The following is a 72,089-nucleotide window of genomic DNA, read 5'->3' as shown; positions in this document are numbered from 1 at the left end:
GTGAGTGCCACATCCCCAGCCTTCACCGCCTCGGCTCTCGGACAGGATCAATCAACAACATCTACAGCAACAATATTAGTAGAATCAGAAATCTGTACAACTACATCATCATCATAAATAATACTAGAGAAATCTTGTGAAGTAATGGAAGTAGGGTCAGGCCTGACAAAATCTCTACTTTCCATCCCCCCACTGGAGTTTTGTATTTGTAATTGATTGATGGATGATGCAATTTGATCTAACTGAATCTGTATATTCTGTATTCTTGAAAATTATTGCTCTTGATGCTCTCTCATTTGTTGCATAACCTTCTTAGCTTTCCATGTTGACTCTTTAATTTGAGGATCGTTTTGTTGAAAAGTTTGTGGCCAAGTAACTGTTGAAACCTCTTGAAATCCATATGAATTTTGGTAGGCTGAATATGGATCAATAAATTATCTTTGTGCATTTCCATACCTGAAATGTGAATGATCCACCCAATTAGTATTATAAGCATTAGAAAATGACTCATACCTATTTTGGTGATCCATGGTTGGATAAAATTGATGCTCACGCTGAAAATACTGACTCTCCATGCCACCTCCAAAATACTGAAAATATGGATCCATGCAAATGAAATCTCTTGTTCTTACACTACAACACTAGCAATCAAAATTAGAAGACTTAGGAGCATAAAGTTTCAAACATATGGATATATGAACATTAAAGCACTTCACAATTCAAAAATAAGCCAACATGAAAATACAAAAAGAATAGTAATCAAATCCATAAAGATGCTAACAAAGAAAATCAATCAATGCACAATCCAAATTAAACACACACTATTAGTTATTTCCCCGGCAACGGCGTCAAAATTTGATGTGATCCTATTTACATGTCACTAGGCACTTCAAATTAATAAAGATTGGAAACCCATTAAAACTCAAGAAAAGAATTGTAGTAAGGAGTCCCAAGTCGTATTTTTTCCAAGGTTAACTAGTAAATGTGTGTGAGTTCTAGAATTGATTCAAATTGAATTCTTACATATACGAGGTATATCAGGCATTTCCATTTAATTCTCATTTCAACCTGAATACATCTAATTCCCAATAGTGCACTAGTAAAATCAAGAATAGATTCACAAAAAGGTTATTCTCTTCTAAACATGATCCACTACCTTCTCAACAAATGAGCATCAATTAAATTCGGATTCTTATGCATCATTGAATCAAATGAGTCAATTACTATATCTTCCATTCACAATCACAGTAACAGCAGATACAATGACTAAAACAAGAGTTTCCTACATTCAAGACTTGAAACTAAGCTCAAACTTGCATGAACCAAAATAACATTCAATTCATAATCACACTCAAAGATCAAGTAATTCATTCATATCTCAAAGTTGCATTAAAAAAATCAAGTAATTCTTTCACCATCTAAATTCAATCTCAGTGACAACATATCCATTGAAAAGAACAAGGGTTTTCTTAATTCAAGAATTAAAACTAACACAAAATTATGGAAATCGAAATAGGAATTTCAAACTACAAAGTAAACTACAATCTAAGCTATCATATCATCAGATCTAAGCAAAGGTATAAAAAATCAAAGGAAAACAGGAACAAATAACATTCCACGACCAAACCCAGAACCAAACTTCTCCTCTCTGTCGTGAAGCAGGGATGCTCTTGGAAACCTCCCCTCAAGCACACAACGAACAATAATCAAGCTTCCATCTATTACCAGGCGACGCTCACATCTCCAAGAAACCTCCCTCAAAGCTCTGTTCATCTGATAATCTCATCGGTCAAAAAATAGAGAAAGATTCTGTGATTTACCAAACCAAATTGATGGATCAGATCAACTTAGTTTCACCGCAGAATGAAGATCGAAAAAGGATCAGAAACTCCAAGAAAATTCCCTCGAAGCTCTGTTGAATGCAAAGATCGCTGATCGGAAACCTCCCTCGATCAGGATCATGGCAGTGAAGCTGAATCAAAATTACTGCTGAGAAACCTCCCTCTGCCACTCTCTGATCTTGGAAGATGAACGCCGATAGCTCGAAGATCGCCATCGTTGAAGAAGGTAGGCTCTCAGATCTGGAATGTGGAAGGGAACTGCGGGGACGAAGGATGAACAGTGAGAAATGTCACGAGGAAGAAAAGAATGCCCAAGCTCCACGATTCCACTGTAGCTTCTCAACTTTTAAACCTCTCCCAATCTGATCCAACGACCTAGAATAATTTGGATCTTGATCAATGGTGAAAAGTCACTTAAAATCCGATCCAAAGGTATTGATCTTGATCTACTCTTCCTTAGGTTGGATGGAATGGATCTTCAACAGATGGCTCAGATCTGCTCCGATCTTGAATGAAAGGTCTAAATCACTTCAAGGCATGTTCATCTTGTTTAACCCTAGATTTGAGCCTAATTCTGGTCTAATCTGATTGGGTCCATGATCCTTTTAATGGCTACAAAGAATATATCGAATATTAGCATCTAATATCATGATTATAAGCTAATTTGTAATTAAGTTCAAGATTAAATGTAATTAGGAAATATGATGTAAATATGAGTTTAACCTATGAACAAGACATCAAATCATGCATATATGAAATAAAATAGTGTAACGAAATCATAGTTATCACTAACCTACATAGACTTCCTCTTTTATTAGTCCATTTAGAAAAATAGATTTGACATCCATTTGATAAAGTTTGAATCCCTTATGGGTTACATAGCTAAGTAGCATTCTAATAGACTCGATTCTGGCTACTGGGGCATATATTTCATCATAATCAAGTCCCTCTACTTGACTGAACCCTTTAGCAACTAGTGTTGGAACCCCAAGGTTAGTTTTGGTGTGATCAACCAAGTTAAGTTAGGTCATGTTTTGGTTAAATCTCCGTGTCTAAGTGTGTAGGAGCTTAGGAGCATAGAAAGTTGAGCGAAAGACACGGCTAGCGAGAAGGACGGCACGGGAAGGGAGTCGATGGGCTCGGTGTGTCTGAGGGAGGAGAGGGTTGCGGAAGAGTACACCGATAGACGAGAAGAACGTATGCGATATTCAAGGGATGAGAAACTGGAGTGGAAGCCTGCTCGAGGAGAAGGCCGAAAATTGGGTTCGTGTGAGCCCTATTTTCGGTTGGCAGTAATCACTCTGGCAATCAGAGCAGCAGGAGAGCGAAAGGAGCTGAAGAACACTGCTAGATGCACCATCAACAAGGTGTTGAAAGTGCATCTGAAGCGAGCCAGTGCCTCCACCACCTTCAGGCGGAGGGTGCCCTCCATGCCTATGGAGGGTACCCTCGATCTGGCCAAAATAGTTGTTCGCAGCAGATAAAGTTTTATCTGATGTAGCCTCGCTGGAGGCGTCCTCCAAACCCTTGGGAGGCGCCCTCGAGGTATGAATAGAATTTCCAGGAGCTATAAAAAGACCCATGAAGCTGGAGAATATATCAACAACTCAAGCATTCATTTCCTAGCAATAGTCTGAGCGTTCAAAGATTGTAAGAGGCTTCTCCTCCTACACGAAGGAGATTTTTTTCTAGTACTGTTATTGTCTTGGATTAATAACCACCCCGGTTGTAACCAAGTAAAATTTTGAATCTCTTTCTTTCAGTTTTTGTATTGTTTATTTTTATGCTATTGCTACTAATCTAATTCCAAAACTCGAGAAAGGTCTTTAGTTATTTTTCAGGAAAAACCCTCTCCAGCTGGCCTATCCGGACCTACAACTAGCCTAGCTTTGTTTCTAGTATTTTCCTAGTTTCACTTAATTTATTTCTAAATACTCATTTTGTTTCTATTACCTTTTTATTTTTAGGTGGTGGTACTAAGTCCCAGACTTGATTTCTCTCAAATTGAGCTAGTTCTTCTTGTATAGCTATGATCCAGTCTGGGTCAAGTAAGGATGCAGTTATAGTTTTGGGTTCAAGTTTTGAGATTAGGGATATTTGACTTAGGTTTCTGAAAGATGACCTGGTTTGAACTCTTAGGCCTGGATCACCAATTATTAGGTCAATTGGGTGATTTGGGTTAACTCTTATGGTTCTAGGCGGTTCATTTCCTTGAAGCTGATCTTCTTCTTCATGAATTGGATTTTCATTTGTTCCCCCTTGGCTAGTGTTACCTTGAACAAAATCAATTGGTTGGATTTGAATTTGTTCTAAGTGTTGGTTAGATTCCTCAAATTTCACAATTGAGGTTTCTTCAATTCTTAGTGTGACTTTATTAAATTTTCTATAACCTCTACTGTTTAATGAGTATCCTATAAATATCCCATTTTCTATTTTTGAGGTAAATTTTCCTAAGTGTTCTCTTGTATTTAGTATGTAAGTTGGGCATCCAAATACTTTAAAGTATTTAATGTTAGGTTGTTTATTATAATATACTTCAAATAGGGTTTTATTGTGAGTTTTATTGATTGTAGTTCAGTTTTATACATAACAGGCTGTACTAACAGCTTCTGCCCAAAAGTATTTTGGTAGGTTATATTCATTTAGCATTGTTCTAGAGGCTTCAAGTAGAGTTTTATTTTTTTCATTCTACGATTCCATTTTGTTAAAGTGTTTTAGGACATGAAAATTCGTGATGGTAATCATTTTCAAGATAAAATTGGTTAAAGTTGTAATTTTTAAATTTACCTCCATTATTACTTCTAATTCTTTTAATTTTTATGTCTTTTTCATTTTCAACTTGTTTGCAAAAATTAGTAAAGATTTTAAATGTTTCATCTTTATTTCTTGAGAATTTTACTCAGGTGGATCTAGAATAGTCATTGATCCTGTTTAAATCTAACGAGATGAAGTGCTGGTGCTTTGGTGGATGAAGATGATGAAGAAGATGAGTCCTGAGAAACTAAAGAAGCTCCGGTGCAATGGATCTCCGGCGAGACTCCAAGGGGTAACTAGGAAAATTGATGAAGAGGATCCCGATGCCGCAGATCTGCGTACCACTAGATCAGCCAACAAAGCATTAGTAACCTAAGATCGGGGTGGGAATCCCTGGATAGGTCCTCCGATGCTCAAGTCAGTTCTCTCGTTGGAAGATGAAGAAAAAAGAAGAAGAACAGTGAAAACTGAAGTGGAATTAGGATTTGAGTGATGATGTTTGAAGAAAGAAGTATGTGGCTCTTTTTAAGAGAATGATCGCCAAACTTACCTACCTTTCCTCGGGATCTTGATATTTTTCGAATTTGGTCTCATTCCTCGGATGCATCCCCTTTTACTCTGATTGACTGTGTCAGTTATAGTTACGTGCGTACTTTCTTGCTGTTAACATACTTATTTAACCTAACTCAAATTTATACCCTCACATCTGACGACCTATTATTAATCCCACTTTTCCTTTTATCCCTATGATCTTTGTGTTTTCCTCCCTTACATTATATTTTCGGTATTCTCTTAAGGGTCTTCAGAAGAGAAGGGTTTAACCCATCGTCTTCCGTTTCTAAGATTTTCTTCCTTCTTCTTATTCCATTAGCGACTATTCCTCTCCTTGTAACCCTCTCTTAGCCATGACGACCTCCTCCAGCGAGTGGTTTACTCATTGCACTTCCAACTTTGGTGACACAGAGACTTACAAACTTCAAGTGAACTACGGCTTTCCTCCCTTTTTAGCTCGTCCTTCTCCTACTGATGACCCTCACCTTCATCCTCCCGGGAGTGTAGCCATCTTCTTGGACCAAGCTTTGCTAGGTTTCCGATTCCCTATACATCCCTTCTTTGTTGATGTCAGTATCTATTTTAATATACCTCTCAATCAACTTATCCCCCAATTCTTCTCCATCCTCGTTGGTTTTGTCGTTATATCCCGCCTACTCGATTTTCCCTTATCTCCTTGCCTATTCCATCATTTTTTTGTTCCTCACCAGGTGGAGGATAGCCTTTTCAAGTTCCAATCTCGTCCTAAAACCATTTTGTTTAATAGAATTCCTGCACAAGAAGAATGGCGATATAACTTTTTCTATCTACGGCTTCCTTCTCCTCCTCCATATCTCATAGCCTAGATACGGAATCTTCCTCCTCCACCCAATCTAAAAGATATTCTTGCAGACCCTACCGTTCACCTTTCTTTGTCAAAACTGAAGGGTGTTAGATTCTACCTACCGGTGTTAATTGCAGAGGGTTTGTTGTTTTCTTTTGGATTAAGCCCAGTTGACACTGAACTAGATGTTTCATTTGGTAAGTTGGATACCTTTTAATTGTGCTTGTTTGTTTCATTTGGTAAGTTGGATACCATTTTTCTCAGTCGATGCCTTTCTCCCAGCTCTTATGTATAAAAATGCAACACTGAACAAGTCATCCTTGAATGAGTTGGGAGAGGAATTATTACAGGCTCGTCGCTCCAACCCTATCATTTTGACTCTTGGCCTACTTCCCCCTGATAAACCAACTTAAGGGCTTTCTACTTCTTCAGAGGAAGAAAGCTTGTTTGTCATCAAGAGTAAGAGGCCGAAGATCACTAAGGGCACTCCCTTTCGGGATACTTTTGCTACTTTTGAGCAGGTCCCTATTGTTCCTTGAGAGATTTCTTATGAGAAAGGTAAGGAACCAATGCCTTATATGCATATCCGTTCTAATTTAGCTCTTAACATGATGAGGTCGGGTCTACTCATTCCTATGTCTCGTGCTATTCTTCTAGTTACCTCTGCTCCTGAAACAATTCCTGATGTGTCCACGTCCCTTCCGCTTCTTCCTCCAATTTTTGCTTCTTCTTCATCTAGAACAAGAGCTAGGAGGACACCCTACAGGAGATCCTCTATCTCTTCTCCTATTAAGTGTCCCCACTGGATCAAATCCGAACCCCACAACTTCTGTCTTATCTACTTCAACTCCCTCCCCTTCAATAGTTGCTCTTCCTAGTTCTACTCCTCTTCCTTCCTCCTCTGCGGGACCTTCGGCGTCTACTCTTCCCTCTTCTTTATTTAAGTAAGCTCAAGGATTGCCCTCTCAATTGGGGCAGGCCTCTGTCCCTGCTACTTACGACCTCCTTCAATTACAAGGTCTCCTAGCCAATTCCTGGCTACAAAGCCAAGCATCCCTGAAGGGGACAAGTATTTATGATCGCGTTGGCCATCACAATTGTCAGACTACTGCTGTAAGTGTTTCATTCATGTTTTATTAATTTGTTATCACCTCATATAACTGGGTTATTATTCTGTTTAGTTTTTTGCTTCAAATTTACATATGGGTCACCTAGCAACGACCTTAGAAAGAGAGGATAATACTTTGAAGAACCAAATAAGGGAGTTAAGAACCACTCCCCCTCCTCCTGGCAATGAGCTCACCCAGTTGCAGGAGAAAGTGAATGCCCAAGCTCAACATGTGTCTATTTTAGAAAAAGATTTGCAACATCATCGCCAATTATTACAGACTAAAGAAGATGAGAAAAAGACCTTGGAGTTACAAATGGATGGATTAAATTCTCAACTTCGGATGGAAACTACTTTAAAAGAAAAAGCCCTCTCGGATGTCTCCCATAAAGTCACAGTCCTAGAAAAAGTAGAAAAACTTTACAATGTCTTTTCTTCTGAACAAGCATAAGACTTCGCCTCAAAAGACTTTGCCTTGATACAAGGACAGGAACAAATGAAGGCTCAGGAAGTAGAGATAACTTCTCTTTCAAAGGAGTTAGAATAGGTTAAGAAAGAAAGAGGCTCTTTCAAGGACAAGGCGTCTAGTCCATAGGCTGAGTTATAAAGTTGTAAGGAAGGTGAAGAAGAGCGTTGAGAGAATAAGCGCTTATCCTACTTAGATTCTCCAGGGTTTAAGGATGAATATGTGCAACACCTCATAGGGACCTTATCCCATTTTGTAGATGGTGTTATTCGGCAGCTAAGGGAGGGGGGTTATTTATCTTAGGAGCCTCCTCCTCATTTTATAAATCGTCGTAGACTTAATAAAGAGTTACCTAAGGACCTTTTTAGCAGCTTCAAATGAGGATGTAATGAAGAGTATGTAGTGAACTGGTAACTGAGTATTTGTATTTTGCATTATTTTGAATTGAAAAAGCATTATTTATGAAACTTGGTACTTACTTGCTTCTTACTTCTGTTGTTAATTATGAAACTTCCAGCTTCTTCCTTACTTGATTGCCTCTTGAAAAAAAAGAAGGGTAAGATGTAGATGCTTCCATATTCCTGCATCTTCAGATATCCTCATGTACTAGCAAGCTTTACATCCCAAGTTGGGATGGATAGCCATGAATATGTTCCAGGTTATTAAAGTATCAGGCCATTGTAATTCCGAGCGAGTGGATATATCGAAGTCCATTGTGACATAATATTTAGAACGGGCATGTACTCCAGAGTGAGTTAACATGCTGAATTCCCGCGTATCATGATATTTCGATCGGGCATGTAATCCCGAGCGAATTGGATTACTGAGCACCATGATATTTTGGTCAAGCATGCAATCCTGAGAGAGATGATATGATGCATTCCTGCTCAAGATTTAAAGTCCCTGATTCCTCCTGAAGAAGCCCGAGCAGATCACTCTTTAAGATCCTCGATTGACTATGTATGATGGTTTAAAGTCTCTGATTCCTCCTAAGGAAGCCCGAGCGGGTCACTCCTTAAGATCCCTAATCGACTATGTATGATGGTTTAAAGTCTCCGGTTCTTCCTAAGAAAGCCCGAGCGGGTCACTCCTTAAGATCCCCGATCGATTGTGTATGATGATTTAAAGTCTCTGGTTCCTCCTAAGGAAGCCTGATCGGGTCACTCCTTAAGATCCCCGATCGACTATGTATGATGGTTTAAAGTCTCTGATTCCTCCTAAGGAAGCCCGAGCGGGTTACTCCTTAAGATCCCTGATCGACTATGTATGATGGTTTAAAGTCTCCGGTTCTTCCTAAAGAAGCCCGAGCGGGTCACTCCTTAAGATCCCCGATCGACTGTGTATGATGATTTAAAGTCTCTGGTTCCTCCTAAGGAAGTCTGATTGGGTCACTCCTTAAGATCCCCGATCGACTATGTATGATGGTTTAAAGTCTCTGATTCCTCCTAAGAGAGCCCGAGCGGGTTACTCCGTAAGATCCCCGATCGACTGTGTATGATGGTTTAAAGTCTCCGGTTCCTCCTAAGGAAGCCCGAGTGGGTCATTCCTTAGGATCCCCGATCGACTGTGTATGATGGTTTAAAGTCTCCGGTTCCTCCTAAGGAAGCCCGAGCGGATCACTTCTTAAGATCCCCGATCGACTGTGTATGATAGTTTAAAGTCTTTGGTTCCTCCTAAGGAAGCCCGAGCGGGTCACTCTTTAAGAGCCCCGATCGACTGTGTATGATGATTTAAAGTCTTTGGTTCCTCCTAAGGAAGCCCGAGCGGATCACTCCTTAAGATCCTCGATCGACTGTGTATGATAGTTTAAAGTCTCTGGTTCCTCCTATGGAAGCCCGAGCGGGTCACTTCTTAAGATCCTCGATCGATTGTGTATGATGGTTTAAAGTCTTCGGTTCCTCCTAAGGAAGCCCGAGAGGCTCACTTCTTAAGATCCCCGATCGACTATGTATGATGGTTTAAAGTCTCCGGTTCCTCCTAAGGAAGCACGAGCGGGTCACTCCTTAAGATCCCCGATCGACTGTGTATGATGGTTTAAAGTCTTCAGTTCCTCCTAAGGAAGCCCGAGCGGGTCACTCCTAAAGATCCCCAATCGACTATGTACGATGGTTTAAAGTCTCCGGTTCCTCCTAAGGAAGCCCGAGAGGGTCACTCCTTAAGATCCTCGATCAACTATTTATGATGATTTAAAGTCTTCGGTTCCTCCTAAGGAAGACTGAGCAGGTCACTTCTTAATGTTGGAACCCCAATGTTGTTTTGGTGTGATCAACAAGTTAAGGTAGGTCCTGTTTGTTTTAACCTTGTGTCTAAGTGTGGAGGAGCTTAGGAACACAGGTAGTCGAGCGGAAGACGCAGCTAGCGAGAAGGACGGCAGTCCGAGGGACGAGGTGCTGCGGAAGAGTACACCGGCGGACGAGAAGGAAGCGTGCGGTGGTTCCGAGGGACGAAAGCTGGAGCGGAAGATTGCTCAGGGAGCAAGAGACACAGCTAGCGAGAAGGATGGCACGCGGTGCGTCCGAGGGACGAAGACTGCGGATGAGTACGCCAGCGGACGAGAAGGAAACACGCAGCGATTCCGAGGGACGAGAAGCCAGAGGGAAGCTCGCTCGAGAAGACTGGAAGTTGGGTTCGGGTGAGCCCTTTTCCGGATGGCAGAGATCACCCAAGCGAGCGGATCCGGAGGAGAAGAACCGGACCGAGGAGGGACTGAACCAGAGAAGAGGTCCCGGACAAAAAAGTCAACGCTGTTGACTTTGGGCTCCGGGGCGCCCGGAACCCTTCCGGGCGGCCGGAGCCATCCGGGGCGCCCGGAACCCTTCCGGGCGCCCGGACCCTGATTTTGACCAGGATCGCGATTTACGCGATCTGAACATTGGGGGATAAAGTTTTATCCCCCCAGGGCGCCCGGAACCCTTCCAGGCGCCCCGACCAAGGCTATAAATATAGCCTTGGTCCAGAAGCTTTTCATCAACTCAGTAATTAGCATTCCAAACACTTGTGCGCTCACTGTTCTAGTTTAGCTTCTATTTTTGTGCTTTCATCGGTGTAAGAGGCTTCTCCACCCGAATGAGTTTTTAGTGCGATCACTTTCCTTGGATTAACAACCTCCCCGGTTGTAACCAAGTCAAACATGGTGCCTCGTTTCTTTCTTGTATTTCTGCTTAGCTAATTTTATACAAGTGTTAGTTTAAGAGTTCGAGAATGGTTGCTTTTGTTTTTTTTACAGGGCTATTCAACCCCCCTTCTAGCCGGTCCAACGGTCCTACACTTAAGATCCCCGATCGACTGTGTATGATGATTTAAAGTCTCTGGTTCCTCCTAAGGAAGCCCAAGCGGGTCACTCCTTAGGATCCCCGATCGACTGTGTATGATGGTTTAAAGTCTCCGGTTCCTCCTAAGGAAGCCCGAGCGGATCACTTCTTAAGATCCCCGATCGACTGTGTATGATGGTTTAAAGTCTCCGGTTCCTCCTAAGGAAACCTGAGCAGGTCACTCCTTAGGATCCTCGATCGACTGTGTATGATGATTTAAAGTCTCCGGTTCCTCCTAAGGAAGTCCGAGCGGATCACTCCTTGAGATCCCCGCTTGATTGTTGAAAGAGGGTCAATTTGTTCACTTGAGGAGCATTTATGTGTTTTTCAAGGGATGTTTGCCTGCACTTCTTCATTATATTCAAAAATTAAATGAAATATATGAATGAATTATAGGCATACTTGTTTAAGTTTTATAAGGTTGCAGGTGGTTCACGCTGCAAGGTCGTTCGAGATTCCTCTCATCCGTGTCCTGGAGATAGTAGGCACCCGAGGCAAGCTTCTGTATTACCTTATATGGTCCTCCCCATTGTAGTGCTAGTTTGCTAACATCTCTGACTAGTTTGATGCGCTTCCATACTAGATCCCCGACTTGGAAGAACCTTGGGATTACTCTCTTGTTGTAGCTTTGTCTCATCCGTTGCCGATATGATGTGAGGCGGGTTACTGCTCTGTCGTGAATTTCTTCTATAAGATCCAGCTCCATAAGACGCTGACTTGAATTACCATCATCATATAACTGCCTCCGATCAGATTCCACCCCAACCTCTATGGGGACTACTGCTTCTCCACCATACATCAACTGAAAAGGAGTTATGTCTGTAGGTTCTCTAGGAGTAGTACGATATGCCCACAATACACTAGGCAACTCATCTACACAGCTACTACCAACATGATCTAATTTAGTTTTAAGACCTCTGATAATTTTCCTGTTGGTTACCTCGGCTTGTCCGTTGCTCTATGGGTAAGCCACAAAGGTGAATGCTTGTGTGATACCATATCCGGCACACCATTCCTTAATCCTTTCTCCTTGGAATTATCTTCCATTATCAGAAACTAGCTTGTGTGGAATATCAAACCTACAAATAATATGTTGTCATAAGAATTTGATAACCGCGTGTTCAGTAATCCTGGCCAGTGATTCAGCCTCCACCCATTTTGAGAAATAATCTACTGCTACCAATAAGAATTTCCTTTACGTTGTTGCCAAAGGAAACGGGCCAACTATATCCATACCCGATTGATCAAAAGGACAAGATACTATATAAGTTCTCAATAGACTAGTGGGGTGATGTGGAATGTTCTGATGCTTTTAACAAGACATACATGTTCTTACTAGTCGAGCTACATCTTCTTGCAAACTAGGCCAAAAATATTCGGCCAATAATATTTTGTGAGCTAGAGATCTTCCTCCTACATGACTGTCACAAGAACCCTGATGAACTTCTTGAAAAATATATTGTATATCCTCCGACCCTATACATTTGAGCAGAGGACTAGAGAAAGCCCTTTTATAAAGTTGATCGCCCACCATAGTGTACCGGGCGACCCTCTTTTTGAATATCCGTGCTTGTTCTCCATCCTCTGGTAGAATACCCTGTTAAAGGAATAAAATAATTGATACTCTCCAATCACCTTGTATTTCTACATCAATCTGCCGCTCAATGCAGGACACCAACACAATCTGCTCTACATGCCTATCCAAGTTCCAAGGTATTATGGCTGAGGCCAATTTAGCCAACTCATCTGCCACTTGATTTTCTGATCGGGGGACCTTCTGTATAGTTATTTCTTGAAATTCTGATTTCAACTTGCCAAATGCTTCTGCATATAATTTAAGCTGCTCATTATTGATTTCAAAATTGTCCGTTAACTGTTGTGCTGCTAGTTGGGAATTAGAATACATCCAAACTCGAGCGGCCCCTACATGTCAGGCGGCCTGTAATCCCGCAATCAACGCTTCATATTCTGCATCATTATTAATGGTTGTATAATTCAACCGGACATAAAGCTGCATCCGATCATCCCTCGGTGATATAATAAGAATCCCAATGCCACTACCTTATCAAGTAGAAGATCCATCCACATATATTTTCCAAGTCTCGTCTTCCTCTTGGCCTTGTATCTCTGTTATAAAGTTAGCCAAAGCTTGTGCCTTAATTGCCGACCGAGGTTGATACTGTATAACATACTCACTGAGTTCCGTCGTCCATTTGATTAACTGCCCGGACGCCTTAGGATTAAGAAGAACTCGACCGAGGGTGCTATTAGTTAATACTACAATTGCATGCGATAAGAAATAAGGATGTAATCTTCTAGCTGCTAACACCAATCCATAAGCCAACTTCTTGAGTGCAGTATAGCGACACTCGACTTCTTTTAGTAAATGACTCAAAAAGTATACAGGTTGTTATTCCTTCCCCTCTTGCCTTACTAGAACTGAGCCTACAACATGCTCATTTGCAGACAAGTAAGCCCATAATGTTTCTCCTATTATAGGCTTGGCTAATACAAGTAAGGTTGATAAATAATTTTTTAATTCTTGGAACGTCCAGTCACATTCCTCGTCCCATTGGAATTTAGTAGCTTTCCTTAGTATCTTGAAGAAGGGGAGGCTTCAGTCAGCCGATATAAAAATGATACGAGAAAGGGCAGTGATCCAGCCGGTCAACCTTTGTGCTTTCTTCATGTTATGTGGAGGAGCTATGTCTTGGAGCGCTCGGACCTTGTTGGGGTTAGCTTATATTCCCCGCTCAATTACCATGTATCCTAGGAACTTGTCACTTTTAGCTCCGAATAAACATTTGCAGGGATTGAGCTTGAGTTCATATTGCCGCAAGGTTCTACAAGTTTCCTCTACATCCTTGCATAGGTCAGAAGCTTGAAAGGATTTGATAAGTATATCATCCACATAAATCTCCATATTTCTCCCAATCTGCTTCTTGAAAACCTTGTTCATGAGTCTTTGGTAAGTAGCTCCTGCATGCTTTAATCCAAAAGGCATAACATTATAGCAATAAGTACCTTCAGCTGTTATGAAACTAACTTTCTCTTGATCCTCCTTTGCAAGTGAGACTTGATGATATCCCTGATAAGCATCTAACATGCAGATAAATTCATACCCGGCTGTAGAATCCACCAATTGATCAATCCATCTTTGTTAAGATCCCTGAAATCAATGTATACTCGCCACTTGTTCCCTAATTTAGAGACCAGGACAACATTGGCCAACCAGTTGAGGAACTGAACTTCCCGAATATAACTCGCTTCTAGCAATTTATCTACCTCCTCCTTGATGATTATATTTTGGTCAACTCCGAAGTCCCTTTTCCTTTGCTTAACCGGTCGAGCATCTAGATGCGCGTGAAGTGAATGTTCCATCACAAGAGGAGATACGCCTGTCACATCTTTAGGTGTCCATGCAAATACATCATTGTTATGAACCAGGCATTGCACCAGCTCAGTCTTGAGTTGAGGAGCCAGGTCAAATGCTATATAAGTAACAACTTTCGACCGGCCAACCTGGATTTACACCACCTCTTTCTCCTCATAAACTAGGGTGGGTGGTTTTTCTTGAATAGTGTTGACCTCCATCCTCTAAATTTTTCTGGCTGCATCAGCGTCTATTTTAATGATCTCCACATAATATTTTTGTGCAATTAATTGATCTCCTCTAACTTCTCCCACTTGATTGTCTATAGGGAATTTAATCTTCTGACAAAAAGTAGAAACGACCACCCTGAACTCATTCAAGGCATGCCGACCCAGTATAACATTGTAAGCAAAAGGTGCATCCACCACTATGAAATAGGATTGCCTCGTTCTCATCAGAGGCTCCTCCCCTGAAGAGATGCTAGCTTGATCTGACCTAGTGGTCGTACTTCATTGCCAGTGAAGTCATATAAAGGGGTTACCATAGGTTGTAGCTCGCTCGGGTCGATTTTCAGTTGATCAAAAGCCTTCTTGAAGATAATATTAACAGAACTCCCTGTATCAATAAAGGTACGAGAGATATTATAGTTAGCTATAACGGCTTTGATGATCAGTGCATCGTCATGGGATATTTACACTCCTTCTAGATCTCTGGGCCCGAAGTTAATTTCAGGCCAGGTCGTCCTATTTTGGCTGCACCTGACAACGTGAATCTCTAATCGTCGGGCGTGCGATTTTCTCTCCCGGTTTGAGTCACCATTAGTGGGTCCTCCTATTATCATGTTAATATTGCCCCGAGCAGTATTACTTCTGTTTTCTTCTTGTCAAGTGGAAGATGGTTCTTGTTGCACCCGTTCAAGCGCCTGCACCTGTGTTTGCCCGGCTGGGAGTTGTAACACCGCAGATTGTGGTTCAGTTGTTCTGTATTCCAACTTGAGGGGACTATTTTGTCGTGGATAAGATGGCTAATTAGGAAATGGTGTGCGTTGGCAATACCGAGCATTTCTCATTTGCTGATTCTTCAGAGCAAAGCAGTTCTCTATGTTGTGGGTGTTCGTCATATGATACGTACACCATCTTCGTGGAGCTGGATGTGGCGTCTCCACATGCTAGACTACTTGCGGTCGTGGCTCCAGTGGATGGTGTAGAGGACCAACTCGCGGTCCTCTAGGGGGTTGAACAGGAGCCGTAGGATGTTCATTAACTGGAGTAGGATTAGGTTGAATACCCTCCTTCTTACGAGAAGCTTGAGCTTCCTCAACATTAATGAATTCAGTAGCTCTTTCAATTAATAAATCAAAGCTGGTGGGAGGATTTCTCGCCAAATCCTTGAAGAAATCACTGTCATTGAGACCTTGAGAAAAGGCACTCACCAGAATTTCGATAGTGGCAGAAGGAACATCAATATCCACTTGATTGAATCTTTTAATATAAGCTCTAATACTTTCTTTAGGCCCCTGTTTAATAGAGAAAAAACTCCGTGGAGTCTTTTGCTATCTCCTGTTACTAGATAAATGGTGGAGAAATACCTTCCTAAAGTCCTTGAAACGCCTAATAGAGCTCTCTGACAACCTTTTGAACCACCTCTGAGTGGCACCTCCGAAGGTTGTTAGGAACATTCGGCACTTGACTTTGTCAGTGAATTGTTGTAATAGAGCCGCGTTCTCAAACTTGAGCAAATGATCCTCCAGATCTGTGATTCCAAAGTATTCTCCAATGTTTAGGTTCTGATAATGTTTAGATAAGGGATCATCCAACACCCTCTGAGAGAAAGGAGTGACTATTCTCTCAGGGGAACTATGGTTGGCCACTATTCTCCCCTTACGCTTGTCCCTTACTGGATCACTAGAGGATTCCTGAAGCATCGGGCGATGCCCTCCTTCCTCGATAGGAGTGTGGAAAAAAGCCCGAGGATGAAGAGTGGGAGAAACAATAGCCGGCGGCATGTTATCTTCCTCATCCATACCTCTTTCCCTTTGAGGATTTGTTGCAGAGATGGCAGGATTCGCAGCCATGGGCAGCGTTCCATTAGTATTAGCTTGTTGTTGTTGTTGTTGTTGCAAGTCTCTCTGTACTCTCGCAAGGATGAGTAATTCCATATCTTCCTGTGTTAATGTGACAGTGTGGGTTTTTCTAGCATCCTCCATCGCGAAGATTTAAATTCAGGTAAAAGTTCCCACAGACGGCGCCAAATTTGATCATGTTTAAATTCGACGAGATGAAGCGTTGGTGCTCTGGTGGATGAAGATGACGAAGAAGATGAGTCCTGAGAAACTAAAGAAGCTCCGGTGCGGTGGATCTCTGGCGAGACTCCAAGGGGTAACTAGGAAAACTGATAAAGAGGATCCCGATGTTGCAGATCTGCGCACCACGAGATCCACCAACAAAGCATTAGTGACCTAAAATCGGGGTGAGAATCCCTAGCTAGGGCCTATGACACTCAAGTCAGTTCTCTCATTGGAAAATGAAGGAAAAAAAAAGAATAATAGTGAAAACTGAAGTGGAATTAGGGTTTGAGTGATGATGTTCCTCTTACCTGGCCAGCGGAGGGGATTCCCCTTTTTAAACCACCTCATATAACCTCCGTAGTCATGAGGTGGACCCTGGTTCATTAGAGTTAGTTAGGAGATGACATCATCTGCAATAATAGTTCAAGGAATCTTTTTTGTACCATAGATGTACCTTTTTGTCGTTTAGTTCACCTACAAAAGTTTCTAGAGAATATTTCCCGATAAATGAAACAGACTGTCATATGATCACATATTATTCACATGTCATTAATATAACAGATGTATTTGTATATTGGGAATATTTTCTGATAAGCTAATTTTGGTCAAGTATATGTAAAGGATGTAACAAGGTTGTTCATGCCCGCCGGATTTAGTCAAGTCGATCTTATACTAATAGCCTTAGAAAAGTGCATGTTTATATGCTCGACCGAGAATATAAGCTCGATCGAAGAGGCATACCCGACTGAATTAAAAAAGGACTAGCGCATCTAGATACGCTCGATAGTCAAGGTTCGATTGAGCATAAACTACCGGTTAAACTAAAGCAACAGAGTGCCAAAAGACCTAGGAACGCTCAGTAGGCAAAGCCCGGCCGAGCTTAAATACAATATAAATATAATACACTCCATAGTAGAAAACCGGTTGATCATGAACATAACTCGCTCGGTAATACAATCTCGGGCGGGCGAGCAGACATATAGCTTACTAAGGTTATCAGAACAGGCTTGGCTTGGAAAAATCCGATCAAGCATAGGCATAATACGCTCGATAATATAATCTTGGACAGGCATAAAAACATGTACTTTCTAAGGCTATTAGTATAAGATCTACCTGACCAAATCCGGTCAGGCATGAACAACCTTGTTACATCCTTTACATATACTTGACCAAAATTAGCTTATCAGAAAATATTCTCAATATATAAATACATATGTTATATTAATGATATGTGAACAATATGTGATCATATGACAGCCTGTTTCATTTGACGGGAAATATTCTCTAGAAACTTTTGCAGGTGAACTAAATGACCAAAAAAGTATATCTAGGGTACAAAAAAGATTCCTTGAACTATTATTGCAGATGATGTCATCTCCTAACAAACTCTAATGAACCGGGGTCCACCTCATGACTATGGAGGTTATATGAGGTAGTATAAAAAGGGGAATCCCCTCCACTGGCCAGGTAAGAGGAACATCATCACTCAAACCCTAATTCCACTTCAGTTTTCACTGTTCTTCTTCTTTTTTCTTCATCTTTCAACGAGAGAACTGACTTGAGTGTCGGAAGGTCTAGCCAGGGATTCCCACCCTGGTCTTATCTCACTAACACTTTGTTGGCGGATCTCATGGTGCATAGATCCGTGGCATCGGGATCCTCTTCATCAGTTTTCCTAGTTACCCCTTGGAGTCTCACCGGAGATCCACCGCATCAGAGCTTCTTTAGTTTCTCAGGACTCATCTTCTTCGTCATCTTCATCCACCAGAGCACCAGCGCTTCATCTCGTCAGATTTAAACAGGATCAGTCATCTATTATCACTAGACAATATAAGCTTCCATTTATTGATTTTACTCCATGGGAATCAAATAAGTCTAAGTGTAATAGTTCTAATATTAAATTTGTTTGAAGTTGATTAGTTGGCTTGTGAGTATATTTTGTTTGTTTTCCTTATTGACAAGCATTACAAATTATTGAGTCTAAGTTAGATAATTTTGATAATTCTCTAACTAATCCATTTAATTTGCTTAGATTTCTGAAGTTTGTGTGTAACATTCTTCTATGCCATAACCATATTTCTTCTTTTTGTGCTAAATAACACTTAAGTGAAGAAGAGTTTAGGTTAACTGCATAGATATTATCTTTTCTAAACTCTTTTAGGCTTACAGTAGGGTTATCTAAGTGCTTAATTAAATATTCAGTAGAAAGAAACCTAACCTTATATTCAAAATCACATAGTTGGCTTATACTAAGAAGATTGCACTTGAGTTTTTCAACAAGTAAAACTTTCTTAATGATGAAATCGATTATGAGTTCAATATTACCTATCCCAATTATCTTAAGCTTGTCATTATTTTCAAAGGCAACTGTTCCTAGGCCTTTGTAGGTTAACTGAGTGAATTTGGTGTGATCCCCGGTCATATGTTTGGAGCAACCACTATCAACTATCCACTTGGTTTTCTACAACAGGTATGAGCTAAGATTAGTGTGAGTTAATTTGAAATCAATTTTGAATTTTGTTTAATTAAAGTTAATTAAGTTATGTAATACATTTTTATTTTTTTATGTTAAAATAATTTTTAAGTTAACATAATTTTTAAGAAAAATTTTAAGTTAAACTAATTTTTAAGTTAAAATAATTTTTGAAAATAATTTTTTAAAAAAAATTAGTTGACTAAACAGTGGATAGACATCGACGTGGTCGAGTTGAGTTGATCAGACCAGATGAGCCGGGGATCGGTCAACCGAACGACTAGATCGGTCAACCGAACGAAGACTCTTATCCAAGCAGAAGCATGTGGACGAGAAGCTGGGCAGGTTTAGAGGGTTCGATCGACCGAACACCTGGATCGATTGACCGATGAGCATTGAGTCAAAGACTGATCTCGAGATCAGTGGATCTGGATTAGGTCTGGCTCGGCTATAAAAGGAGGGTTAACCAACAGCTTCGAGACAACACATTTAGAATGATCAATTAAGAACAAGTTGAGCCCTTGCGCACACCCCCCCATGACGACCAAACTAGAAGATTGATTTCACCAAGTCGTCCGTAACAAGTTGTATTTCAATATTTGCAAAGCTTCTTACTGTACTTGTTCTATGTAAAGAATTTTTGGATCTATAGTGATTGCCCAACGTAAGCGATCAACGATTGCGGGCCTTGGAGTAGGAGTCGTCATAGGCTCCGAACCAAATAAAGCCAAAGGTGTCAACTTGGTTTTTGTTCTCTTACTTTTCGCTCTTTAATTTCTACTACACGAACTCTTATACGATCAAGTTTTCCGAAACAAGTGAAAAAGCCATAAGTGTTATTCATCCCCCTCTAGCATGTCATTGATCTTACACATTTTGCTACGTGGATAATTACTTGTGATAGTATTCGGGTGCTCTCTCAATTTGCCATGAATAACCAGTGTTTGGTGTAAGTACCTCGTGGAAGTTTTGATGTGATCAACCAAGTTAAGTTAGGTTTTGTTATATTTTGATGCCCTATGTCTGAGTGTGCAAGAACTTAGGAGTACAGGAGGTCGAGCGAAAGACGCAGTTAGCGAGAAAGACAGCACAGGAGAGAGTCGACGGGCTCGGTGCATCCGAGAGATGAGGTGCTGCGGAAGAGTACGCTAGTGGACAAGAAGGAGGCGCGAGGCATTTCCGAAGGATGAGAAGCTGGAGCAGAAGATTACTCGAGAAGGTCGGAAAATGGGTTCGGGTGAGTCTTATTCCGAATGGCTAAAATCACCCAAGCAAGCGGAGCTAGAGCGGAAGACCAGGATGAAAAGTCAACTTTAGGTTGATTGGAATCTAGGCGTCCGGAGCCATTCTAGGTGCCTGGAGTCCGGGCGCCTGGAGCTACTCCTGACACTAGGACTGCTTGGTCTAACCGGGGCGCCTTGACGCGACTCCCCTGTGTGAAAGCAGTCTGGGCACCCGGAACCCTTCCAGGCGCCCAGAACCCTTCTAGGTGCCCAGACTAGAGATTTTATCTAGATCCATTACGATGTGATCTGTTGCGATGTGGATAAAATTTTATCCACGTCCAGGCACTCGAAATCCTTCCAGGCGCCCCGATCAAGGCTATAAATATAACCCTAATCCAGTAGGTAAAGACAACACTTGTAAACATTTTATCTTCAATTTAGCTTTGTAATTCAGTGCTTTAACTTTTGTAAGAGGCTTCTCCACTTGAAGGAGACTTTAGTGGGCTTTCAACGTCTTGAATTAGCAATCTTCTTATTATAAACCAAGTAAAATCTCTATGCCTCTTTCTCTTGTTAATTTACTTGCTATTTCTTTTTTGCACAAGTGTTCATATTAATAAAGTTATAAGTCATGAAAGGTGTTCATCTTTTATTGCAGGCTATTTACCCCCTCTAGTCGGTCGTAAGGGATCAACAAGTGGTATCAGAGCAAGGACGCTTCAGAAGGACTAACCGCCAATTGAAGCACAAGAAATAGTCGTAGCTAACATCTATCCACTAGTGTTCGAGGGGGAGTTCGTGTTTTGGAGACGTCGAATGGAGGTATATTTTAAAACCAATTTCAATATTTTACTAACGATTAAGTACGGTTTTGATATACCCAAAAGCAAAGAAGGAAAAGAACTTAAGGAGCATCGATGGACAGAGAAGCAGCGTGATAATTTTATGGCAAATGGTAAGGTTGAGTTCCACCTTCTAAGCGTTATGCATGCTCAGGATCTCAACATATTCGACAAATATAAGAGTGCAAAAGAACTTTGGGAAAAGTTCTTGAAGCTCTACGAAGAACTAAAAGAAGTTGAATTAAATTCCTCGATGGACACCGAGTTGTCGTCAGAAGAATCTGAGATCGAGAAAATTACCGGAACAACTCTTATAGCCGAATACCTACCTAAAACAAAGAAAACTCGTTCAAGATGAGCATCGATGAAGGGGGAGAGTCTTCGGACGAAAGCAATGATAAAGGGGGAGCAACGCTAAAAGAAAGCAGCTCTACAGGGGAAGCATCAGAGATTGACAAGGTAAGTCGGATACAGTCTTTATCTCTTGACCAGTTATTTAAGTTTATAAAAATGTTGTCAAAAAATTCCTATAAACTAGAAATAGAAAATGAGAAATTTAAAAAAGAAAATGAGGAGTTAAAATTAATCTTAGCAACATCTTGTCGATTAGAAGATTTCAACAAGATAAAAATTGAAAATGAAAAATTGAAGGCAGAAATAATAAAGTTTAAAAATTTTGCATGCTTACATGTTCAACAAGTTAGAAATTTTAATGGACTAAATTAGTATTTTAGATATCATAAGGGCCAAATTTAAAAATTATCATCAAAATATATCCCTAAGTAATTTTTGATTAATCCCGTTGGAACGAATTTATATTGGGTTCCAAATCATGCCTAAATTATTTTTTTTTCGCATGCCCTATTTTTGTTTGAATTAAGTTTTTTTGTTTAATGCTTTCAAATAAATGTCTTTGCATGATTTCTGTTATAAATTAATTAGAATTTAATTTTTCCGAGAAAGAGGATTTCATTACTCATTTAGAAAAAAAAATCAAAATTTTTACCATTATATTATTTTTCTATAATTTCTTTTTCGAAAATTATATTTTTCAATTTAAAAATATTTTACAGAGCTATTATTTACAAAGTTATTTTTCTATGAAACCTTATCATTTTTTCTATCTAAGAAAATTTTCTTGAAATTTTTTAATCGTTAGTGAATTTTTTATGAATTATTTACCCAAATACAAATTTTTAATATTAAAAATTTTTAAAAATTTATTTTTTCTATAAAAATACTTGCTTCGTTATATTTTCAAAAAATATTTCAAGATTTTTGAACTAAGCAATTCCATTTTAATATAGAAAAGAAATTATTACTGCTTAAATCAATTTCATAATTTAGTGAATTTTTTTTACAGCTTTGATTATGTCAGTTTTACCGCTATAATAATTTTCATAATTTTCCAACAAATAATTTTTTTTCAAATTACTTTGTTTAAAATAGTTTATAAATTGAAAAAAATCTAGATTTTTAAATTTAAAGTTCTTAAGTTTTTCTGGATGATAGTAGTTTTATCCCTGAGACTATGTGTTAAATTTATTTCAAATTAGTTTTATAGAATATCCCTATTTTTAATGTGATCAAAGAATGAGAATTAGAGATTAAGTCAAAGGGAGGATACATTTTGATTTTTTTTTTTTTTTTTTTCAAATTGCAATTTACGTACTTGTTATTTTTATGTTAATTAGTTTTGGTTCATCCTAACTTAACTTGGGTTTGCTTACATCAAAAAGGGAGAGATTGTAAGTGCCCCTATAGGAGTTTTGATGTGATCAACCAAGTCAAGTTAGGTTCTATTATATTTTGATGTCCTGTGTCTAAGTGTGTAGGAACTTAGGAGCATAAGAGGTCGAGCGAAAGACACAGCTAGCAAGAAGGACGACACGGGAGAGTGTCGACGGGCTTGGTGCATCCAAGGGACGAGGCACTGCGGAAGAGTACGCTGGCAGACGAGAAGGAAGCACATGACATTTCTAAGGGATGAGAAGCTGAAACAGAAGGTTGCTTGAGAAGGTCGGAAAATGGGTTCGAGTGAGCCCTATTCCTGATGGTCGAAATCGCGTAAGCGAGTAGAGTCGAAGTGGAAGACCGAGACAAAAAGTCAACTTCAGGTTGACTGGAGTCCGGGCGCCAGAGCCATTCCAAGCGCCCAGAGCTACTTTGAGCGCCCGGACTGGCTTAGTCCAGCCGGGGTGCCTTAGCGCGGATCCCCTTTACGAAAGCGGTCCGAGCACCCGGAACCCTTCCAGGCCCCTGGACCAGAGATTTTATCCAGATCCATTGCAACGTGATCCGTTGCGATGTAGATAAAGTTTTATCCACGTCTAGGCACTCTGAACCCTTCCAAGCGCCCCGATCAGGGCTATAAATACAACCCTGATCCTAGTAGCTAAATACAACACTTGTGAATGTTCTATCTTCAGTTTAGCTTTACAATTCAGTGCTTTAACTTTTATAAGAGGTTTCTCCATCTGAAGGAGATTTTAGTAAACTTTCAACATCTTGGATTAGTAATCTTCTGATTACAGACCAAGTAAAATCTCTGTGGCTCTTTCTCTTGTTACTTTGCTTGATATTTCTTTTTTGCATAAGTGTTTATGTTAATAAAGCTATAAGTCGAGAAAGCTGTTCATTTTTTATTTTAGGTTATTTACCCCCTCCAGCCGACCATAATAGACAAACATTTGGTTGTTGACTTGGTCTTCCCGTTGTATTATGGGAAATAGATGTCCATCGTAACCTCAACTACTGGAGGAGGACGAATCTATTTTAAGAAAACTATGCTTGATCCTGTCCGAAAGTTGATGAGATGGAAAGCTAGGGATATGGCGCTTCCGCTGATCGCTTGTGGACTCCGCTCGGACCTGCAATACAGATTATATCAGTGTCGAGCCAGGAAAGGGGTCTCCGATGTTGGCCCTCCGACGCTCAATTCAGTTATCGGATATGAAGTAGAAGGAGGAGCAAAATGAATACAGCGAAAACAAGGTCTATGGACTCCCCCTTTATATAGAGTTCCTGTAGTGCGCGTGTATGCTTCCCGAGACAAGCACACTTCCCAAAATTTTCTCTGAAAAGACTTGTCAGTAAAGTATCCCTGACGCAGTACCTTAACGGGCTGAGCATATTTCTAAAGTGACAGTGGAAGCTTCCACCGTACGATCTTCTGGTCGTCCATGCCTAGTGTCGGCGGCACCAACTCCCAAAGGATGTCGATGGATATCAGAGTGTACTGCTAGGCCGAGCGGGTTGGCCGCTCGACCGGAATTTCGCCGCTCCGGTGTCTAGTTCTGGTCGACCAGAACGTCGCTACTCCTATGCGTGCATCCGCTCGACCGAGGTTCCACTCTACCATTGCCAAGACCTATTGCCAGGTCGAGCGGGGTAGCAGCTCGGGTAAAGTTGAACTCTGCCAAGGTCGAAACCTACTGCCTGGCCAAGCGGGGTAGCCGCTCGGCCCGGCTTTTGCACATCGTCTCTTCCTCCGTCCGGCGTCCAATACTCCATTAAGCATCGGTCATTTGGCCTTCCCGTGTCAAAGGCGGGATCAAATCGGGTCCTTCTGCCCCCGGTCGGGGCATGATCGCTCGACCGACCGATGTTATCTGTGCGTTGATTGCCTTGACTTTGACCTCCACCGTGGTCACTATCCTCCGTGGGATGGGGTCCCTCATAATCATCGCATCACATGTCTCCCCCTCAAGTCAGTGCCGAGCTAGGGAAGGGGTCCCTGACGTTGACCCTCTAACACTCAAGTCAGTCACCGGTGATGAAGTAGAAGGAGCAAAATGAACAGTAGCAAGAAAAGGTGGCTATATCTCCGCTGCTTTATCGAGTATGGTCATCATTCGGGACAACCTGACCGAATCGCTGCCTGAAGATGCCTTAAATTATCTAGAGTGAGCCTCAAGTGAGTGTTTGTAATCCTCCTGCATGATATCTTTTTGAAGTATTAACGAATGATCGTCCGTTCGACGATCTTTTTTCTTCTCCTAGTATTTGTTTTATTGAACTCATCCTTCAAACATTGCATAAACTCGTGGTCTCGTGACTCCTCCGATTGGTAGAGACTATTCTGTCTAGTCGATCGAGCCGTTTCATTTTCCGAGTTGCTCCTTATGATTCTGCGGCCTTCTGATTGTTGACGCAAGTATTCTAAAGAATACTCCTGAATGGTCGCTGTGTTTCTCGATCGGTCGTTTGTTATTCTTGAGTTATAAGATCGTCGCCTGCTCGCTCATCGAGCCAAGGGTTTAATGTCACCGCTCAACCATTGGGGAAGACGAGGGTTTAAGGTCGTCGCTCGACCGTTTGTGTAGACTAGGGTTTAAGGTCGTCGCTTGACCATTGATGAAAACCAGAGTTTAAGGTCGTCGCTCGACCGTTGATGTAGACCAGGGTTTAAGGTCGCCGCTCGACCGTTGGGGAAGACGAGGGTTTAATGTCGCCGCTCGACCGTTGGTGTAAACTAGAGTTTAAGGTCGCCGCTCGACCGTTGATGAAGACCAGGATTTAAGGTCGCCACTCGACCGCTGATGACGACAAGAGTTTAAGGTCATTGCTCGACCGTTAATGATGACAAGGGTTTAAGGTCGCCGCTCGACCGTTGCTGAAAACTCATCTCAAGAGTAGCATTCTCTTTTATTCACATTTGCCTTGCGTTTAGGAAGCATACAAAAAATACATGTATTCACTGGCGCACCTTATCCGGCCCTGTAGGGTTGGAGATGATTCGTGCTCCTCGGCCACTCTGCCTTCTTATTAGGCTCCAAGTCGACCGCGATGAATATGGTGATCGTCGTCCAACATGGGTGAATTTGAACTTCCTCCTTTTGCTCGTATACCAATGCAAGAGGTCTCTCGGTGACAGCGTTCACCTCCAAGTGTGGATTCTTTCGAGCACTTCTCGCTTTGGACTTGACCATCTCGATGTAACATCATCGAGTGGCCAGCTGATCGCCTTTGACTTCTTACACCCGGTCATCCACAGGGAACTTTATCTTTTGGCAGTAGGTAAACACCATCGTTCGAAATTCGTTGAGGGCTGGTCGGCCCAAGATGACGTTGTAAGTCAACGGTGAGTCCACTACGATGAAGTTTGTGGTCCTGTTTCTCCTCAGTGACTCTTCCCTGAGCGAGATAACCAATCGGGCCTGTCCGAGTGATAGTACCTCATTGCCCGTGAAGCTGTATAGTGGGGTCATCATGGGCATCAACTCATTTTGATCGATTTGTAATTGATCGAACGCCTTCATGAAGATGATGTTTTCCGAACTCCTTGTATTAACAAAAGTTTGATGAATAGTGCAATTAGGAATTACCGCCCGGATGATCAGCGCGTCATCATGAGGGATCTCCACTCCATCCAAATCGCTGGGCCGAAGCTGATCTCGGGCCCTTCGGCTTTCTCCTTGCTACATCCCACGACGTGGATCTCCATTTCCCGAGCGTACAACTTCTTGGCTCTGTTGGAGTCGCCGTTGGTCGGTCCACCGGCGATCATGCCTATTTCTCCTCGAACGGTGTTGCTTTTATTTTCTTCTTCCCGAGCGGATAGTCTATTTCGCTCGGTCGGGACTCGGGCAGGGTCAGCATTATCCATCCCCTAGTGCTGATTGTGTCGTTCGACCACTCTTATTTCGTCCTCTCGTCGCCTAGCAGATCGTTATCTATGTCGCCAATCGAGAGTTGGAGACCGGCGACAGTATCCTCTCGGAGACGATCGGTGTTAGATCGTAGCAATCGTGCGTGTTGTGCGTTGTCATCTGGTGAAAGGAGCGGAACATTGGTGTCCATACCTTGCCTCTTGTCGTCTTCTGTCGACTGGAGGCCATATGCTGCACGACATGTGTCTTGGGCTCCTGGTGTAGTCGCGCTCCCTCCGCTCTTGGGCTATTGGGTGGTTGGTGGCTGCTCGTCGGTCGTCGGCTCGGGCTCGGCCGGTGTTTCCTTTTTTCTTACTGCCTGGACTTCTTCCACATTTATGTACTCATTGGCTTTCCTAAGCAGATGGTCGAAGTCCCTAGGCGGCTTCCTGATTAGTGATCGGAAGAACTCCCCTTCAACCAGCCCTTGAGTGAAGGCGTTCATCATCGTCTCAGATAAGACCGAGGGGATATCCATGGCTACTTGATTGAAATGCCTGATGTACGCTCGGAGTGCTTCCTTGGGCCCCTGCTTTAGGGCAAAGAGGCTGACGCTCGTCTTCTGATAGCATCAGCTGCTGGCAAAGTGATGCTAGAACGCAGCTCGGAAGTCCTTGAAGCTACATATTGAGTCGTCCGGTAGTCTTCGGAACAAGCGCTGCGCCGAGCCAAAGAGAGTAGTGAGAAAGACTCGACACTTCAGCTCATCTGTGTACTGGTGCAACGTAGCCGCGTTATCAAACTTATCTAGATGATTATCTGGATCAGTTATTCCGTTGTATTCCTCGATCGCTAGTGGGGTATAGTGCCGGGGTAGAGGGTCACATAAGATCTCCTAGGAGAACTGCAGATTGATCCGCTCGGGTGAAGCGTGACTTCTGAGCGCCTTTCCATTTCACGCATCCTGAACGGGAGCGTCGTCCGAAGATGACCCTCCTTCCTGGTTCGCCTGATCTATCTCTGAGGGGGTTTGGAACAGGGAGCGATGAAAGGGGATGGGCGTGGGCGGTGCTTCACCCTGCGTGCCAGTCGACCCTCTATTCTGTCCCCATATGGAAATTGGTTCCGGTCGATCTTCTAATCTCTCTCGCCCTCCTACTTTCGACGTCGCCTGTTGTTGTACTAGTCGATCATCTAGTGCCTGCTGTTGCTGCTGCTCGAATATTTTCGCCGCTCAAGCTTGAACGAGCATGTCGAGCTCCTCTTGGATGAGCATCACGGTTGTAAGTCGTCCAACATCCTCCATCTTCTCAACTCAAATGCAGGTTACATTCCCACAGACAACGCCAAATATGATCCTGTTCGAAAGTCGATGAGATAGAAAGTTGGGGATGTGGTGCTCCCGCTGACCGTTTGTAGACTCCGCTCGGACCTGCAACACAGATTACATAAGTGCCGAGCTAGGGAAGGGGTCCCCGACGTTGGCTCTCCGACGCTCAAGTCAATCACCGCGATGAAGTAGAAGGAGCAAAATGAACAGTAGCGAGAATAGTGTCTATCGCGTATTGCATACCTTCTCTGATACTTGGACCACTCTTTATATAGAGCTCTTGTAGCGCGTGTGCATGCTCCCCAAGGTGAGCATGCTTCCCCAAGTTTTCCCTGAAAAGACTTGTCAGTAAAGTGCCTCTGACACAGTACCCTAATAGGCCGAGCATATTTCTGAAGTGACAGTGGAAGCTTCCACCGTACGATCTTCTGGTTGTCCATGCCCGGTGTCGGCGACACCAACTCCTAAAAGGATGTCGATGGATATCAGAGTGTACTGCTAGACCAAGTAGGTTAGCCGCTCGGTCGGAATTTCACCGCTCCAGTGTCCGGTTCCGATCAGCCAGAACCTTGCTACTCTTGTGCATGTGTCCGCTCGACCGAGGTTCCATTCTACCACTCTTAAGACCTGTTGTCAGGTCGAGTGGGGTAGCCGCTCGGACGAAGTTGAACTCTGCCAAGGCCAAAACCTACTGCCTGGCCGAGCGAGGTAGTCGCTCGACCCGGATTATGCACATTGTCTCTTCCTCTGTCTGGCGTCCAATACTCCATTAAGTGTTAGTCATTTGACCCCCCCCCCCCCCCCCCCCCCCCGTGTCGAAGGCGGGATCAGACTGGGGCCTTCTGCCCTCGATCGGGGCATGATCACCCGATGCTATTTGCGTATTGACTGCCTTGACTTTGACCTCCACCGTGTTCGCTATCCTCCGTGAGGTGGGGCCCCTCTTCATCATGGTATCAACGCTCATCACAGGCCTCAAAATCTCTTTCACTCTACTTCTCGGCTTAGGCATCTTGACCTCTACATCTCGGCCTTTGCATTTCGGCCAAGGCATCTCAACTTCAGCATCTCGACCGAGATATATATCTTGGCCTTGACATCTCGGCCTTTGCATCTCGGCCATGACATCTCGACTCTACATCTCGGCCAAGACATCTTAGCCAAGGCATCTCGGTCAGACAACTCAGTCATCCCAAGCAACACTTTCTTCTCTGTTTGGCAGTCTGAGATTATTAATTTAGGTCATATCAATAGGTATAAAATTAATTTTTTGAAATGGATTTCAATTCAGCAACTATCCCTGTAATCTCTAGTAAACAATTTTCATTATGGAAGATTGTCTAACAGCATCACCTTCATGTCCAACTCTAATATTGAATCTATGATATTGTTCCCACACATGTCAAGGCCCTAATGAAAATTTTGTTTATTCTTAGTGTTCAAGCATGTGCTTAGCAAACCAACACCACATACAAGCACCTCTGCCTATGTCGGTGTTGGAAAATATTCGACAATCTAATTGTTATTGGAGTTACAAGGGAATTTATTGAATAGAAATTAAATTCAATCTTATTTGTTGAAATGACTTGAGCTTGTAATCTCAAGCTATCAACTTGAGACGATTGGGTTGAGCTCTAAGGTTGTTTGAGCTCGAGTGGGATTTTGTTGGGTGATAGCCGAATGCTTTCCGAGCCCAAGTGGGAACCTGAGCGACGAGTTCAAGTCGAGAAGTTGAATGTCGCCCAAGCACCGAGTGTAGTTCCTAAGTCTGAGTGGGAAGCTAGGTGTCACCCAACTGCTGAGTACTCGCAAATCGTTGGTTAATTAGCTTGAGCAAATTTTGCCCTAATCAGTTTAGAATTCGATGCGTGCAAGTTGTGCTAGCATACAAGTCACTTTTGGTTCAGTGCAATTCAGTCCCTAAATTTACACCCCTTGTGCTGGGCATGAGGGTGAGAGAATCTCTTCCCATGCATATGTTCACAACCTAAATGCTTGTGATACATTATGAATAAAACTTCTAATGTGAGACTAAAATCTCATTTATAACGGAGTCTCCTTCCTTTCTACATCTATTGTCTTCACAGGAAAGAGAGCATCTTTCTATATATATGTTCACAACTTCAATACTTCTGGTACATTATAAACTAATCATAATATCATGAAACTTCTAATGTAAAATTAAAATCTCATTTATAATGAAATTTCCTTCCTTTCCACATCTATTGTTTTTATTCAAATTTCTAACAGTCGGCATTAACATGAGCAAGAGAAGCATTGATGAATTATAGCTTGGTAGTTCCTTGTCTCATTGCCAAGCATCAATTGATATATTTGGACCGCCCTATTCTTAAGGCAACACGAAGAGATTGTTGTTGATGTTAAAGTTGACAAAGGTGTAAAGGTTATCCTCGACAATGTCCTTGGTGTTAGCTAGGAAGTGTAAATAAATGGTGGTCTCTTCTTTGGGGAAACTCAAATCAAAGTTTTGATACTAAAAGCGAGTGAATAGCATCATGTGGCTCACTTCAATCTTAGTTGGGTGTCCTAGATTAAACTTTGACACAGGTCATAAGTTTATGGCCATTTCACTGGGATCTCAATCATTTCTTCTATTCGTTATGCCATCAATTGATTATTTTGTCATTATCACTCGACTCTAGATGATAATTGTCAACTTCTTCAAACAATATTATATTTAACAATTATAAGCATTTAAATTTTAAAAAATATTAGCATACCTCAATCGATTGTCTAGTCGATTGGCTTCTGAACAAAGCATTCTATTAGTTGACATTTCAGTTGAGTCAATTGTTCAGTTGAGTCTCATCTTCCTAAAGACCTGTATCTTTGTAACTTCCTCTTTTATTTAGTATAAGTTGGTGTTGGTTATTATTACATCTTCTACATACAGACCTAATTTCTGAGACTTCACCCATTGCTTAGTGTTAGTAACCCTTGATCCACTCAAGCTTCTACTTGCTTAGCTATTCAATCCTAACTTGCTAGGATTTCCACTTTTCTGGATTTAGGTCAACCTTGAGCTTGTACATTTTTGAGCATTTAGTTTTTCTTGATCTACTTAAATTTCTATCATTTGTCAAGCATTCCGTCATTGTTGACCTACCTAAATTTTTATAACTTGCTAAGCATCAAATACTTGATGATCTACTTAGACTTCTATCACTTACCGAACGTTCAATCTTCGTGCTTGATCTTTCACAATAAACTCCTCCTCGATCTTGCCACTTACCAACATTTGTTTAAACTTCTTCATTGTCAATTCTTTATTAAACTTTTCATTTGTCAATACTTGTTGAATTTATTCTTTGCCAACTCTCGTTGGCATTTCTAATCTTTCCAACTATTTTGCGAATCAAGATTTCATTCAATTTCAAATATTCAGTTAGTTTTGATTTACTTAACATAACCCCCAAGGCTTGACACATATGGTGAAATGCATGATAATTTATCTATAGTGGGTAAGGTTCGAATCTTAAAAATAAATTGTCCCTCTTTATTTCATTGTATATTTAACATATGTACTACTGATGAATCTCCTTCTATTGACGTGGACTGCCAAGTGAGAGGCCATTGATGGTTCCACCTTTTTTATGCTACTTAAACTCATTATCATATTATACAAATATATTTGCACACAACATATTTGTATAAATATCAAAACACCACGCTCACTTGATTGCACCAACAATGCGTTACGTGTTTTAGAGTGAAAGCACGATGGAAATAAAATACTATAAAATAAGAAGAATACACACTGCTAACAAGTCTCTTTACGTGGTTCAAACTCTATTAGTTATATTCTAAATTTGCTGTATAAACTAAATTCTAACGGATCCGGATCCGGATCCTGTTGGTCTGGGTCAGCCCGACCCAACTTTACTTGCCCTAACACACTAATGGCTCTTCCCCGCGGACGTGTATAAAAAAGTCACACAAGGAGCAGCAGTGCAGCTTCTAGGTTTTTCTTCCACTTCCGCCACCGTTTCCAGGCGGACAGAAGAAGCACAAGGAGGCGAAGGGAGGATGGCGTTGGCGTTCGACGAGTACGGTCGTCCCTTCATTATAATCAAGGAGCAGGAGCAGAAGTCGCGCCTGCGGGGTCTCGATGCGCAGAAGGCAAACATCTCCGCCGGGCAGGCCGTCGCGCGGATCCTCCGCACCTCGCTCGGCCCCAAGGGTATGGACAAGATGCTTCAGAGCCCCGATGGCGACGTCATCATAAGTCAGTATGCTGTTCCCTCTCTTTGGATTCCTTTTCGCTCTGCTCAGATCTTCTTCTTTTATTGCTTTTTACATGTGGGAATAGTATAATGGCAGACCAAGGAAGACCGTTTTTTTCTTCTTTTGCTTGGGCCTGAGAGATGTGATTTTGATTGTCATGTTCAAGGAAGTATAGGTAGATTCGGTTTTAATGAGGGCGTGAAATTGTAAATGTAAAAGTGCCGTTGCGTTCTCTCTTTAAGTGTGAGCCTTTGATGTGCACTTCTGTATATCAAGTAGCTTCTGAGGTTGAATCGGTATTGACATTTGCCTTGTTTTGACAGATTGAAAATGCCTTCTGTAACCATATTGGTTTAGTTAAGAATTTTATTATTGAAAGTTGTAGCATGTAGGGCAGGCCATAGGGCAAATGCCATCGGTATTATAACCTCTAGGGACACATGATGTTTGATACACAATATTGTTATATTTGTATCTTTCATTATGACCCTTTTACCATGATACTATCCTTACTAAGTATTGTCACATTGCACTTTAATATGTTTGCCCAATAACCCTTAAGGAGATAGCAAAAAGTCCTAAGCGTCCATCTCATGTTATATGGGAATAAAAATAATTATGCTTGCTTGAAAATCTACATATCCATGAAACAGCATTAGCAAGTTACCTGACAGGAAAAATGCAGTTCCTTTTGTCTTTACTGATCACCATGACTACCATATTGTAGAAAACACATTTTTACACTAATGTAGAACCCCTGAATTATGTTTGATATTTCCATACCAGTAGGTTAAGATGTCATGGTTCTTCAAGATGACCAAAGATAGATAAGTTTAGTCGATTAATATTGAAGGTTGAAGGAACAGGAGAACAAGAAAAACTTTTATCGTTAGAAGTGATTTAAACTTCTTGGGTAATAACTGCAATATAGTCTATATTAAATCAATGTTGCAATAAGATCCATATAGTCAACGTCAAGCAATTGGGAAAGGGAGACCAAGAAAAACTCTACTTTATATTATTTTCATAGTTGTTCTGGGTTTCCAGACGTGGACATGGAGCTTCAGGCTTTTGGGTTTATGTATCAAATTAAGGTTTTTAAAATCTGGATGTGGAATGGCATAATGCCAAGTTGAGGAATATAATATTTTTTATTAGGTCTGGTAGATCTATAATCTTGATTACTATATTTGAGGAAATGTAGGCAGATCTGATTTTTATTTGGCCATGAAATTAGAATTACAAAAGAGTTAGATGACAATCTGACTCCTGAAGTGTGAACCTTTGGTATGCGTTATTTGGTATCAAGGTTCTAAAATTCGCTAGGCGCTAGTTAGACCAGCGCCTAGTGCCTAGGCCGCTTAGGCGGGGATTAGACGTTGCTAGGTGGATTCCACGGTATCAACATAAATTACATAATAAATCACATTCTATAACTCCAACACAATAACATCAAATTTAAAATGAGCTTAAAATTACACAACTAATAAAATATCACAAATTTATTCTACTTCTCTATAATTTTCAACAACTTATTCTTCATCGGACACAAATTCAATATCATTATTGTGATCCTCATCTTCTTCTTCGAATGTAAAATCATCCGCATGACATAGTTGGGAAAGGGAGACCAAGAAAAACTCTACTTTCTATTATTTTCATAGTTGTTCTGGGTTTCCAGACGTGGACATGGAGCTTCAGGCTTTTGGGTTTATGTATCAAATTAAGGTTTTTAAAATCTGGATGTGGAATGGCATAATGCCAAGTTGAGGAATATAATTTTTTTTTATTAGGTCTGGTAGATCTATAATCTTGATTACTATCTTTGAGGAAATGTAGGCAGATCTGATTTTTATTTGGCCATGAAATTAGAATTACAAAAGAGTTAGATGACAATCTGACTCTTGAAGTGTGAACCTTTGGTATGTGTTACTTGAGTTGGTATTGATATTGTCTGGCCTATTTAGAAATAGCTTCTGCATTCATCTTTATTTAGTTAAGAATTTTATGATAGTTATGATCTATAGGGAAGGCTGTTGAAGCATGTCTTGTTTTTTGTTATGAACTATAGATCTAGCATGGTGCTTGATACAAAATGTTTTTATATTTGTGTTTTTCTGTGTATCTCTTTTACTAAATCTATCCTTTCCAAGTCTTGGTTCATTGCTTTAACTTACTTGTTTAGTAGCCCTTAGTAAGAGATAATAAAAAATCCTAAGAACTTGTCTCATATTATGTGGGAAAAACAAAATCACTATGCTCTCTTGGCATTGTCATCTTACAGGAAGTGAATTTTCTTTTGTCTTTCCTAAGAATTTATCTCATTATGTGGAAAAAACAAAATCACTATGTTCGCTTGGCCAGTCATTGTACAGGAAGTGCATTTTCTTGTCTTTACTGGTCACCATGTCAATTATATTGTAGAGCATATCTTGTTACCCCGATACAGATCCCTTGAATTATATTTGATATTCCCTATTGGTAGCTTAAAATGTTAAGAGCAGCTAAAAAGATGACTAATATAATTCCATGATAAAATATTAAAGTTGAATTGATTATCATTAAAGGGATGAGGGATTGGAGTTGAAGGAGAACTCTACTTATTATAATTAGAAATGATAATGTCTTTCGTAGTATTGCAAGATAGCTTACATTTAACTCTATGCTGTGATAGGATCCATGGAGCCAACCTTAAGTGGCTGGGATACATGACTTGTGGTCTGTCCATGCTGGTTGGCAGGTCATTACATGATTACATGACATTTGACAATATTGTCATTCATACAGTCTTCTTCATGTATGTCTAAGACACCTGATGGACTAATTATCTAGATAGTAAGCATAGGTGAATAACTTGAGAAAAATTCAATATTTATGAAAATATATCAAATGACTTTCATTGATAAAAAAATAAGTTTGAATATTAGCTACTTTAGGATAAGAAGCAGTTACATTTGTTTGATTTGTTCTTCCATTTATTTGGATACACATGATCAGGCAGAGATCAAATAATAAGTCATTGGTTTCCTCTCTCACTTTTTAAACTTTGTGCCTCCTGATTGGTGTATTCTGATTGTTGCAGCAAACGATGGAGCAACAATCTTGGAGCAGATGGATGTGGATAATCAGATTGCAAAGCTGATGGTTGAATTGTCCCGTAGTCAAGACTATGAAATTGGTGATGGTACCACTGGAGTTGTTGTTTTGGCAGGTTCACTACTTGAGCAGGCAGAGAAACTACTGGAACGTGGTATTCACCCTATTAGAGTTGCCGAGGGTTATGAAATGGCCTCTAGGCTTGCTGTGGAGCATCTCGAGCGCATCTCACATAAATTTGAATTTAGTGCCACCGATATTGAGCCATTGGTGCAGACTTGCATGACAACATTGTCTTCAAAAATGTAGGTTTATTTATCTTTTCTGCTCACTACATTAGGTGCTCTTGTTCAGCTACATTCTGTTTATATGCTACTCTTTTTTTCCCCCTTTTTGACAGTGCTATTCTTTTTATTACTTTAATTTTTTTTAATCTTTGACTTGTAAAGAATCAAAATATTCTGATCAAGTATTTAATTTAGTGATGTCAGAGCATGGTGGAATTACTTTAATGAAATCTTGCTATTATCTTGCACTTTTATGCTCACAGAGAAACCTAGTTGATCTTTTAACATTTTGCTTTTTGATGCTCTTTATCTTAGTGCATCAAAATTATGTGGTCAAGTTTTTTTTATCCAAGTCCCAGCAATCTAACCTTTTATTTTTGAGTCTCAACTTTGCAATTTCCAGTTAACTAGTGGGCCCTATAGTCATTGCATGCATAAGTATTGGTGTAGGTTATTACCATGGTTGGCCAACTCGGCTGATTCCAATACGGATTGACTGCCTTGGATTGGGATTGTTGTTAATTCTGAGGGATTTCTTAGACACCATACCAAATGTTGAAATGTTGAGTAATCAACTTGTAAATTGCTCAAATTTCTTGTTAAATTGGTTGAAATCAGTGAAAGTTAGAATTCTAATGTTAGAAGATATGGGTCTAATTCAGTGAAATTGCTTGATTTAGTTAATCTTGCATATTAATAGTTGGGGATACGTGTTTTAATAGGCTTGTTGGTGGTAGAAAATGTAGAAATAGATCTAGATTAAATAAAACTTAATTTTGAGAGGAAGAAACTTAAAGAGTTTGATGTCTATAAGAAGGATTGGCATGGAGGGGGAAGGTGCGCGATCATGACTGAGAAGAAGTGGTTGAAACTAAATAAAGTAATGCAATTTAATTTAAATTGATTAAATCAGATTTAAAATTAAATTAAATCAGGCTTTAAATTAATTTAATCAATGTAATTATTCAGATTTTAACTTTAAAAATCTAATTAAAATTAAAGATATCTAAATTGGATTTTTGATCCTACTATAACTAACAAAAAATAATAAAAATAAGTAAAATAGTGTTAATTCAAACTTAAAATTGATTTAATCAAAATTATATTAGTTTAAATTGTTTTTTTATCATATTTAAAATTTATTCAATAAAACCGATTTTAATTTAAATTTATTAAACTATAGATTAAATCAGATTTTAAATTGATTACGTTAGTATAATTAATTAAATTTTAAATCATAGATTTATTTGATTAAATTAAGTCAAATTTTAATTTAATTAATTTAACTACAATAGATTAATATGAATCCAATTTTAAGTCCAATATTTTTAACTAAAATTAATTATATTAATTAAAATGAGTTAATAAGAAAGAAAATTGATCAAAATTGTTATTTTTCTTTTATTAATTTTTTTACCAATTCCCAGTGTACTGATCTCATTGATCTGATACAGTCGATACCTAGTTTTTAGAATTTCGGATACCAATACCTTCAATCATAACTATTACCATGCTATGTCTATGCAAGATCATGCTAGTTATGTGCTTAAACTCATTACTAGCTTGTTATGTGCAAGTCGAGCAAGCCGACGGCTCGCCTTCTCGAAGATTGGAGCGAACCAGCAACCCAGTTCTCCCCCCTCGCGTTCTCGAACAAGGAGTGAAGCTTCTTGAGTAACTTCTTCAGCCGCAACGAGCCCTAATCGCCTCCTTATTCTTCTTCCCCCTCCCTTCCAAGGAATCGAAGCACATCAAGTTATAGAAGCAAGGAGCAGTGACTTTGAGTTTAGGTACATTTTAAGGTAATCAATTTCTTCTCCTTCTTCTTTAATGTTCAAGTTTTAGGTGGGATTAAAATATTTTGACGCAAACTTGTCTTTTGTATCCAATCTTATGTCTATTTAACCAATCAATCTGTATACTATTCTTTTCTAAGTTTTTTGAAATCTTAATGGCTGTAAACTTTCATAGTAGTTAGATTTGAACTCAAATTATATTGAGCTATTATTTCTGCTTCCAGTTCATGTTTTTTCATAGAGCTTGGCTCAGCATCTAGCATGATATTCTAAATCATAGCTTATGTCATGTTTAATCTCGTGTCATTCCCCTATTTGTTCGTATAGGTATGGAAAATTCACTTGTTCTTGTGGTCGGTTTTTAATAAATGTAGGTGAAGAAAGTGTAATGGAAGAAGGAAAAATTGATTCCTCTGAGATAAAGGATAAGAATGACCATGTGGATCAAGACCCATCTACATCTAGTATAAATGAAGTCAAGCTTCCTGAAATTGGAATGACATTTTCATCTGAAGAAGAAGTTCGCATCTTTTATAATTCTTATGCTCAGAATGTTGGTTTTGGTATTTGCAAATTAGGTGGTAGAAATGGAGATGATGGAAAGCAAAAATATTTCTCTATTGGGTGTGCCAAAAATGGTAGGAAAGTATCTCAAGCAAAAAATATTTTATACTCTCGGCCTTCTACTAAGACGAATTGCAAAGCTAAGATTAATGTTGCTATCCGAAATGATCAGAACTTTGTGATAACTAGTGTATGCCTTGATCACAATCATATCTTAAGCCCTGGAAAGTCACGACATTTTAGATGTAATAAAGTATTGGATTCAGGTACAAAGAGAAAATTGGTATTAAATGATCAAGCTGGAATAACCTTAAGCAAAAGTTTTCAATCTTTTGTAGTTGAGGCTGGAGGGTATGAGAATTTGACATTCGATGAGAGAAAGTGTAGAAATTATGTTTCAGAAGCTAGAAGGTTGAGGTTAGGGAATGGAGATGCCGAAGCTTTGAGTAATTATTTTTGTCGCATGCAAAGTAGGAACTCAAACTTTTTTTATGTGCTTGATTTAGATGGTGAATCTCGAATAAAAAATATTTTTTGGGCAGATGCAAGATGTAGAGCTGCATATGATTACTTTTCTGATGTCGTGACTTTTGATACAACCTATTTGACTAATAGTTATGACATGCCATTTGCTCCATTTGTTGGGGTGAATCATCATGATCAATCAATTTTGTTGGGATGTGGATTATTATCAAGCGAAGACTCAACAACTTTCATATGGTTGTTCAAATCTTGGTTGACATGTATGCTTGGACGTGCTCCAAAGGCTATAATTACAGACCAATGTCGTGCCATGGCAATTGCAATTCAAGAGGTATTTCCGAATTCTCATCATTGTCTATGTCTTTGGCATATCATGAAGAAACTTCCAGCAAAATTAGGTGGTCATGCTCAATACAAAATGATTAAGAAACAATTGAAGAACATTGTTTATAACTCGCTTACAATTGATGAGTGTGATGAGAATTGGTTGAAAATGATTGAGGAGTTTAATTTGGAGAACAATGATTGGTTGAAATCTTTGTATAAAGAACGGAATACATGGATACCTGTATATGTTAAAGATCAGTTTTGGGCAGGTATGTCTACATCTCAAAGAAGTGAAAGTATGAATGCATTTTTTGATGACTACGTCCATTCTAAAACATCTTTGAAGCAATTTGTTGAGCAGTATGATAGTGCTTTGAAGAAAAAAATTGAGAGTGAAAAACATTTGGATTTTGTTTCTTTTAATTCTATTATGCCACTTATTCTTGGTCATCCTATTGAAAGACAATTTCAAAATGCTTACACTAACAACTTATTTAAGTTGTTCCAAGATGAAATAAGAGGGTTGATGTTTTGCAATGCCTCTTTGTTGAAAGAAGAAGGGACAACTTTGATATTTGAAGTAGTAGAAACTATGTTGGGAAACAATGGAGAATTTGTAAGAGAAGTTTCCTTTAGAGTTCATTATACGGAGTTAGATTGCCAATTGAAGTGTGTGTGTCGTTTATTTGAGTTTCGGGGAATCTTATGTAGGCATGTGATCAAAGTATTGATAAGAATGAAGGTGATTGAGGTTCCTAAGAGTTACATTATTGACCGATGGCGCAAAGATATTAAGCGTGGGCATCAAAGTATCAGTAACATCTATGATGATTATGGTTGTGGTGGAGAAAGACATCGGTATAATATTCTCACTCCATTAATACAAGAGGTTCAACAACTTGGCGCAAAAAATGATGACAATTTTTCTGTTTTGGTGGAAATCTTGAAAAACACAAAGGAAAAACTGATTGCAAGTGATCTTGAGCATTCAAGGGTTGAACAACTGGAAAAAGTATATGCATCCGGTGCAAAAATGATACACTCTCCATTAAAAGTAAGATGTCGAGGTCGTCCACCTACAAAGAGGAAACAATCAAAGATTGAACAAATTGTGAAGAAATCAATTGCAAAGGCCCGAAAGAAAGTAAGTGATGCATATAATAGATACCTAAATTAATTGTGTGGTCTTGATTTAGCTAGTTTAAAATTATTTCTATAAATTAATTGTGTAGTCTTGGTTGAAATTATTGTAGGGAGTTGCTGATTCTGATCCAAATAATGTAGGCTTTAGTTACTAGGAGCTGCTAATGCTGCTCGCAATGTTAACTGTGAGTTCCATCTTTATCAGACTTCATGCTGCATATCAAATTGATTCATATATTGGTTCTTTTGTTTTATTTATCAGAGCAGGTTATTGGTGGCTGTGCTTGTATCATAGCAGGGAGTTGAAATCTAATTTTTTTTCTCAACGTTATTGGTGGCTGTGCTTTTCTTCATTTTGTAATCTGAAGATGAATTGGTGGTGGTGCTTGTATTCTTCACTTTGTAATCTAAAGTTGAATTTGACTTGTAGCACTTCCCTTTTGGGTTTGAAAATGTATTTATTTCTTCTGGAACCAAGAGGATATAGAGAGGATAAGGTACATTTCTTTATTCGTTGAATATGTGCATACACATGCCATGAAAAGTATGAAATTATTGTTCATTCGGAATTCTATTTTGAATCTATGATGTTTGTGACATTTATCTATGCGTCAAGCAGCTGATGGAAAGAAGCTTGATTACAGACGAGTTCTTATGGATGATGAACGTGGAAAAACTGTGCCAAATTGGAGGCCTCGAAGGTTGGGTGGTGGACTTGGTACAACTAGGACTGGAAGTGAAGAATTTACTCAGAAGCATTCTGTCAGGTAAATGGATTGTTTTCATATTTTCTACATTCATAGATTTTCTTAACAAATACATTCTCCTGAATTGATAGATTAAGCTAAGCTGGTTGGTTTTTACCTGGTTCTGTAAATTGATTGTTTAGTGACTTTGATTGTTTACCTGGTAAGCATCATCCACCAATTGCTTGATAGGATAGATTAAAACTGATTTATATCATCGTTGCAAATCATTAACTAATAAAGATAGTTATTCATTTTAAGATTGTGTGGCCTGCCTGACTCTGAAATTTTTTGATTGTGAGTCTAGATGAATTTAGTCAAATTGCTAGCTCTCTAATTTTGTATTGACAAAAGGATTGCTTTTGGCGGTCGAGAAATGGTAGGGGCTGAGGCAGATCCATCTTGTACCCGAGCTGCAGAATTGAGTCTGATGACCTACCACAAGGTTTCAACTGCTCAGAGAGGTTCTACAATTGTTTCTACCTCATCCGGAAGGAGAACAGCCGTGCTCAAAGACTAAGAGACCACGCTAAAGGAAACTAAGGGCCTCAATTTGGATAGCGAGAAGAACTAGTTCAAATTGCAGTGGACAGTTTGCAGTGGAAGTCTGTTCTTCATTTGTGTGCATTTTGCAGTGGAAATCTGCACAATTTGTAACCTGAAGTTGAATTGGTTTGTATTTGCTTTCTTCAAGGAATTGGACTTGAAATCTGACTTTTTATGTGTGTGCCTGTATTTGATTTCCCAATTATTTGACTCTTGAATGGTTTGGGTTTAAGAGCTATTTCAGTATTTGTAAGTACTTTTTTTTTATCTTGTTTAATTTAACAACACAACTTGTTTGTAAACTCTCAACGAAGGCCATTTTGAAGAAATATGCATTAAGTTGCTTCCTCCTTTCTCAAGTTGCTCACTTCATCACACCTTTCATGTTTGATAGCTTGGATACTCTTCACTCTGCTTTGAATGGCCTTCTGCCTTGAGAAATCAGAGTGAGAGAAATTAGTCCAGTCCAACCCCAGTTTCATGCTCGTTTCTCTACAACGAGCAAGACATATCACTACAACCTGTTCTTAACTTCATTTGAAATTAACCAATGGCACAATGTCACGATATGTTGTGGATCGGTCAACAAACGACATGTTGTGGATCGGTCAACAGACCGATCCATTGTCTTCCGGACCGATCAGGACATATCCTGATCGGTCTGGGAATAGTCTGATCGGTCTGTGGACCGATCAGACTATGGGTGGATCGGTCCACAGACCGATCCCTCCTCTCGCTTTGAGTCCCAGTCTTTCTGATCGCTTCTTTCTGATCGGTCTGTAGACCGATCAGATAACCCACAGAATGTTTCTGTGTGGTTACTGATCGGTCCCCAGACCGATCAGATAACCCACAGAGACTTTATGTGTGGTCACTGATCGGTCACGAGACCGATCAGGTGACTAATGTATCACTGGATCGGTCTGCCGACCGATCCAGACAACCGGAGTATCACTGGATCGGTCAACAGACCGATCCAATGTCCTTGTGTTAGTTTTAGAGCCTCCTAGCCCTAAACCCTAACGTCTTCCTAGTCCAGAAAACGAGATACTAAGCCCTCTCTGACCTAGTCCGGAGAACGAGCTGCCGAGCCCTCTCCGACTTCGTCTGGTCCAGAGAACGAGCTACCGAGCCCTCTCTGACGTAGTCCGGAGAACGAGCTGCCGAGCCCTCTCCCAATGCAAACAATCAACTATTTCCATGAAGGGAATTTTTTTTTATCTTGTTTAATTTAACAACAAAACTTTTTTGTAAACTCTCAACGAAAGAAAACTTACTACAAGAAATCTCAACAGAAGAAATCTACTGCAGGATATCTCAACATTGGAATTTGTTTCTCCCAAGAATTCAACATTTCAATTAAACGGTGTTTATATTTGAACACTCACCCAAACACACAGAAGTAGATTATTTGAACATGTCAATTAAACAATGCTGTATTCAAACACTCATTCAAACACTTAGAAACATTTCAATTAAACACATAGAAATTTCTATTGGAATAGTGTTTAATGATATAAACTAATAAACCAAGTTCATGTCCAAAATTACAAACACTTAGTCAATTACATTACAACACCAACATTACTTAATACTAACTAATCAGATGAACTAACAACACAATCAAGATTACGGCTAAGAGAATCAAGTTCACCATCACTATTATCCAAATGAATTTCGGTACATCTATTTTTCTCGAATTCTGTTCATGAGAAGCATTATATTCACTTTCAATTTTACCAAATGAACCAGTATCAGTCGTCATCCACTTTTGTCATCCATGTTGGGCACATCTGTAATAGTATCTTCCAGGATTCTTGGCTGATCTAGAAATACACACCGATGTTCTTTGACCGCAATCCCTACAAGTTACAGGTTGGAATCTCGTATTGTTGATGCTGCTATAACTTGATGATGCCATGAAATAACAACCTACTAATCAAAATTTCATTATTAGATTAAAAAAATTATAACATTGATAGATTAAAGTTTACAACATTCAAATAAGGTTCAATATATCTAAACTATCACATTCCATACCACTAAGAGGAACTAATACAACATATAAAGACCAGTAATAGACTAACAACCATGAAAGATTTACTTTAATGAATCTAAAGGATTTTATATGGAGACTACTAAAGGTTAATTTCATCATTACCTTTCAAACAACCATAGAATCATTTTAAATAAGAATTTTCAAACAAAAATAGAACAAGGCTATACGTTTGACTGAAAAGCAGAATCAACTTGAAAATTAAATATCATTTTAAGATTCATTCTTGGGTTGAGTTTTGGAATGTGTTTGCAAATGTGAAAAATATTGGTCTGATCAAACATTTTAGCTCACATAAGCGTGAGAACTACTTGTGCATTGGTGTATATCTGATATCTGATGTACCACATGCATGTGACCATTTTTGCAAATTCTTAAGTAATATAAATTGTTTTATTCTACAGGCTGAGGTACTTGTCAAAGCGCAGTAGGTTATTGGAGACACATTGGGTGAACTAGGCTTGACATTCGTCAAGATTGCAAAATTTGAAACAAAAAATGCCACTGATTTATCACAAAGAATAAGAGCTGCTGAAATCAAACAGTTTGCAACTGCAGTTCTGAGAACAAGTAGATTCTATTGAGAATTAAATGGACAAACAGTCAAACATCTGGTGTTGGTCCATATAAACCTAAAATAAGAATTTTTCATGGTCTGTTTTATAGATCATATCAATCATACACAACAAGGCTATAGGTTTTCACCAAAAAAACACTCTAAAACCTTGAGAGACTCAGGATGAATGTTGAGGTATTGGGAGACTGAAAATCTTGCAGAGGGGTCAGTTCTTGTTTTTTCCAAATCTATTTGTGTTTTTACTCTAAAATTATAAATAGACTTAAATATACTTGAATTCACTTCATGGGATAGACTTAATGCTTGCCAAATCTAGGTGTGTTGGGCATGAAGATTTTTAGCCACTAAATCTTATTGAAATTGACCATTAACCTGTGGCTTTTGGTGATGTAAATGCTAAAAATAAGTGCTAGACAGGCCTCAATCTCTGCTTCCCCAAAGGGACAGAAGGGGCACATAGCAGGAAAAAAAAGGAATTACCAGAGTGAAGTAGTCTAGGGCTCTGGAGCAGGGTCGCGGCCGAAGAAGTTACTCAAGAAGCTTCACTCCTTGTTTGAGAACGCGAGGGGGGAGAACTGGGTTGCTGGTTCGCTCCAATCTTCGAGAAGGCGAGCCGTCGACTTGCTCGACTTGCAGGGAAGGCTGAGTCGCCGCAGAAGTTAGGGCTTGCTTCGAGAAGGATGAGCCGTCGGCTTGCTTCGAGAACCCGAGGGTGGAGAATGGAAGGGAGAACGCGAGGGTGGAGAATGGCACGAAAATTTTGACGCGAGGGTGGAGAACGAAAGGGAGACGCGAGGGTGGAGAATGGGAGGGCTTCGCGAGGTTGGAGACTGCGGCCGAAGGGCTGAAGTTAGGGCACGAAGGGGATCGGGCAAAAATTTGACGCGAAGGCTGTGTCACGAGGAGAGAGAGAGCTGAAGTGGAGGATGCCAACAGGGTCGCGACGCTGTGTCGCGACACGACTCACATCTCTTCTGGAGTGTCAAGTCTAGAGATTTTCTACAAACAAGTCATGTCCTTTAAGTGCTTTAAGCCTGTATATGGCTCCTCTTTAGCATCTTGATACTTCTGGTCCTACCGTTCCTGCACCATCCTTTTTCAATTTCACGAACCTCAAGTCATCAAGTCATCACAACCCTTAGTCTCGCCAAATCAACTTGTATACTCGGTACACCTTATACAACTTAATACATAAATTAGATAAGCGCCAATCTAACCTAAATCTTTTGTCCAACTCATCAAAATATTTAACTACAAAGCACTGTTAGACATTTTCATCTAGTGAGATGAAAAATCTGAAAAATTGACTATTAGGCATGAGAAACCCACCCCCAGGATTGATTGAGCTCGAGCTAAACAGCAGGATTTTAAAAAAAAAAATGAAGTGTATTTATGCCGACACGGGAAAATTTCTAGGATGGGGAAGGGCGTTATGATTAGAATTCAACATACAACGATCCATGAAACCATCACACGGTTGTCATAGATGTACACAATGATCCACAAATTTCAACAATACTAAAACTATATAATATTTTTTATCAGCGACTAAATAATGGAAACTTCCTTCACAAAACGGTTCAGACAACCATTAAGACCAAGGCTTAATTCTCCTGAGAGGAGAAACAGTGATGATCTAAGACCTGATAAATCAAACTAGCTGGACCCAAGTTACGTTTACAAACTGAACCACTTACGGAGTTTGCCGATAAGTTGGCGGCTTGATTAATAATTAACTAGCTGATGGCTTGAATGAAAGTCTAATGGTATTATATATAACATGAGGTTCAGCCATGGCACCGTTTCCATGATCTCCACAGGCCAGCGTCTTGGCAATGGGAGGGATGAGATGGAAGCCAAGTTCTTTAATTACATCCAGATGACGCTTTGTGAAAGCATTATTCCACATGAAGGTGTTCATAGCAGGAGCCACATATATCGGCTTGCGGTAATCCCAGGCTCGCACAATGCATGTTAGTAGGTTGTCGCACAATCCTCCAGCAATCTAGAAAACGAAGTACAGATTAGTAAAAGCAAATAGAAGAGGGATACGCATGCAAACAGTCTTTTACCTTAGCAAGCGTATTTGCTGACAATGGTGCAATCACCATGATATCCGCCCATTTCCTAAGCTCAATGTGCAACACATCATCTCCAATCTTCTTCCAAGTAGACCATTCGTCATCATCTGTGTAAAAAAGCACATCGCTAGGTAGTGATCTTCTGTCAATAAAGTGCAACGATGATTGAGTTGCGACCGCCCTTATTTCTGCCCACTCCAAAAATTTCCGACATAAAATCTCAAATTTAATAGCAGCAACACTTCCAGAAACAGCTAAAAGGATCCTTGGTTTAGCAGGCTGAAGGTTGTCCGAGGTTGATTTAGCACTGGCCATCAAGCATAATCACATAGAGAGAGAGTTTGCTTCCACTGCATGAAATATAAATAAAGAAAGAAAGTGAATACTGATGGGCCTTTTTTGCAAATTTAAATCACATTGTTAATTGAAAGGATCATGTCTTAAGCAAATTTCTGAATGGAAAACCATTTCAATCAAGTATGAGAAAACGAAAAACAACTTCACACAATTCCTTGAGTTTCAAGAACTTCAGTCCCCTCAGGACGGTTTAGTGGCTAGCGTATGAGGTGTTGTCATCATTAGGTCTGGGGTTCGAATCTCGGCAAAACCGAGGTAAATGTCTTCCTTATGTGTTAGTCACTATTTCAAAGGCCAGTAGCCGCCCGTGATTTACCTCCTCCGTGTTGGCCCTGGGACGGGTTGGCGGGGGTGCTGGGGGCGAGCGTATTCGCCTTTTGCCACCTTGAGTTTCAAGAACTTCATTCATCAGATTTATGTAGATTTCAGAGGAATTGGTACAGATTTCCCCAATGCTTACAGCTTTAGAAAACACTTTGCACTTCATGCCACTCAGCTTCTATCTTGCTACCTGGTAGCATTACAAAGGTTAGAGAGTAAAAAAAGAATGTGCGAACTTTCCCAAGAGAGAATATTCTCCAAGGTTGGTGGCACTTTGAAATCTACAGTGTACAAGAATGACTATGGCGTCAACACATCAACAAACCACAATCTGCCAGCCCTTCTTAGTGCACCAAAACATGTATGAGCCTTCATTTTACAGGTGTGCGAGGAACCCAACCCAGTCCTTACACAAACCAATGTGTTAGCTAAGTTAAGATTGTGTTCATGGGGGGAAAAGGATACGCAGATTGAACACGAGCTAGCCAGGAAGGAAGGGTGAAGGAGAGGGGAAATGAAACAGCAATCCTCCTATTTCTCCATTAATGAGACATTGAGGATGAAGTAGGGAAAGGTATCTGTTGCCTTGTTTATTAGGAGATAAGTGTAAGATAATCAAAATGTAAAATGCCAACTTAACCTAAACCTTTTTCAAAAACAAGCATCACCTAAAAGAAATATGGTTCAAGTTTCTGAGTTTGGCTTGCTTTCCCTTTCATCTGCTAAATTGAGCAAAGTAGGTAGATGATTGAATTTTATTATTAAGCTAACAAAAGAAGCATGGTTCAGATTGTTCAGTCAGGTTCAAATTGTACAATAGCATGATTCGGATTTCTTAGAAGAAACTCTCAATCAGGTCCTGATGCATCAGTGAATCATCACCTGAAAGAAGAATGTTTCAAGTTGCGGAGTTTGACCCCTTTTTTTCCTTTATTGCTAAGTTGAGCTGCAGGTAGATGATAGAATTTGATTATTTAAGATAAAAATCATAGTTCAGATCGTTAGGTCAGGTCAGATTGTACAATACCATGATTCAGATTTCTTATAGAAAGTTTGAATCAGGTCTAGATGTGTCAGTGAATATTGAGACAACAAATATATTACCTCCAACATCATCTAGCAGATGAGAGAAATATGTCCATAATGAGAAAGAAATTACTGCTTGTTTAGTTATCCAAATGCTTAGTAAAAGAATGTGGATAGATAGCAGTAGTAAAACAGTGGAGAAAGGATTGGCTGCTCTTTCTTCTTATTTGTGTTTGTAGGCAAATAGGGCAAAGTTCGTATACCCGTACCTTTTCAACATTCTCCAAATACTTCCTGCTTTCATGGATCTTACTTACGGACTGACTATTAATTTCAATTTATACAGAAATGAACATCAATTTAACAAAAATGCTTCATTAAATAAAAGCATGTAGGAGGCAAGAGAGGAAGAACGAAGAGGGTCAGGATCAGGTCATGGCCACATTTTATTCAGTAGGTTGGCATTTTAGTGAATGGGTGAGCTCATTTTCATCTATCAAATGAAACTATCCTTCCTCTGCCAGTTGCATGTTTCCACCCACCACTGAACCAGAAGGATCAAACAGAGCAAAAAAGGGCCCAACTTGCAGCAAGAATCATTCTGCACTCGTGGAAAAAAAACTCTACAACAAGAAGCAAACTAGATCCTTACCACAATCACATCCCTTGTATGCATACTCATGTCAGTAACAAGGAAAAGAAACCACACTTGATCGCATAACACAATAACTAATTATAGCTAAAACAGTACAAAAACTTAATATTTCTGGGTTTGAAGTTAATTAATCCAATCCATTGATGCATAGGGATAAAAAGGTCAAATGAGAAGAAAGAGAGATGATGGCTAGATTGGCTAGGTTTCAGGTGTAGTGGGGAGGAAATCAAATGGAAGGAGTTCGCAACTTGAGTAGAGCTTGCAATGAAGGCAGAAGATGCTCACAGAAGGAGCTAATGGTTCAGGCAGCTAGGGGGAGCTTGCAATGAAGACAGAAGATGCTTGTGAAAGTTAACTCACAACCCGAGTGGAGCACATGAAGGAGGAAGACACATTTTGATGAAGGAGAGCCCTCACAAAAATACACGCAACCAAGGTAGACGACTCAAGTGAAGCTTACAACCAGGGTAAAGGGCTCGCGTAGATCCACAACCAAGCAAAAGGCTCATAATCAAGGCACGATTGCAAAAAAGGCTTGTTCACTTGTGCACTAGGGTAATAGAGATTCTCATGCATTGGTGGCGGACAGAAAGAAAATTTTCTCTTGTGCCAATCGACACGGCCTGAAATTAGAAACCATGAAGAGAAATAAAAGTATCCATCCACTATAGCCTTAAGGGCAATAGGTGAAGTGAAGGATGAATTCAAAGAAGGAAACACCATCTAGGATGAAAGTTTAATGTATAAAGTAACAATATCCACTCTTTTTATAGACTAGAATATCCATGGAAAATAAACTTGACAATTTTGGTGGCAACTTATCTTTGCTCGAGGATAAGGTATAGATAAAAATGATTGCATCTAAACACACTTAGTGGAAGACACTAAGAAACATTACAAGGAAAGATAATCAAAAGAAACCTGATCATGAAGGAAAAAAGAAGGAATGTGATTCATATGATGAGATGACACACATAAGAATTACATCACCCTAGCATTGCATCATAGTCAGCCCTCCTTTCTCTCACCCTTGTTCCCTCTTTCTCTCCTCCCTATCCCTGCGTTGTAGCCCATCAAGCGGTCACTTGCAGTTCAAAGACAAGAGGGCACATGACCCTTCCATTCCTCCCCCTCACTCTCTCCTTCCCCCACTCCTTGCAGCTGTAACCATCACCCGACCACCTGGACCTAAGTCGAGCCGATACCATGTCAAAGGCCTCTCATTTTCTTTCTTTTTACTTGTTTGCACACCACAGTGCCACCAAGACACTGTCCTTGGGCAAAGTCATTTTGTATCCAAGGCGTCGTTGAGTCTTGCCTCATACATCAATCAGATTGAAGGTCCGATTAGCTCAGATTTTTCATATCATTAAAACATCTACATTGTTTTGTCCATCAAGAAGACGCCATCAAAACTGTGGATGTTGATGTGATTCCAATTTGTCATGGCCAGCTCACATAATCCCAAGATAGATTGGGGAGCCACAATTCATATCCACGAGTTGAACTTCTTTCCTCATTAGCATTCTTTGTATTGATCTTCTGATTTTATTTGCAGCAAAAAAAATGATGTCAAAGAATGACCAAGTCCTCCAAAATTCAATACCTTGTAAGCACTATTATCAGTAAAGTTACCTTTGCTATCCCAACTTAATCTGTAAGTTTCTTGCCTAATTATAGGCATAGATATCCAATTCTATCAACTCATGTAGATTCCTATCGATTTCTGCCTATTCATGATGTAGCTCTGGCCTTTCCTCAATACCACTTGATCTGGTGTGAGTGAGTTCGCTCGAGATCTCAGCAAAATTCATATCAGATTGACTGATCGTAGTCCAATTTAGGATATTTCACACTATGGTTGTGATAGAAAAAACTCTGTAATTTAAAAGTGCCAACTACTTTGGTCAAGGCCTTGGTAGTACTCCATAATATTTGGAGATCAACTCCCTTCATCATTTGTGTGGAACTTATCCCTTCTTAAAATGAGGAAATATTATCTCTTTCCAACGAGTGAAAGGTCTCTTTTCAACCCTCCATAGATGAGGTAATTTTGGCAGTCAATCATTCCATCAAGAAGGCAATAGAAGATTCAAATCTAATTGCAGAAAAAAAAAACTTCTATTTGATGGCAACAATCAGAGTATCATTTAGTAAACATATCTCCAGAAGATCCTTTAGCATCTTGCCAATGAAATGATCAGAAAGTAGACGTTTTATACAAATTCCTACTTTGTTTTCCATATTCTTGTACTTCACATCAAATCCTGATTCCCACTCACTTGGGATGAGATAAAGAAGAAATAAACATGATTATGTCAAGTATGAAACTTCCTGTTCCAGAACAATAGTCTATCATTAGCCAGTTTTATGCAGTGCCAAACTAAAAGAAGCAAATCTAGAGTAATTAGAAATCCTAGAGCTGAAAAACCCATCGGCATTAACACACTGGTAAGAACTTCTAAAATTCAACTTTTTTCCTCCAGAAGAGAAGCCTAGAAACCTAAACAATATACAGTGATTACACAACCTGTCAATTCTGTTCCATCCTAATTCAAGAACCAAAATAGATTTTTTTTTTTTAATAAAAGGATAAATAGAGGGAGAGATTTAGACCAAACAGAAAAGGTTAAAATTTTAAGCGAAAGAGAAGTGAATAATGAAGAACCTAATCCTGCTCATCATTCCAGTCAAGCATTCTCCAAGGAGGAAGAGATGGTCGACCCCAAATCCAAAGAACCGACAACAGTTGAAAGTCCAACCCTAACATGGCAGTTCCAGAGGATCCCTCACTGAGAAGACAAACCCCAGGTCGTTGTCACTAGTACCTTCTTTCCCTTCGGATCGGTGGTGAGGCAAGGCACCACAGGAAGAAATTTGGGTGGATTATGTGTTGCGTGTTTATCTCCACAGCATAATATTTATATTGAGCAATAGACAACTCAACTAACAGATATTCAAAACATGTACCAACTTAGCAGTTAGCGGCTACCTACTTTGATATTTATTAAAAATGCACATATTTTCGAAAATATTACCCCCTAAACCTGAACTAAGGTTAAAAAAAAACTTTCTTAATTTATAAAATATATGTATACAAAAATTATTGATAGTTTTAAAAATCAATTCATACAAAATTAACACTGTTGCACTTCTAATGACCTTAGTCGTCTATATTTTTTAATAAAAAATTAAACTTCTCAGGTATATTAATGAATTTTGTTAAAAAATCATTTAACAGCCTTAAAGTACTCAAATTTGTCCAAATTTGCATCCTTGCACTACTAGTGATCCCTTAAATCTATCCATATTCTTTTTTAAAATTTAGAACCATTTAGGGCAATTAATGACTTTTGTGTGAAAAGTATTTAATTACTATAGATAAAAAATATACTCGTGTGTCTTAAGTCTATCTATATTTTTTAAAAAATATGGAACCAAAAGTTATTAAAGAACGTAAAGAGCTTAGTTTTGTTCTAAAATGTGAATTGTTGCACTCCTAGCCCTAGTGATCGCCTCCTAAAGTCATTTATATTCTTTTTTTCTTTCAAATTTGCAGTCTTTTAGGTGCCGTTAAAGGTCCATCAACAATTTTCCAAAATTCATTAATGGCTGTCTTTTTTTAATAACTCGTTGATGCCTAAAAAAAATCTCAAATCATGAAAATTAAGCATGCTCAAACTCAAGAGAGTCCTAAGAAGACAATGATTCAGTTTGGAGTGAATAAAAAATGAGTGGCTTCATCAATGACTATGAGTCAAAACTCATTAATGTCTAAAAAAGGGATCGAAATTGTAGACGTTGAGCATGGTCATACCTAGGAAAATGTTAGAACTTAGAAGCATAGTGTTGCAAGCTTAGAGTCCTAAACCTCATTTATGGTTGTCTTATTTTCTAGAACTCATTGATAGCTGAAAAAGAGTCTAGAATCAGGGAAGTTGAGCATATTCAAACTCAAGAGAGTACTAAGAAGAGAATAATTCAGGTTTGGAGTGAAGTCATTGATAGCTGAAAAGGGCTCGAAATCAGGAAAGTCGAATAATGGTCAAACTCAAGGGAGTGCTAGGAAGAAAATGGTCCAAGTTTAGAGTAAATTTAATGTGTTTAGATTCATCCATGATTTTTGTCAAAAAAAACTCATTTTTTTAAAACTTACTGTTAGTTAAAAAAGATTCAGAATTAGGGAAGTTGAGTACGGTTAGACTCTGGAGAAATCTAAGAAGTGAATGATTCAAATTTGGAGAAAACCTAGTAGATCAATCAATGACTATTGATCAAAACACATTGATGGTTGAAAAGGATCCAGAGTCAGGGAAGTTGAGTATGGTCCGAGTCATTGAATGGTAATTTGATGTGTTTAGATCCATTAGTGACTATCTGCTAAAACTTATTGATAGTTCTCTTTATTTTTTTTTAAAAACTCATGGATTCTTGAAAAGGATCTAAAATTGAGGGCACGTCCATTAATAACCTTTGGAGAAAGCTCATTGATGATTGGAAGGGTCTAAAATTAGAGAAGTTGAGCATGGTGAGGGTTAGGAGTACCAGGAAGAGAATGGTTCAGGCTTGGAGTGAATCTGATATCTGTTGGATATGTATAGGTTCATCGATGACTTTTTGCCAAAGTCATCGATGGTTGAAAAGGGCCCATCATCAAGGAAGTTGATCATGATCAAATTTAAGAGAGTGCCAAGAATAAAATAATACAGGTTTAGAGTGAAACTAATGTGTCCAAGTTCATTAGTGATCATGGTTTGAAATCTTATATCGTGTTGGTCGAAAGGGTCGAAATGTATCGTTCTAATAAATCACTGAAACTCGATACCACTCGGCACCAACATTCAAAATCTCGAACTGTGTCATAGTTTCAATCTTTAATTGGAAAGATATTGTTCCAATACCGTGTTGACGCTCCAATGCATAGTGTCGGTGATATATTAGAGATTGAAGACTGAAAGTTGAAGGAGGAAATAGAAAAAGCAAAGGAAGAAGATATTATTGTGTTGAGTGGTATGGAGTTTTGATCATTCACATGGCATGATACAAGATTTAAAACCATGCTTGACATGGGCAATGTATCCTTCCTATGCTTTAGCTTCTTTCTTCTTCAACTTCAATACACCTCCGACATCATATATCGAAACATCAACACGATATCGAACATTATCATTCCAATCAAAAGCCAAAAACTTTGACATGGCTTGAGATTTTGAACCTTGTTAGTTTCTATGTGCCAAAACCAATGTTGTAAATGATAATAAGCAGTGACGAGGCGGTCAATGACCGCCTACCACCTAGACAGTGCCTAGGTAGTTGAATTTTTTTATTACCTTTTATACATAATATTATAAATAGTCATAATTCTTTATGTAATATATATATGAGTAAATGATGTTTATGCATAAATAAACTTCATACAATACAATTTATACAAGGTACAAATAAATATATAAAACAAGATAATTAATAAAGATTCATCATCATATTAGTACTAAAAAAGTAATATCATTACTTTTACCAAAAGCTTAAGTTTAAAATTCAAAGTTTCAATCCAATGGAAGCAAGCCAACAAGGAATAGACTAAACATAACTAATTTTTAAAATCATCTACACATGCACCATCAACTACATCCATAATCCTCTCATCATTGGACTCAAAATCAACATCTTTTTCATTCTCCTCCTTTGATGTATCTAAATCCTCATCAAGTTCTCTAATGGAGATGCTTTTTGCACTTATCCTTGGTTATAGCACTTTATCCGCTCCCAAGGCCCTCGCCACCATTCCCCAAGTAAATCTTGAACCTACCTTGACCTCATCTTTATCACCACCGTCAACAAGCCAACCTTGAGCTTCACTAGCTTGAGAGGATAGAAGCAAATCTCCACTCATTTTTCTTTTACTCTTCTTCTTTATAAGATTGACACTGAATTTGACATATACAAGATCATTCAATGTCTAAAGCTTATTCCTTTTCGTAATATGTATCTAAATAATTAGAAAATTATTAAAAACTAATAAAAAAAAAGGATAGATAACAAAATTTATGAATTACTACTTACCCCTTCAAATTGGCTCTAAGTTCTTTTACACCTCGATGAACTACTTGTCAAAGAGAGAAATCTCATTGTCATTTTTTTTTTAAGTTTGGAGTGTCACCACCATAATTGAACCACCATCCAACTTTAAAAAGTAAAGAAAAAATAATAATAAATCAAGAAATAGGTAAAAGGGACATGTATGTTAATGAATAGAAATAAAGGAAAGAGTCCTCGAGCAATGGTGGGACAGAGTGCCTTCTCAATTTCCCAAACATCTAAGGATTGATTACAGCTTTGGTGAATTAACGGATGGATTTCCCTAAATCGACGGTTGATATAAGAACGCTGAGGTGATGGGTCGAGCACTTTTCGATTTACCTTGATGGCTAGTGGAAAACTTCTGTAGTGCTAAGCCGGTCAACCCTATGATTAGTTTGCATAAGTTAATACCTGGTGCCAACTAAAAAAATAAAGGATAGGCATGTACCCGGATCAAAGTCATGGTACACATTCACCTTCTCATATGCCGCAACCGCTATTTTTCTTCCAAAATTTCCAGATTTACTCTTATGCTTCAACAATTGATCATTAGAAATGACACATGTCCTCGTCAATGAGTAAAAATTCTCTCAACACAATTCAAGAACTCATTCATAACATTGATGTCATTTTGTATGCTTGAATCTTCGAAGTAAAAAATCGAATTTAACAAGTAACGACATAATGCAAAGAACTATCAAGTCTACCCTTAGACTTCTCATCAATAATCTTTAAAAAAAATAAGGGTGACATTTTCTTCTTTTTTGAAAGTTTTTTCTAATCTCTTCCTTGCTTTGTTTAAGTGCATCCAATAAAAAGACCACTGATGGTTTTTTGTCATCGTCAACAAGACGTAAAACTTTCACTAAAAGGGTGAAAATATTCAAAGCCAAAAAAACATCATTCCAAAAAGAGATATTTGTCATCGTCACCTCCGCCGCTTTTCCCTTCACACTACTCCTTAATTTTGTTTTGCTATACTCTTCGGATGTAAACATAAGTCTCAATTGATCTTTCTTGCCTTGGAGACTTTCCAAGGTCAAAACATAAGTAGCAAATCTAGTCAACCTCACAATATTCCTCTTCTTAGTATATTTCCTCATAATAGCCAAAGTTCTATGATGTGCATAGATGAATATTGTTAGGGTCTTTGCTTTCTCAAGCATTCCGCTAACTTTCGCACAAAGGTCCAAAAATTTTGAGTATGTGTAACTTTCAACAATTTTGTTGTCGTCGTATTGTTTGTCGCATTGCCCATCCTTACTTGGACAACACATTGTTCACAAACTCCAAAATGTAAGCCTCAATATGTGCCTCCATGGATTCTTTTATAGAACCAAGGAATGAAGTATCTAGTTTGCAATTAACACATAAATTCATAATGCTGCTCTTGCGATCCGTCCATTCATCGGTCATAATTAAACATCCATTTTTCATCGTTCTTCATTTTTTAGAGATAATTTGGTCCTATCAACTTCTTGCTTTAAAAGCGGTTCTCTTATAAGGATATTGACTTAGAGGTTTTTAGCCCGGGCTGAATTGGCCAACTATCTCTACAAATTGTCTAAAGCTTTGATTGTCAATTGCATGAAAAAGAATTCCCACCTCATAAATCCATGTTGCAAGGTACTAATGCATATCATTTGTAAACTTTAACTTCAATACATTATTTATGTTTTGTTGTCTTGCCTTTGTTGGATCAATTATGGATGTCCACTTATCAATAGGCCCGAGGTGCTTTGACCTCTTTTTAGAAGAATCTCGCTCCACTTGACAATCATCATCCTCTACATCAACACCTATATTTACTTCCGCCTTCTTTTCCTTTAGTTCTTCCATCCTTTGTCGCTTCCTATTTTTCTATTTTCAAGATAAACTCTTACTCTCTTTTTTCTTCATCAGATGCTTTAGGACATGCTTCAACGTGTCCTACAATAACCGTAATATGATACTTCATCCGATAAACTTTTCCCTTAATAAGGCTCTTGCACAATTTGCGTGTAATCCAATCTCTTTTTTTTGCAATACAACATCCCATAATCCCAAACAATATCACTATACTTTCGCTTCAATTTAACATCCAGTTGTTTCTCATTTTTCACTATTAACCTTCAATAATTAAATAAAAGATCAAAAACTAAAACAAGAACTTAATGTGTCACTGGTTTAGGAGGTGGCGGAGGCGCTAGGCAGAAGGAGGTGGGTTATGGATGACTTGGTGGGTTGGAGTTATTTATGTTTTGGAAGGGAGAGAGTATTAATATATCTAGGGTTTTTAAAATTTTGTTGACTTTGACCACCTCACCTACTGCCTTGATTGCCTCACCTATTTGCCCCGGGGCAGGGTTGAGTTGGTTAGTGTGGGGCAGAGTTGCTACCATAGGGCAAGAGTTCGAATCTCGGCAAAGCCGAGGAAAAAAAACCCTCCTCGCACTGGCAACTACAGCTTCCAGATTTACCTCTCACAGATGGTCGTGGGGCCGATCGTGTGGGGTCGTTGGGGTGGCAGATTCCATCTTTTGCTACCCTTGATTGCCTCGCCCACCTCACGCGTCGCCTCGCCCACCTCACTAGCCTCGCCTCATCTTTGATCGCCTAAAGTACCGCCTACAGCACAAGAGGTGTGGTTGATGTCCGCCTCCTACCTAGACGGCCACCATTTAGAACACTAGCCAAAACTTATTAATGGTGGGCTTTGAGATGCAAGTTGAGTATGGTTAAACTCAAAAGAATTTCATGAAGAGAATGGAATAAGTTTTGAGTGAATTTGAACTATATAGGTCTATCAATTATTTTTAGTCAAAACTTATTGATAGTTGAAAGGGGACCAAAATCATGGAAGTTGAGTACAGTGAAAGTCAAGAGAATACCAAGAATAGAATGGTGTAGGTTTGGAGTGAAAATGCAGTGCCTAGGTCCACCAATAACTATGTAACAACACTCATTGGTGGCTTGTTTTTCTTCTAAAACTCATTGTTGACTGAAAAAGATCTACTCAGCAGAGTATACGAAGAGAATGGTTTTGATTTAGAGTGAAATTAAAGTGTGTAGATCCATCAATAACTTTTAGATAAAATTCACTAATGGATGAAAAGATCCACAATTAGAGAATTTGAGCATGACAAGAATCAAGAAAGCTCAAGGAATAGAATGGTGTAGGTTTGGAGTGAATCTAATGTGTCTATTGTTGGATTGTGTTATTGGTTGTAGTGGGGGTGAATACCCTTCCTATGATGCTAGTGTTGTACATGACAAAATATGCAGCAAAAATAATAAATGAACACGAAAACAAGCAAACCAAGGTACGCAACGATTTAACGTGGTTTGGTGGCCTCAGTCTCCTAGTCCATGCCTATGATCCGTTTAGGTGGATCACTCCTGGGAACCTTTATCTTTTCTCCTTTTTAGCATCAACGGCGATGGAAAACCTTTTACAAATCAACAATTATAGGATATAATAAATAAGAATAAAAGTAATACAATGGATCTTCCAAAGTGGCAGAAGGGGAGCATTTTTCGCACTAAATAGATTATGTATTTCACAACCCCTCGAGCTCCTTTTATAAATTTCTCTTGAATCCTATTATTTTGTTGATGTGGCAATCCATAGTATCTTATCTGAACCCTATCATTAAACCTTTCATCTGTTGTCGGTCATTGTAGCATCAATTGAGTATTTGGTGCTGAGTGCATCAATCAACTAAATAACCTTTTGTTCTCGGCTAATCAAACCTCAGTCAATTAAGTTAGTCAACTAGAAAACCTTTTGTTATTTTGCTATGAGTCTGACACATCAATCAACTTGACACATCATTCGACGATCTTTTACTCATAAGTCAACTATGAGAAAAGAAAGAATTATCAGCTTAGAAAAATAGTTGATGATCCCTTATTATGACGGGTAAATATGAATTATTGACAAATTTGTCATATGTTGGCTGGTAATCCATGTTCGTTAAATATCATTTGTCGGCAAAAAAAAAGAAGCCAAAACTAGTATTTTCCAGCCACGACAAACTAGGTGACAACGACAGTCTAGGTGACGGAGTGATGGCTCGGATAATGGTTCGGCACGGATAGATCGAAGAACGGCCATTAGGAGTAGCATTGGTTTGGACATAGGGGTATTTTTGGAATCAAGTGCACCCTTTGGTAGAAATAAAAGTGTAGTGTGGGAACCTACGTGCGTCCTTTAGTAAAATGTTGATATTTTTATCACTCTTTCTCAAAGTTCTATAGTATGTCTTATTAGTTTAATATCCCTATAACACAATTTTGTACATCTTCTTTGTTTTTATATAGGAAACTAAAGTACTAGCCCTCCATTAATCACACATTTTTTTTCATTTTGAATATCAAGTTAAATAATTTCATAAGTCATTCAATTCTGATATCTCTATTGGAATATCATTCTGTTCAATCGATTTTTCATTTTGCATCCCATTTAATGCTTGTTCTACTTCTCAAATTTGAATTCTTCGATAAAAATTTACATTCCTATACTTCTCTCTAACTTGCTTAAACTTGTAAAGGTAAATTGGTCACTTAAAACATTCATTAAAAAGTTAATGAAAATACCTCTTCCATCGCTCTTTTATTTCCTCAACCTCCAGTAGAACCCTATTGAATTAAAGTTTAATGCATCTTATTTGAGTAAGATCTCTTCTTTTCCTCTCTCAATTTAGTTATTTTATAGTTGTCTCTTTCCCCTCTTTTGAATCAAGTTGTCAATACAAGCGTTCAAAAGCTTAATTATTAAATTCACTCACTACTTTCTTAGTCTCTTTCTTGGTTACTACATACTTTTTAAAGTTTTCTTTGTTCTTAACTTATAGATTATTCTTTTTTTCCTTAGTTTCTCCTATCTATCCTCATTCCAACAATAAGATTCTTTATTTGGTAGTGCTCATTCTCTTAACTCATCGAGTACACTCTTGGTCACTGTTTTCAAATTTGATGTCATCTTATTCCATATCGTATTTGAGTTATCATGTATTTCTCCTAATACTTATGCTTCTACCCTATATTTAAAGATATTTTGCTTCCCATCGTTTAACTTCCACCACTCCTTAACATGAGTTTGCAATTCACAATTTGCAAAAACACCGAAATAGTTCATGATTCAAGCCTACTACAAGTGAATTCATAAATAAAAGAAAAAATTCATTCAATTATGTAGATGAACTAAGCAGCAAGATAAATGCTGGATCACTCTTGTTATTTCATCTATGATTTGATTTTCCAACAAAAGTTACTTTGGTAGAAATAACAAAAATATAAGAACATTTTTTCACAATGGACATATCGGAACCAATAGTCAACATTCAAGATAGAAAAAGTTTAGTTAGGATTAGCAACGAGTAGATTGACATTAGTTGATTCAGGTGGTATTTTTTTTATTATACCTATTGTAATTGTTAGTGGTGTTTATGTATAGTAGAGCCAAAACTAAGAGGGCGTTTGGTTTGCATGTTTTCTATTTTCATTTTCTGGAAAACGCGGGTTTTCTGAAAAATAATGTTTGGTTTGTATTTTTTTATGTTTGTTTGTTTGAGATAGTATTTTCTGGAAAAATAGAAAATGTCTAAAATCATTTTCTATTTTTTAGGAAACACACGTTTTCTAGAAAATGGAAATGGAAAACATGTAAATCAAAGACTCCCTAAGTATTTAAAGCACATTGATATACCATCCCTGAACCAGTTGCGGATGTTTGTTGTATTGTATATCATGCGTTCCTTATCTCTCATTTATCCATTTTATAGATTAGTATCTATAATGTTCGTGAACTGACAGAACTATGATTGCGAAACTTCACCAACATGAACAATTGCAATTTTGAGGAAAAATAACATGATGGAATGGAAATTTAATAAGCTTCAAAAAGGTGATACCTTGCCAGCCAAGTTTTCAAGGATGTCAATTTTTTTTTCCGATTAACTAGCCTCTTGACATGCGCTCATCGCCTTCGATCGAATAAATAAAAAAAATAACGAAATTATTATGGGCACGAGCACAAAAGATTCAATTGCAAAAACCATCCAAACAACTAAGAATATATGGACAACAATCCAAATCAAGAGACAAATACCTGAAAAAAGAGACAAGAACTATTAGGGGTAGAAGGAAAGCGTCAAACCTTTTCTTGAATCGAAGATGGAATGATGGATGATGTCATCGGAGGTGGGTGGACGGATGAGCGCAGTGAGAGAGGGAGAGGACTTCCAATGTTGGTGGAGGAAGAGTGATGGGCATCAGGGTTTCGGGTTGAGGGAAGGCACGGAAAGTGAGTGGAAGATAACTGCGATGAGAAAGCAGTAAGAAGAAAAAAATAAAATTAAGATTAATTATTTTTTATTAATCAAACTTACATATAATTACGGATTTTTTTTTTTTTTAAATTCATGTATCTGACTATTCGAACTAACTAATTCGAAAGGCAACTAATCCGATTGTATGAAAGTTTTCCACATGTCACCAGGATAAATTCGGAAAGTGCTCGCGTTGTTGGACACTGATAACTACCTTCATAAGTCGCTCCTCGCTGATGAGAGTCATGCTCCACCTAAGTACTTAATTATGACTTCGTATATAACACGACCACTCCTCTAATGGACTCAGACCCATTGATAATCGTACTTCGCGTTACATTCTCAATAGGTAGCTCCGCCAGTGGGTCTAGGCCTATGGACAATCATATTTCGCGTTGTGTTCACAACACGCCCGCATCGTCAAAGGGCTCAAGCTCATGGATAATCGTATGTTCCATGTTTTTCCATTGAATAGAACATAAACATGCTCTACTACAAATTCAATTTCAATCAATAAATTTATTTTATTTATTAAAATTATTGATCAAAATTTTTACCAATAACTTTATCAAATTTTAATATATATTTTTAAATTGGCATTATATTAAAATTCAACGGTTAAACAAAATTTTAGTTGATAATTTTTTATAAAAAAAATATAGGCGAAGTTAATATAAATATTAGCCAGATAACTTTGGTTGATAAATTAGTTTTTATTTATTAAAATTATCAAGCATATTTTCTAATTTTAACACGTTTCTTTAAAAGTTTAAAAAAAAATTAACACATTACAAAAATTTTGCAAAAAAATTAATACAATGAATTTTAGGTAACATTTTTAAATTTTTAATAACCAAAATGAATATAATTATTAGTCAAATTTTGACCGATAAATTAGTTTAAATTTACGAGCCAAATTTTTTGCTAGTAATTTTATTAAATTTCATCAATCATATTCTAAAATCAGTGTTCTAAAAGGCGCCATCTAGGACCGTCTAGGCGTCACCTAGGCGCTAGGCGACGGGTGTCCGCCCGTCTACCGCCTAGCGTTCAAGTAGTGTTCTAAAAGGCGTCGCCTAAGACCGTCCTAGGACCACCTAGGCATCGCCTAGGCACTAGGCGGCGGCTGTTCGCCCGCCTACCGTCTAGCGCATTTTAGAACACTGTCTAAAACTAAAAATTACATAACTCTAAAATTTAATGACAAAAATATCAAAAAATGAATTTTGGATGATACTTTTAATTTTTACTAGTCAATGTTAATTTTGATCAATAAAAAAATTAAAATACTAGTCAAAATTTATTTTGGCTAATAAATAAATTTAATTACAGACCAAAACTCATTTGATCGATATTGTATTAATTTTTTAGCGGACAAGATTGAGTTTGATTAAAAAAACTACTGATAAAATATATTTTGACCAAGGTTTAAAATTTCGACTCATGCCGAGGTTTCTGTCCTGGACTAGAACGATACAATTTCGGTACCGTATCGTGTCGTGCCAATATAGTTTTGATATTTTTTAAATATAAAATATATTAATTAAAAAATAAAATATTTTACATAAATATTTAAAAAATAAATAATCTATAAAAAAGGAAAAGATATGAAAATTAAAAAAAAATATGAGGGTTTAATAAAGTCTATTTAGATTATCTCCATCAAACTAGGAGTTGATTAAAATAACTAACCTAAGAGTAATTAAAAAAAAAAATCTGAAATCGGATACCACTTGCGAACTCACGCTACTTCGGCTCTGCTGCGGGGTTGCACGACCCCTCAACCATGGTCGCGGGGATCGCATAACTCCTCCAAAGCGACTGTGGTGGCCGTAGGGTCACACAACGCCTCCGTGGCGGCAGCGAAAGGGTTATGCGACCCCTTGCTGTTGTTGCGGAGTGAGTGACCCCTCCGCTGCAGCCACGGGGTCGCGCAACACGTCGTAGTTGTCGTGAGTCTGGCGCCAAGGTCATGCCGGTGCCGGTTGTCGAGCGGAACGAGATGTTTCGCCTATTTCAACCGTCTTGGCATGACACTTTAAACCATGATTTTGATTAAGAAAATTTCATCAGTAATCCTTACTTTTGTTGTAGTAAGGTTTATGATAGAATAAACCAAACAAGCTCAACTTAAGGTATTCAACCACTAGTCGATTGAGCAAAACACAAACTTTAAAAACACTTGGGGGATTGAATCCTTGGATCATAAGTTGTCTTATTAACAATCATCAATTAATTGGTTCTTTACTTCAACCACATCTAAGTTCGTCTAATTGTTACTATCTACCCTCTTTACATATATATACAGGTCACTTCATTCACATCTCACATAAGTTTCTCCAAGTCTTAAGATCTTCTTCAGTTAAGCTAAGTCATTTGCACTCTTGCACCACCTTTCACGCCTTCACTCACGTAGTTCACCTCCTTGGCTTTATTGTGACCCAATGCTCCTCATCCTACGATCTCTCGAATGCATCATCCTTCTCTGATCTTTATGGACCTCGTTTTGCAGTCCATTGAATGCACCATCCTTCTAGGATCTCCACAGACCTCGACTCATCAAGCCATCAAAAACCTTAGCTAAACCAAGTGAACTTGAATACAAGATAGATCTTGTGATACTTAACACACATATCAAGTATGCAATAAGTTTAAACCCTTTGCTCAACTCATGAACACGCTTAACTTAACTGTATAACTATAGTAGGGGATGAAAGATTCGACTATTGGATTTAGTCTCCATTAAGTGGGGTGACATGTTATTTACTAACCATGATTTTGCCATTGTAAACAAACCTATTAAAGTAATCTAATTTGGTGTTTTAATCATAGGTTTATGTTATTGGATGTAACTCATATGTGTAGAACTCCTTAATCCGTTACTATTAATACTAATGGATTTGAGCCCCGATATATGTTCTTGCTTTCCCCATCAGACTAAGATTTCAGAGCTATCGCCCTCGCATCTATGGAAATCAGGCCTATTGATTCATTTTAATCTTCAAGTTTTTCTAGCGATAATGAAGTCGAGGATGTCTATGGATTTATGTATTTCTTGTAATGCTTCCGTTGTATTTCATTATCACATATTTGTTGTAGATCTCCGACAAGATCCTGTGTTGGATCGCTTGAATCTTTTTGTCAATTCACATGTGATAGCACGATCTTAAGGAGGATTAAAATTCCATCAAGTTGTATCAGAGCCACATGTTAGGTTGTCACTGATTTTATAACATTAGGATGCAAGTTTTTTTGATAATTTTTTATTCAAATGCATGTGTTTTGCGTTAAATTTTGATATAACACATTTACATATTCATTGAGATTTGGATATACAAAGCCTAGGATACAGAGTCTTCATGGTTTTCACAAAGAACAATGGTCGTTTCTAAAAATCACTTGAATTTTTGGGAAAAAAATGTCTTGAAAAAATGTGACCAAACCATTAACAGTCGAGTCGACCGTCCTAATGGATCAATCGACTATTTCACCTAAATTAGCAAACAATAAGTTGTGTAGTCGATTGGGACACTCAAGTGGTTACCAGTCAGTTGCATATAGGAGCAATCAACTATTTCACCTAAATTAGTGAACAAAAGGTTTTGTAATCGATTAAGGCACTTGATTGGTGTTACCAGTCCATTGTCATACCGACACAATCTATTATGCATAAAATCGAGCACAAAGGGTTTTATAGTTGATTTGGACAAATGCTCTAAATGGTGGTTGAGGTGACTGCCTAGGTGGGAGGCATACCTTAACCGCACAACATTTGTGAAAGGAGGTGGTCAAAGTCAACGTAGGTTAAAAAATCTTTACAGTGCGTTGGTGATTTCAAAACAACCCACATCCTTCTGTCTCCTTCCGCCTCGAACTGTGAACGCTGCACTGTTGCTCGCCGCTATCGCGATCATTGTTGTCATTGTTGCTGCCATTGCCTACTGCCATCGTTAGGTTAGGCTTTTATATATTTCGGATTCGACTCAGTTCGGTGTTTCGACTTCGGACGCGTCATTGGGCTCAGGCGACGTCTCCGGGATCGTTGCCGAGCTTGGCAAACGGGTCCGGACTCGTCGCCGAGCCAAGGCGACGGGTCCGGACTCATTGCTGAGCCCAGGCGACGGTCCGAACTCGTTGTCGAGCCCAGGTGACGGGTTCGGACTTGTCGCTGAGCCACCTAGGTCCGCGATGGGTCAGAACACGTCACCGAGCACAGGCGACAGGTCCAGACTCGTCGTCGAGCTCAAGCGACACGTTTGAGTCAAAACGCCGAAGCCAAAAAGCCAAAGAGTTATTTGTTTAAACTTAAGATTTAATCGAAACTTCAGATAAATAATTTTAATCAACTTCTAGTTATGATTGAGATAATTTAAATAAACTTAATTAAAATCTAATAAAATTATCCTATTAATTTAATATATTTATATATATTTAAAAATTATTATTATTATTTATTTTTAAAAAAAATATTTTGATTAACTTTTTTTATTTTTTAATTAATATATTTTATAGTAAGTTTTTTTCTAATTTTTTATTATTTATTTAATTATTGAAGCTTAATGGCAGAGAATGAGAACCAACCGAAGGTGAAATTGAAGCGAAAGTCTAGTAATATTATTTAAAATTATGAGGTGATGTATTGCAAGGAAAAAAAAAGATTGGATCACTATAAATTATGTAAGAGACTTATTAAGGGAGGAGTTTATCAGATGAAGTACTACAATCAAGGAGGAGTGCAAGGAACATCCCCATTAGAGAACTTGATGAGGATTTATATATCGAAGGAGGAGAATAAAGAAGATGTTGATTTTGAGTCTGATAATGAGGGGATTATGGATGTAGTTAACGATGCATGTATAGATGATTTAAAAAATTAATTATGTTTAATTTAGTCCTTGTTGTCTTATTGTCATGTTGGATTAAAAGTTTAAATTGTCTATACCTGGAAATAAAGGGAAAGCGAGAGGTAGCTAGCTCAACAGGAATAAGTGCATGATCAACGTAATGTAAGGAGATCAAAGGATGTAATCTCAGGAAAAATGCCTAATAGTCAAACCATAAACAATATCATAATCCTCTAACCTGTTCAACCAGGTATAACCCATAAATCGGGAGTACGTACTGTATATACAAATTTGCACAAACAAATGAGTAATCAGAATATAACAAGCATATAACAAGTCTTGATTAGCATATCATACTAACACAAGTGAGTCTCGTGGGCAGTCAGGATATACAACTAGTCACTGTCCGCGAAAGAACGCTCTGCCACAAATGGTCCCGTGGTGGATAGAATGAGGTAGCTATCTAGCACTTCAGCTACTGACTACAGGAGAACGCCTTACCATGGATGGTCCAATGGGCAGTCAAGATATGTAAACAGTCACTATCTGTAGGAAAATAATCTACCACAGATAGTCCCGTGGGCAGACAAAATGTATAAGTGGCTACTGTTTACGGGAGAACACTCTACCACAGATAGTCCCGTGGGCAGATAGGGTATATACATATACCAAGCCATAATGACAAATTAAGCAATAACAATTCATCCGAGGATAAAACTCTTCAAGTTATCCTACGGTCGAACCTCACTAGCATATAGGAGACTAAATAACAACCAAGGTCTAGTAAGATACTCAATATCCTACACTATGATATAATTTTACTAATATATAGGCATGAGCCTACATATTAGAAGTAATATGGAATTTAAGACAGAATATATGGAATTTAAGTTTAGCAATATTAGAAATAATGAAACAATTGTTAAGATAAGAGAGAGAGGACGAGTTGCCAGGAACCGAGAGATTTAAATATTTAGGATCATTTTTACAAAATGATGGAAGGATTGAGAGAGATGTCTTACATAGAATACGAGCAGGATGGGTGAAATGGAGGGGAGCATCGGGTGTTTTATGTGACTGTAAAGTACCTCTTAAACTTAAAGGTAAGTTCTATAAAACCGCAGTTAGACCTGCTATGTTATATGGAGTTGAATGTTGGGCTATGCCTCGAGCAAATGAGTATAAGATGAGAGTTGCAGAGATGAGGATGTTAAGGTGGATGTGTGGACATACGAAGATGGACAAAATAAGGAATGAAAGCATTAGAGAGAAAGTCGAAGTTGCATCTATTGAGGACAAACTCCGAAAGACACGTTTAAGATAGTACGGACATGTACTTAGACGACCAATAAATGCTCCAGTTAGGCGATGTGAAACTATGATAAACATGCATATCAAACGAGGAAGAGGAAGACCAAAAAAGACTTGGTTAGCAACAATAAAATAAGATAAAATTTATTTAATATAGATGATGATATAATAGGAGATAGAGCTCAATGGCGTAAAAGGATTCATACAGCCGACCCCACCTAGTGGAAAAAGGCTTGGTTGTTGTTGTTATAGGCATGAGCCTACAAAACAAGCAAAGGTCTAGTAGGATACTCGATATCTTACAGTACAGTATAATCTTACTAATATATAGGCATGAATATACAAAAACAATCATATCCACAAAATACTAGTCAACCAATCTCAACTAATTCTATGGTATCATCATACATATAATAAAACAACGGAATCCAAATCAAGTAATCCTATGTCAGTCTAAGAAAATGACCTAGTGGAATACTCCTAACACTCTGCTAGGGTAAGATATCTATCCCGTATAAGCCAGTATAGTCTTGCTATCATATATGCACTCATAAAGTATACAACTATACTATAGTATAACTAACATACGGTTACCAACTTAAGGGTATTACTATATGGTGTAAATGTCCGAGCATAAATTTGTAATCATACTACGGTAATACTCAAACAATACATGCATAAAAACAAAGAAGACTGCATAGATACCACAGTAGATTAAATATAAGATCAAGCAATAAAAGGTCAAGCTTAAGCAACAATATAAATAGAGTCAAGTTAAATACAGCAATTATCCGAATATAGCTCATGCACTAAGGTTAAAGTACTAAAGAAGCAAGTCAAGAAATACTCGCCTTGTAAGTAGCTCGTATCAAATACCTCCCACGTCGAAATGTTCGTCCCAAATCAGAATCTGCATCAGAAGGTATAGTTTAATTACTCTAACATGTATCATCTAGCTAAACTGAATCCCAAGACCAAATAAATAAACCTATTCCCTTCTTGATTAAGGAAACCCCAAATTGAATCAATCTGAAGTGGTCAACTAAGTTCCGATTGATCCAATCCATAATCAATCCCAACTAATATATTCCACATTAACACTTCCCACATTAATGATTTATTAGTAAATTTGAATCTGTAACTCAATTACATATCAATTAATCCACAACTAAATTAATCATACTTTAGATTAATCAACTTCAAGCTTACTACTCATATCAACCAATTAAATCCATAAACTTCAATTAACCATGGAAATGGATCCACTAAACTATTTGAAATTAACCAAATCCAATCATCCCAATCCAGCAATCAACCACTCCGCATCTAATAATTAGGAAGATGTTAGCTAATCCTCATAAGACTAGCTATAGTCGATTAAGTACCAGAAATTAATCAACCTACAATGATCCGAATTCAACTGAGTGCAATTCCCTTAATCTTTGATCTAGATTTCTAACCAATTAACTAACCACTCTAATCCATTAAATCAAAACATATGTATTAAATTCCCTACTTATTCGAACAATAATTCTCTGTAACTGAGCTTTACCAAATTTCCAGCAGTTAAAGCTACAGCTGGCCGGCAGTGCCACCAAGGCTGGAGGTGATGGCGTTGAGCAGAAAGGGTTGGTGATCTGCTCGCCCGGCGGCAGGAATTGCTTCAGTTCCAAAAGAGATCGAACACTCATGAAGGGGATGTAGGAGAAGCTGTGAAATCCCGGAGCTCTCTGATGAGGTGCATTGTGGATGGACGGAATAGGAAGGAGTTGCCGGCGATGGAATGGATGATGGCCTCAGATAAGGAAGAAGGCGCTCCGGTGGTGACACATGGTCGGGGCCACGACTGGCAGTGGCACGAGTAGCTCAGCCGTGGATCGATCGAATAGTAACGGTCGATGTTGATCGATCGTCCTGGCTCAACAAAGTCGAAGGGGGCGACGGCGCGCAAGGAGATCAGCGACTTCGCTCGTGGCCGGAGGAGAGCCTGTGGCGCCGGGTCGGGGGCGATGAAGAGAAGAGGAAGAGGTGTCGACAGAGAGGTCGGGAGGGGCAAGAGGAGGAAATCGGCAAACCTAGGTTTAGCTATTCATAGTAGGTTTAGCAGGTTATTTGATTTTTAACTTCAAAGAACTTCCACTTAGTCATATTTCTAATCGACTAAGCCTAATACATTTATCTCTTTAAATATATTATATATACTCTATTTAAATTTTAGAAAAACTTTTAAAAAAATTTTAAAAAATCTATAAAGTTATTTCTCCTATAGTTCTTATTATTTAATTATCGCATCTTACATTCTCTCTACCAATAAAATTTTAGTCTCTAAATTTATTGATCAAACTAAGAAATTCTTATCTAAGGATAACATACTAGTTTATCCTAGTATCATGAATAAATTTCTAACCATGAGAGACTTAAGATTCTCTTATGAAACCACATGATGATCTACTTCCAAGTAGATAATAATAACTCTATGAGTTATGAGCTCACTCATCTTCCACCACTCTAATATTTCTATCTATTGTAGCAAGCAAAGTCTACCTCCGAAATTCATATACAACTCTATCAGTAGATCCCCTAACATTTGTTTAGTGCAGTCAGATTGTCTATCTGTCTGAAGATGACAAGTTATACTAACATAGAGCTCTATACTTATGGTCTACTGTAAACTCTGCCATAACCGTAATATAAATCATCGATCTCTATCTGGTATGATACATAGAGGTATACCATGAACTTTGCTAATCAATCCAAAGAATTTATCCCATAGATCGATAGAAAGTAAGTAAACTTGGTTAACCAATAGCCTCACAATAAAGTACATTGTGAAATGCTCTCATTTCCATTTCAATATTTTGTATCTATTAAAACCATCATACTGATTTCTGATGTTCACCCTCCACTTGCTAGCATAGTAGACATCAAGTTATAAAATCCGGAATGTCTCTTTTCATGTCGTTCCATCAATAGGAACGTTTTAGGTCCCTATACATCGGGTATCACCCGAATGTATGGCAAATCCAGATCGATGTGCTTCCTTAAAGAAATCCTTCTGAATGTATTATGACCCAAGTACACACAATCTCCCATGGTAACAAAGAATCTCATTCTCATCACATGAGAACTTTGTCTAAGGTTCAACTCTTTCTGGTAAATTGTGAACCATGTAAATCTCGAAAATGATTCCATACAAATAATGTCTCTAAAATCACAAAGCGAAAATGATAGTTGCTAATTCTAAATCATAAATCGGATAATTCTTCTCATGATCTTTCAACTATCGAGTAATATATGATACTACTCGTTCATGTTGCATCTAAACTGCACCTAATCCCTGGTACAATATATCTATATAGAATACAAATTCATCTACACTAGAAGGTAGAACTAAGACAGGTGTAGTTATTAGCTTTTATTTAAGCTCCTGAAAATTGGCATTGTAGGCCCCTGTCCAGGAAAATTTCACTCCTTTTCTAGTTAGTCGAGTTAACAACATAGCTATGCTAGAAAAAACCCACAAAGTAATATCCATCTAATCCTAGGAATCTAAGAACTTTCTGCCCGTTATTTGGCTACTCCTAATTAGTAACAACCTTAATTTTTTATGGGTCCACTAATATACCTCTACTAGAGATGATGTGTCCCAAAAATCCCACAGAAATAGTCAAAACACGCATGTACTAAACTTCGCATAGAGATGTTCTCATCGAAGCATCTCCAGAACTATATGATGATAATGTTCGTGTTCCATCTCATATAGGGAATATATAAAAACATTGTTAAAGAAGATAATATCAGCAAATCCAAAAACTCTGAAAATACCCTGTTCATTAAGTCCATGAAAATTGGTAAGTCCAAATGACATTACCAAGAATTCATAATATTCGTACATCGGGCATACTCAACTATAAGATCACTAATAACATGCCTATAATCTGATCACCAATTGTAAATCATCAAATATATAAATATCACACTCGTGCTACTCCTCATGTCACTATTAACAACCACTACTTAACAATAGACCATCAAGTTAATATCCACTAATGTATCATTAGAAAATAATATATCATAACATCTGACCTCACAATGATAGAGAAAAGGAATGCATCCAACCTTCAACACCCACTTCCAACAAATTTTAATATATTACCATGGTTCAGTATTGTATGTCTATGTTGTACCACTACAGGGATTATATCTAGTGGAGAAGTTTATTACCTTATATTTTTAGTGAGACATACTAGTCATGTGCTTACAAATCTAACTTATAGTGACCAATTCTCATCATTCCAGGTACTCAAATATCCACCATAAAGGAATGACAATCCAAAGTCCAAATGATCACTTAACCTCTTGACTAAGAGTCTACCCATTAAGAAGGTATCACCAACTCTCATAATCATGCCCATGCATGTCCTCCAATAAATGTCGACAAAAGGTCAAATACTCTGATATGACATATAAACTTCAAGATATTTGATAAATGATCATGTGGTCAAGGTCTTGAGCTACTTGATGGAAACAATGTTAGTTGAGTCAACTAGCCATTAGCTTGTAACCCATCTTATTGCACCTGCTTTACTAAAGGTTTAGGAACCTCTAGTAACGAGCTATGCACATAACGGTAGATAAGTGTTGGAGCAATCCCAATGATCCGTGCGACCATATGTTTTGGTGTTTGGGCCAAAGGGTTTAAGTTAGGTTCACCCTTGTATTTGATATGTGTATTTGAGTTGTGCAGGTTTGCAGGATACACATGTGACTCAGGTTGATGGCTTTGGATCGGGTGAAGGATGGAGCATCTGAGGGACCGTGGACAAGGCAGCGAGGACAAGGGCCGAGGGAAGCGACTTCGAGGCATACGCGAAGGATGGCATTGGGGACGAGCCGCGGGCTTGAATGCATCCGAGGGACGAGAGCCAAAGGAAGTAGGCTTAAAGGCAAGAGGTTAAAGCTGCAAATGAAGTGTCAAATTAGTCATAAGGGTGAGGGTACGAGTGCATGAGAGATTGTACTCGGAGTAAAATCCTAGTTTTAGGGTTTTACTGTAGCAGTACTGTAGTGTTATTGTAGCAGTACTGTAGCAGTCGACTGCATATTTTGTCAGTCGACTGGTGCAGTCGATTGGGGCAGTCGACTGGCAGCGAACATAATGTCTCTGTTCGCTCAGTTAGTGTGGAATCGAGCCGTTGGGATGTAACGGTCGAATTTTCACAGAGGGCAGTCGACTGAATGTTTTAGCAGTCGACTGGT

The 72,089-nt window shown here is 38.7% G+C and overlaps 2 protein-coding genes across 5 annotated transcripts; one reads left to right on the top strand and one right to left on the bottom strand.

The window, feature by feature from the left end:
- Positions 1-31,926: 31,926 nt before the first annotated feature.
- Positions 31,927-35,642, top strand: LOC122046854 (T-complex protein 1 subunit epsilon-like). Its single transcript, XM_042607760.1, has 2 exons — positions 31,927-32,223; positions 35,305-35,642. The coding sequence occupies exons 1-2, from the start codon at positions 32,025-32,027 to the stop codon at positions 35,625-35,627; spliced, it is 522 nt and encodes a 173-aa protein (XP_042463694.1). The 5' UTR covers positions 31,927-32,024; the 3' UTR covers positions 35,628-35,642.
- Positions 35,643-45,392: 9,750 nt separating this feature from the next.
- On the bottom strand, positions 45,393-68,932 carry LOC122046853 (phosphopantothenoylcysteine decarboxylase-like). Of its 4 annotated transcripts, XM_042607756.1 has the most exons (6): positions 68,383-68,932; positions 67,682-67,740; positions 60,504-60,665; positions 60,259-60,330; positions 45,916-46,274; positions 45,393-45,848 (listed from the first exon to the last, which is right to left on the bottom strand). In XM_042607756.1, the coding sequence occupies exons 5-6, from the start codon at positions 46,237-46,239 to the stop codon at positions 45,576-45,578; spliced, it is 597 nt and encodes a 198-aa protein (XP_042463690.1). In that variant the 5' UTR covers positions 46,240-46,274; positions 60,259-60,330; positions 60,504-60,665; positions 67,682-67,740; positions 68,383-68,932; the 3' UTR covers positions 45,393-45,575. The 4 variants fall into 4 exon arrangements, with proteins under 4 accessions (XP_042463690.1, XP_042463692.1, XP_042463689.1 ...); XM_042607758.1 differs by lacking the exon at positions 60,504-60,665; XM_042607755.1 differs by lacking the exons at positions 60,259-60,330; positions 60,504-60,665 and having other exon boundaries at positions 68,383-68,931.
- Positions 68,933-72,089: the final 3,157 nt, after the last annotated feature.

This window comes from Zingiber officinale, chromosome 2B (genome assembly GCF_018446385.1).
Source record: "Zingiber officinale cultivar Zhangliang chromosome 2B, Zo_v1.1, whole genome shotgun sequence".
Taxonomy (NCBI): Eukaryota; Viridiplantae; Streptophyta; class Magnoliopsida; order Zingiberales; family Zingiberaceae; genus Zingiber; species Zingiber officinale.
Note: the sequence above shows the minus strand (reverse complement) of the source record. Positions and strands in the feature narration are given on the sequence as shown.

Coding starts and splice junctions, on each gene's coding strand:
- LOC122046853 (XM_042607756.1), bottom strand. CDS start 46,239: ATGGCCAGTGCTAAATCAACCTCGGACAACCTTCAGCCTGCTAAACCA. Junction 45,849..45,915: donor CAGCAAATACGCTTGCTAAG/GTAAAAGACTGT, acceptor TTCGTTTTCTAG/ATTGCTGGAGGATTGTGCGA.
- LOC122046854 (XM_042607760.1), top strand. CDS start 32,025: ATGGCGTTGGCGTTCGACGAGTACGGTCGTCCCTTCATTATAATCAAG. Junction 32,224..35,304: donor CGATGGCGACGTCATCATAA/GTCAGTATGCTG, acceptor TGATTGTTGCAG/CAAACGATGGAGCAACAATC.